At 31.8% G+C, this 51,024-nt stretch overlaps 5 protein-coding genes, 2 long non-coding RNA genes and 1 pseudogene across 7 annotated transcripts; 6 read left to right on the top strand and 2 right to left on the bottom strand.

The window, feature by feature from the left end:
* Window positions 1–459: 459 nt before the first annotated feature.
* Window positions 460–5,636, bottom strand: LOC114417969 (LRR receptor-like serine/threonine-protein kinase IOS1). The gene is made up of 13 exons (XM_028383075.1): window positions 5,504–5,636; window positions 4,862–5,402; window positions 4,053–4,531; window positions 3,813–3,945; window positions 3,656–3,727; window positions 3,472–3,543; window positions 3,307–3,387; window positions 2,526–2,725; window positions 2,202–2,431; window positions 1,986–2,112; window positions 1,841–1,909; window positions 1,560–1,749; window positions 460–1,232 (listed from the first exon to the last, which is right to left on the bottom strand). The coding sequence occupies exons 1-13, from the start codon at window positions 5,601–5,603 to the stop codon at window positions 821–823; spliced, it is 2,706 nt and encodes a 901-aa protein (XP_028238876.1). The 5' UTR covers window positions 5,604–5,636; the 3' UTR covers window positions 460–820.
* Window positions 5,637–10,276: 4,640 nt separating this feature from the next.
* Window positions 10,277–15,300, top strand: LOC114417970 (glucose-6-phosphate 1-dehydrogenase, chloroplastic-like). The gene is made up of 10 exons (XM_028383076.1): window positions 10,277–10,594; window positions 11,621–11,811; window positions 12,167–12,261; window positions 12,417–12,531; window positions 13,022–13,227; window positions 13,297–13,446; window positions 13,548–13,668; window positions 13,823–14,052; window positions 14,155–14,355; window positions 14,796–15,300. The coding sequence occupies exons 1-10, from the start codon at window positions 10,384–10,386 to the stop codon at window positions 15,040–15,042; spliced, it is 1,767 nt and encodes a 588-aa protein (XP_028238877.1). The 5' UTR covers window positions 10,277–10,383; the 3' UTR covers window positions 15,043–15,300.
* Window positions 15,274–17,129, bottom strand: LOC114419212 (annotated as a pseudogene).
* Window positions 17,130–17,282: 153 nt separating this feature from the next.
* Window positions 17,283–19,568, top strand: LOC114419213 (mediator of RNA polymerase II transcription subunit 6-like). Its single transcript, XM_028384859.1, has 3 exons — window positions 17,283–17,349; window positions 18,385–18,503; window positions 19,356–19,568. The coding sequence occupies exons 1-3, from the start codon at window positions 17,283–17,285 to the stop codon at window positions 19,566–19,568; spliced, it is 399 nt and encodes a 132-aa protein (XP_028240660.1).
* A 6,476-nt stretch (window positions 19,569–26,044) lies between these two features.
* On the top strand, window positions 26,045–30,140 carry LOC114417971 (inositol oxygenase 1-like). The gene is made up of 11 exons (XM_028383077.1): window positions 26,045–26,464; window positions 26,908–27,010; window positions 28,171–28,255; window positions 28,409–28,613; window positions 28,820–28,879; window positions 29,000–29,052; window positions 29,162–29,284; window positions 29,397–29,466; window positions 29,558–29,636; window positions 29,754–29,835; window positions 29,933–30,140. Exons 1-11 carry the CDS (start codon window positions 26,431–26,433, stop codon window positions 29,957–29,959), a joined length of 921 nt encoding a protein of 306 aa, XP_028238878.1. The 5' UTR covers window positions 26,045–26,430; the 3' UTR covers window positions 29,960–30,140.
* Window positions 30,141–35,109: 4,969 nt separating this feature from the next.
* On the top strand, window positions 35,110–36,219 carry LOC114418883. Its single transcript, XR_003668127.1, has 4 exons — window positions 35,110–35,181; window positions 35,275–35,346; window positions 35,880–35,959; window positions 36,099–36,219. It is a non-coding gene; the product is annotated as an uncharacterized LOC114418883 (long non-coding RNA).
* A 272-nt stretch (window positions 36,220–36,491) lies between these two features.
* Window positions 36,492–37,240, top strand: LOC114417807. The gene is made up of 3 exons (XR_003667930.1): window positions 36,492–36,562; window positions 36,659–36,846; window positions 37,050–37,240. It is a non-coding gene; the product is annotated as an uncharacterized LOC114417807 (long non-coding RNA).
* Window positions 37,241–43,509: 6,269 nt separating this feature from the next.
* On the top strand, window positions 43,510–45,779 carry LOC114417972 (GDSL esterase/lipase APG-like). The gene is made up of 5 exons (XM_028383078.1): window positions 43,510–43,832; window positions 44,087–44,217; window positions 44,300–44,533; window positions 44,793–45,048; window positions 45,386–45,779. Exons 1-5 carry the CDS (start codon window positions 43,589–43,591, stop codon window positions 45,580–45,582), a joined length of 1,062 nt encoding a protein of 353 aa, XP_028238879.1. The 5' UTR covers window positions 43,510–43,588; the 3' UTR covers window positions 45,583–45,779.
* The last annotated feature ends 5,245 nt before the right edge of the window (window positions 45,780–51,024 follow it).

A 51,024-nucleotide genomic window follows, 5' to 3' on the forward strand; every position in this document is an offset into this window, starting at 1 on the left:
CAGATATTGACAATTTTTCATTTTGCTACCTGTTACCCCATTTTGGTTGAGGTTATAAGTTGAAGTAGTACCTCAACATACTAAAACATTTTTTTTATATTATTTAATGAAATGTTCGCTTATGCCTTATGTTTATACGGTTTTCCTTTTGCACAGTTTCATTTTTTGATGTTATCTACAACATTATAGAACGATCATTCATTGGACATTTAAATGAGTAATTAGAATGCTATTATGCTTTGGGGCTTTGGGCCTTTGAGATAACATCGGATGCTAGTAGATTTTACTGGTGTAGTTGTACTGTGTTCAAATTGACTGCATAAAGAGTCTGTCTCATTTATTCATTATGGTCGAGGGTAAGAAATTAACAAATAAAGGTTAATATTTTCTTTCATTCCCTATTAACAAATTAATAAATAAAGGTTAATATTTTATTTTCATTGTTGCAACCATAATCTATTAGCGAAAATTGGATATATTACATATATGTCCTTTTGCATTCGCATGGATATTCTTAATATATGCGAAAATGGATGAACACTGTATACAAAATTTCCAAGTTCCCCAAACAGATATCCTCTTGAACAGGTTCACTTCTAAACTCAAAGCAGCAAAGCATATGGACTTACATATAGCATAATCATGGTATAGTTACTTGGTTACAGAACATCAGAATAAAACAGAAGAAACATTAGTCCATTGAGAAAAAAAAATTACAAGAATGAATATGCAAAACTGCAATTCAGCATTCAGGTACACCAAACTGAAATTGAAACACACCACAGCTTTAAGGAATATTTTTTTTGGTATCAGGAAGGTGCTACCTAGCTGGGGGACCAAGTTCAGTTGTGAAATTCAGAGTGACCAACTCAATGGAGTCATTGTTTTCAGTGTCACGACCACTATATTTTCGAGCTAATTCTGTAGTCAGACACTCCTTTAGTTCGTTCACTATATTGCTCATACTTGGTCTTTTGACAGGACTAATGGACACAGAAGCCATTCCTATTTCAACAACTCTCCAGACTGAGCTTGTGTCAAAATCTTCTTGTAACCTTGAGTCAGCAATATTCTTTATATCCCCATTAGGAAGCATGAATTTAACCCACTGACTTATGTGAGTCTTCTCAGGTGTTTTTGCAATAGCTGGTTTACCTGTGACCATCTCCAAAAGAACAACTCCGAAGCTGTAAACATCACTTTTCTCTGTCAACCTGCTTGATATGCTGTACCTGTGAGGCAGATCATATATTTTAGTCCATTTGTCTCATTCATAATTTTTCGTTTGAAAATTAACGATAGAACAAAACTTAGATAGAGTTCCTTAGTAAGTCTATTTGGAATTGAAGTTTTACCTCAGTAATCACATAATAAAGGTCTGCATTGAAGGATTACGCAGATTACCAAGGTAAAATTTCAATTCTGATTGAAGAGCAGTACCAACAACAGCTAAGAAAGCATATCTAAATTTTTTCTTGAGTGATATGTTTCTTAGTAAGTCTATAATACGTTTCCAACAAAAATGATACATATCCATATATTATAATTGAAGCACTTACTCAGGATCCAAATAACCGGGAGTTCCAGCAACAACAGTGGACATATAAGAGCCCCCATCTGTGGGAAAGCTTTTGGATAGCCCAAAATCAGCCAATTTTGCTTGGAAGTTTTCATTTAATAAAATATTTGCACATTTCACATCTCTGTGGATTATTGGTGGCTTACAACCGTTATGCAGATATTCCAGTCCTAATGCCATCAAATCAAATTCTTAACATAAATAGATGGGAAGAATCAAAGGATTGAAGAAGAAATTTACATATTTAGTTTCCTTTCTAACCTTGGGCTGCATCCAGTGCTATTTGGAGTCTGTCTTCCCATGTCAAGAACTTTGCCCTGCTACTTTTTCCTGCAAAATCGAATCAAATCAATGTTTAGTACTTTTTAAAGCTTTTTGAGAAAGTTGATTGAGTGAACTTGCATACCTGAAAGAATTTCATCCAAGTTTCCATTTGCCATATATTCATAGATGAGCCCCATATTGTTTTCTTCATTGCAATACCCAACAAGAGAAGTCAGATTTCTGTGATGAACTCTCATCAGAAGTTTAACCTGCAATTCAATGGCCACTTTTATGTCGTGACAACCGCAGATTGGGTTGAGTTCACAAAGAAACTTTGGTGCAAGTAATGACCACTTGCCTCTGCTAGAAATTGTTCATATCCTCGTACTGCTGATGGAGAAAGCATCTTTACAGCTACTTGAGTGTCGTCAATAATTCCGTGATAAACTTTTCCAAATGCACCTCTACCAAGAATTCTGGTAAAGTCATCGGTGATCTTAACAAGCTCATTGAATGAATATTGCCGTTGCTTCGATGCAAATTGTGATCCACTTGGAGTATTGGTCTGAACATCAATGTTCACAGATGCTAATTACATGGATATAGATTTTAGTTGTTTACAAAGTATAATGAAATCAGATCATGGGAAAGAAACCAAAAAGGTAGTTAGCAACAGCTTTACCTTGTGGTTTTCTCCTTTTAAGGCCGCAGATTATAGCTGTTACTACAATTATTACGAGCACCAAAATTCCAGCAACGGATGTTGCTGCCGGAATAACTATATTATTTTTGTTCTTATTCTGATTAGCAGCATCTGGCTGCTTGTTATTTGACTGCTGGATGCATGGATCAGATTCACATAGATTTGGATTTTGCCCCAGGCTAGCATCATACAAACAAGAATGAAGTCAGAGAAATAGTTGCATTTACTATCACATATTTCTTTCAGCTATCAACAACTTTTGCTGATACTTCTTATTTCAAGTTTCTTAGAAAACAATTTTGCAAAGATAAGAGTGAAGAAATCGCAATGTTAATAATCTGAATTCAAGTTCATGCTGCATTCATATAAGATCAGGGGAAGAAAAAAACTCAATGATTAACAGTCTTCACTATATATATGATAAGACAGCTAAGTGATGTGTTATGTAGCAGTGATGTGTGTTTCCTGTTTGGTAATCCACTGACGTATGACAGTTATGTGTACATTTCTTAAATAGGATACGTGACAAATTTCTGATTCATTATGTGTAAAATTGCTGGAGTTTGTCCAAAGGAGGAGACTCCTTGTTGCGGCTAAGGCCTGTGTTAGTGTTTTGTACTACAAATTCTATATTAATTCCAGAATTGTTTCAATTAAACCTTCCAGTTTCTGATTTCAAATTCTTGAGTCTAACAATATAATGCTATGATAGAGAAATTAATTTACAATATTCAATTTCAAATATATTTTGGGTGCTTACCTCAATGATAGTGAACCTTCCTTTGATCTTTCAACAAGTCCTCCAGGAACTGGACCAGTAAGGTTGTTATTTACCAAGTTTCTGCGCAAAGAGGACGAATATGACACCCCTTTCTCTTCACAAGGAAAGAAAATGAACTGATTCAGGATATGGGATTAAACTTACAAGACTTTAAGTGATTGCAGTTGTGTCAGAAAATCAGGTAATGACCCGCTTAAACTATTGTTGGATAAATCCCTGAAAGGAGCAAATGCGACATTACAATTCTAAAACTCCAAGAGGAGAAAAAGGTACAAATTGAATGGATTTGGTTCCATCATTTGTTAACCAAATGAGATGAGGTACTCACAAGTACTGTAACATAGTGAGCTCGGAGATGAAAGATGATATCTGCCCGGTCAGTCCACTTGAAGATAAATTCCTGATTGCATTTCCAAATATATTATCATTTGATGGTTGGAGTTTATGGATTTATACATGATTTATTTTATGAATCATTAACTTACAAGGATGTGATTCTTGGGGTGTTATCATAACTACAATTTAGACCTTCCCAAATGTATGCTACTGGGCCACATGGATCTCCTTGCCAATTTCTATTCACCCCATAAGCGTTTTTAATGTTTGTGATAGCATCAACTTGTATTTGATATTAAAAAAGAATTCAAAACAATTTCAAGCCAATTTATGCATGTAATTGAAATTCAAGTGACAATAAAAAACATAAGTCCAGATTTAGAGCATACCATCATCTTGTTCAGTTTCTGATTGTGGAAAATCTATCACTTTATAAATCTCCATGGCATTAATGATGGGTGGAAGAGTAGAAGTCCCTGTCTTAGCAAGAGAAAATAGGTACCTTGTAGCTCCAGTCAAAGCTGATTTTGCATATATGGTATTTGTCGTCAGATATCCAGGAGTTAGAGGTCCATAGAATAACTTTCCATTCATGAAGATATTGAATGTTCTAGTTTCATTTTCTGCCAGAATTTCAACCTCACTAAAGTGCATGTAGATGTAGAATTTATCATCCACATTATCTGGACCCCAATAGAACTGAAAAGGAGCACTAGCATTTATTGGTGTAGCAGCAGTGCTCATGACAACTTCTGGTAGTTTATAATCATTCTGGAATATATCAAGAAGATGGAGTGTGCTGCTTAATTGTGTCCACTGGTTCAATCCGTGAGGCACCCAGATGCGGTCATAAACATCATAGTTGTACCTATATACCGCAAAATGTTTTAATCAGTGTTTGATATATTCTTAATTAATGAACAACAACAAAAGCCTTATGTCACTAGGTGAGATCAGCTACATGAATCATATGATACCACTAGGTTGGTTAAAGACCAAATCCTCAGATATATTATTTACCATAACATCCCTCTTAACAACTTCCTCTAGTGTCCTTTTTGATCTTCCTTTCTTCCTATTTACACTACTAAAAACCATGTAATATACTATTTTTAGTGGTGCATTCATTGGCTTTCTTTCTGAATTTATAATGAATGAAATCGTCACATAATAATATAATCGAGCTAATCTGACTCACCTGTATCCTAAGTTGGTGATGGAACCTAAATCATATCGCTGATAGTATGCCAATGATTCAGCTGAGGCAGTGACATAGAAAGCATTGTTCAAAGTCCTCAATTCTATAGCTGAAATGAATGGAGTCCCTTTGCCTGTGTTAACCAGACATGGTTGTATGTAATCTAGTGATGGAGTGTGAATGATCTCACTGATTTCACTGAGTGAAGCATTGGGGAAGTTCACTGTGTCCCATATATTAGCTCCAAGATGAAGATCAAATTGTGGGGGCTGATTGAGACCATCATAGTTTCCATAAAAGAAAGTAGCTCTGATCAAATACTTAGTACCACTTGTTACATTTATTCTGTAACAGTTTCTCTCCCCACTAGGAAAACTCCTCACATATGCTAGCTGTTGTAGATGAGTACTCTTCTGTGCAGGTGAAATACTCTTGCTTACACCAGCATCTATAAATTTGGCATCTGAAATGTAAAATATGCCTGTGGTCTTCTCATTATAGCTTGAAGCTTCAGGTAGACCACAATCAATGCTAGTGAATCCTGAGAAACAGAAACAAAGAAAAGGTTTAAGTTGTATTACTTTTTGAACACATGACAATGTTACTTTAGTTAAGCTAGTCTTCAAATTTGGATAACCAAACCTGATTGATCCTGTGCTTGAACAAGAACAACAGCAGTAAGTACCCCAAACAATGCATAAAGAAACTGCAATAACATTCCCATCATTGTTTGATGTATCATGTTTTGCTGAGGAAGAGAAAGATGAGTGCCATAAAATCATTTATACTGATAAAGTCGTATGCCGCAGTAGTTTAGCCGCAATGTTGTCAGTTTGTGCGAGTAATTGTTGGTTAAGAAATTCTTTGGAAGATACTGTCTTACTTTGGTTAATATGAACTTTATTTAAAAAATGTATTGTTAGTATGAGACCCACAACTTACACTATCTTTATTTAAAAAATGTATTGTTAGTAGACGAGTCATATTTTTTCACAGTGCATTTTAATACTTACTCAGTATTTATTTTTCAGTTTATTACGCATGTACTGTATAATGCTCTTACTAATTAAATAAAAGTTAATAAAATTAGGATACATCACAGTTTTTTTTTAACTGAGGATACATAGTTTGTAATCGGATAAAAGACTTTTATACTGTGTGTTTCAATACGTGTTTTTTTAATAAGTCTCTAATACAAATTGTAAATTTGGGTGCAATGTAAAAAGAGTATATTAAGTTGAAGTGTTTGTAATAAAGATATTAGTACTTAAATGATTTTTTTCTGTGTTAAAATAATTCACATTTGAGAGTTTTTACTTTATTTTAAATTATATATTGTTCTAAATAGTTAAAAATACAAAAAGGTTCATTTTTATTTTTTGATAATATTAATAAACTAAAAATATAATATAGTTAATAATAACTTTTTAAATATTTAATACTTTTAATTTCTATAAAAAAAATTAAATGACAAGTTGACAACTGTTTTAAAATATAGATGCATGTGATACTTTTATAAATGTCAATTAATTAAAGAAATGCCAAAAAATTAAAAGGACACGTCAGCAAGAATTTCTATATAGTAGACCAGCATAGCGTAAGCCTTTTTATATAAAGAAAAAAAGAGTTATGTATTTAGAGGAATATATATATATATATATATATATATATATATATATATATATATATATATATATATATATATACTCAATCACAATTCATTATATATTATAAATTTATTTGTTTTAAAATAATTTAAAAATATAAAACTGTTTGATATATATATCAATATATGCTACGCGCTAGCTGTACAACTATGTGCTCCAGTTGAGTCAAAGTAAACGGGATTAAAAAAGATTATAGAAGACTTGGATACTACTATATTTACATGTTATTGGGATTATTTTAACTTTAATTCCTAAAATCATAAATATTTATTATTTTAGTCTCTAATTCTACAAAAAAATATTTTAGAATAAAACATAGTTATAATTAATCCATTTTCTGTTAAAACATTCCCTTTAGCACTTAATATTAGTAGAAAAATATAATGAGAAAGAATTAAACTATTAAATTGAAAGATAATTTACAAACTCAATAACTATAATTAAGGGGAGAAATGTGTAAAATTAATCACGATTAGCAGTGATCACATACACATGTTTACGTAAAAGATATTATAATTGCTTAGAAAGCTATCAAGAGATCGATGTTTCTATCTCATGCATGCCAACTCTATACATGGGGAAAGCTTTATACTTTAAAAGTCGTTTACTTCGATTTTCTAGGAGCAAATAGACAAGGAACAAATGGTAAGCAAAGTTGTAGATTGAACTTTATCAATGATTAGAATTAAAGATTCCATCTCTTTCGAAACAAACTAAAAAAAAAGTCATAGATGCTTACTAATAATACACCTTAGTGTTTGCTTGTGCCATTATTCCAACAAAACTATAGAATGTGAGCAAAACAATATGCATGCTAGCTACTCCTCCAGTCAAATTTGTCATTGAGTCCACACGGATATGATATATTGATATTCTACCATAATGATTCACCCAAGGCCATAAAATAAATTGTTGGAAACTTTAACGATTAATATCGTTTGTGATATGGGGAGCTTCTGTTTTCGCATTTTTATTTACTCAAATTAAAATCATTTGTAATCACTTAGCACTAGCAGTGAGCATATAATTATACACAGAAGAAAGGTACTATATAATTGCTTAGAAAGCTATCTTCAAAATTTTTGAACCATTAAACATATAAGCATGCTAATTTAATTCTACGTAGAAGTTTTGCCTTGGAATCTTATTGAGATGTTGGAAATTTTGGAATCAATACTAGAGAAATATCATTTTCTAAGAGGAAATATACTAGGAAAAAAGGAAAAGCAAGTTGTACATTGAATTTTATGTGAGATTGAAATTACATTCCAGCTCCTAATCTACAAAGACCGAAATAAAGTCATAGCTGCTTATAATAATAATTAACAAAAAAAAAAAACTATTCGAGATATATAAGCTTTTCCAAGTCAACTTCTACAGTATGAATTAACATGAGAGCACTCGTCCCAAAGACCAATTCAAAGAACTTGTACTATAAGTTAACATTACAATAAGCAATTTCTTTAGATGGATGCAAGCCACTGAACCGAAAGAAAGTAGTGCACAAATTGAACCACGTACAACTGACGCCTACTTGGTCTTTCACCTTCAAACAAGATCCCTAGCTATGTTTGCGTCTTTTTGTTGCTTAAAAAATGAAAGAAAAAGTCAAGAGTTTGCGACTTCAATGTTCTTCTTTTACACAAGTCATTTGGCTTTGCATGCATGTGCCATTTTTTCAACAAAACTACATAAATTGAAGAAAATATGTTTATAGGAAAAAGAACTTTTGAGATGCATTCATCAAACTATCTAGATGTCCCTTTGAAGGGAATAAATTTGTCCCGACGGAAGCGTTAAGTATAAGCTTCAATCACTACAAAATCATGAATTAACTAGAGAAATTAGTTCCCTTGTTAATTAGCTAGAGATTTGCGATTAAAAAAATTTGTTGCAAAGTCATCGTTACTTGACGAGGGATTAGAGAAAGAATTATTGTTAATAGTTTCACTGTGTTTAATTTAAATTAAAGACGTGTTTGTAATTATTTTTCAGGTAAATTTTAAAGACTCATTTTTATTTAATGTATTTGTGTGTCATTTTTCTTTTGTGCGACTTACATATTTTGTGTGTATATATGTTGCTTCCCAATGTTTCTTCATATTTATCTATACAAAACTATAAATCAAGACCACAATACTATTAAAACTGACAAAAACTTTAAGTTGTTTTGTAACTTTCCAATCGGTTGAATTGAAGCTGACAAACCATCGAAGAAAATTCTGTTTAACCATTTTTTAATATTGTTGTGATGAACAATTAAATCACAAATCTATAATACAGTATTGTTTAATTTTGTTTAACCGTTTTTAATACAAATTGTGTCGTTGATTTGCATTGATTGAAAACTTAAGAAGTAAATGCAAAATAAAGATGAATACAGTATTATTTTATTTTCCTTGTTTTTCTATTGTAATAGGAAATAAGAAAGGCAGTGGAAATGATTATTTTTATATTTATAAATAATTCAATGTTTGAAGTTGAATGTTTGTTTTTGTATTTATAAAGATTTGTTCTATGTTTTCTGAGAGAAAATTCCTTTCATAAAATTTGGACAAGTATAATTACACTCTTAATTTTAGTTGTATAAATCGTCAGATATTTATTAATAAACGTATTATATTAACTTATGTACTATATGTTATCTATAAGATTTCCGATGAATCATATACATAATTTTTCTTCCTAACACCTTGTATAAAGACTTAGAAGAATAAAGAATCCAATTATTTATTCTTTATATTTACATTTATGATACAAGTATATTATCTCCGCCCTAGTCTTACTGTTATGCTCTTGATAATTTCAATTTGACATATATATATATATATATATATATAATAGTTGTTTGTTTGAGATCATTATCATTTTTAACTATTTCCCATATTTTATATCATAAATCTGTCAAAATTAGTGTCACATGTCAAACCCTTCATATTTATTACCCGTCAAGCTACTCTATATAAAAATGAATTACATTTTCTATTGCCCGGTTCAAATTCTTACATTTTATATATAACTCAATAATTTATAATTATGACGAAGAGATTATTTTTTAAAATTGAAGATGGGCTAAATACCCAATAGAATGATTGATCAAAGAGTGTTACTAAGTACACCTAGCATTTTTTGAAAGTAGTAAAATTGTCTCTGCTAATTTCTCTCCTTACGGATCAAGTTGATCCGTAAGTCTTAAAAATCAACTTACGGATCAATTTGATCCATAAAAGATTTACGGATCAAGTTAATCCGTAAATCTTAAAAATTAAAATTAACTTACGAATCAACTTGATCCGTAAGGGGTATTTCTATCTTTTCGTGGTTAGTACTGGATGCACCAACAATAATACTTGGTGCACCTAGCAGCACTCTTATCAAAAAGAAATACTAGCCCATTCTTCTAAGACATTTGTTTTTTGTCCACATCACCGAATGATTACTATACTATACATAGCATTCATGCCTCCTTTCATTTAATTTTATGGGCCCTCTCGTTCTTTTATTGCCGATAATTGAAAATTTTTACATTATTGTTTTAGATATTTGAAAAAATAAAAATAAAAAGTTGTAAGAAAAACTTGGGCCTCTCGTTCAGGATATTTTGTCTCGCATTTACAGAGCAACCCCTCACCCGCTCTCATTTGATGAAGTGGTCGTTTCACGAACCCAAAGGGCAATTTTGGAATGATGTAACATTCATAAATCATAACACTTAGAAGATATTTATCCTTCTTCTACTTTACTTCAACGATTAACTATATAAACTGAACTCAACTTACCTGTTTCTGAACTAGGATTTTCACTTTGTTGTTCAGTTCTTATGGTTTTCTTGTGAATTGTTAAAGACCAATTAGCATGGCCAGTATTCTGTGTCCTTCTTTAACCATAGTCACGTCCTATGCATTCAGCAATGAACCAAAACTTGTCTCTAAATTCACTGCAGTAACAGGAAACTCTTACTCACCACTATGGCTTTCTTGTACACGCCCTGGAAATCCAGCTAGAAACCATTTTCAGCTCAAATCCTCAAATGGGCTTCCGCAAAATGCTGTTTCTTCTAATGACGGTTTGTTCTTCAACCTCATTTCTATATTATCTGTTATTATTATTATTATTATTATTATTATTATTATTATAATGTCTTGGATATATTATGAAGTTGAATTTTTAACTGGATTGAAATGGTTCCTCATACCTTGTTGCTTGATCTAGCAATTGTTCTTCCATGTGGCCCTTGATTACTCTTTTTAATTAAATTTGTGGTAAATTGGTCAGTGTCCTTGTTATCCGTAGTGAAATAAGGAGGGATATTGTGTATAATTTGAATTAATCTTAGGGATGTTAATGTAATTTGCCCGATTTAATTTTATCTAGAGAACATCTATTCTTCCATTGTATACCATGTTCTGTATGTAAGCCAGCTGATATCACATTGACAAACAATAAGTTTTATTGTTGAATTGCCCGTATTCGGTAATCAAATTGTTATTCAGAAAAAGACTTCAGACTTTCAGACTATAGTCTTTATGTAGAAGCTTCTTCCTTTGCTCTCCGGACAACATTTTGGCCCTCTTATCATTTTCGATCCTCATACTTAAACTAGGAATATTATTTGCTTCTACCAGTGCAAAAATCAAATCATACTGAAAATTTCGGCTAGAGTTGGGCATGATGACTTCAGGTTGAGAGAAAATGTGTTGTTATTTTCATCAATTTTTATTATTTTGATATTTCTCTAGTTAGGAAAATCCACATTCCTTATTGCCAAGGGATCACAACATGTTGTGCTCTTCTCCCTCCCTTAGCTTCATGGCATCTTGCTGCCCCTATGTAATTAAGTGTCATTGTGATTAAAGCTTCAGTTCAAGATTGGATCCACGAATTATAATAATTCCAATAATCATACTCTACTTTTTTGAAAAGTATACTTTTTATTTCATCCTATTGCTCTGAACTCATCTTATGTTGCAGGCCCATTTACTTGTTTGCTTCAAGTGTTTGTATGACTGTTGACAACTTCTGCATTTGTATTTAATTAAAGTTGTTTAGCTTAGCCAAAGTCATATATATCATATATTCACATATTATGTAGGTTTAGCTGGAAGTTCATTGGCCAAAGAAGATGGCAAGCCCCAACCACTTGAAGGACCATTTCCCTTTCCAGATTCAGAATATACCGGATCCAACCTTAGTATAACTGTTGTTGGAGCTTCTGGAGACCTTGCTAAAAAGAAGATTTTTCCAGCACTCTTTGCTCTTTTTTATGAAGATTGGCTACCTGAGGTCCAACTTGTCATAGTATTTAGTTTCATTTGGCAATGACACTTAAAACATTGGGGAATTGAGATTTTGAGAAATGCTAGCAACACACTCTCTAAGACACTATTTTAGACACACTTTTTATTATTGGTCTATTAGTATAAATTTATTAGAAATTATAAATTTATGTGAGTCTCACTTCTTATTTAATGAGTCTCCCTTCTTATTTTCTAGTTTTCAATAAATTTTAACCAATAGTGGAGAGTGTTAGAAGTGTATTAGAGAGTGTGCCAATAGCACTCCTCTTGAGATGTTTTAGATGATTTAAATGTTTTTGGAGCATTAAGTTTGAGTCTGCATGGTTGTAATCTTTATGCAGAATTTTCTTGTGTTCGGATTTGCTCGGACTAAAATGACCGATGAAGAATTAAGGAACATGATTAGCAAGACACTAACATGCAGAATTGATAAGAGGTAAATGTCATTGCAGCGATACTATTTGGTACAATCTTGTAACCAATCATGTTTGAAGAGAAAGAAGATTAACATGCTTCCTTTGCAGCGATCACCTTATACTTTTCCCATGCTTCCTTTCATTTTATGCATATTGATGCAAGTTTAACATGCAGGGAAAATTGCGAAGATAAAATGGATCAGTTCTTAAAAAGATGCTTTTACCATTCTGGTCAATACAATTCTGAGGACCACTTTTCAGAATTGGATAGCAAGCTGAGAGAGAAAGAGGTAATATATTTACCATCTTCTTCTCCATAGATCAGAAAATGAAAAAAAAAACAAAAAAAAAACTGGAAGACATTTTCCACCAGAAGCAAACACACTAACAAAAATGCAAGATAATTAGATAAATCATGTTATCTGATCTTATATGCTATTTTTTTTTCAAATTTAACATAAATGTTTAAAAAACTGAAATACCCCTAATCTAAACATGAATCTCTTCTACTAGGGTGTGTCACTACTACTTTCTGAAAGTAGTACCTGGAAGTTGAACTGGCTTCAGAAAAAAAATCATTATTGCTTCAAAGCCTGAGTGCTGAGTTTCAGAGATCTTTCTTCTCTGTAGAATAGGGTGCAAAAACCTTTAGAGCAGATGGTGATTTGAAAATTAAAATTGTAATGCTACAAAAGAGATTTTATATTCCCATAATTAAATTTATACTAATAATTGATCTTGAAACTATGCTTAGATATATTTGACAATGGTCTTTTCTAGGGTGGAAAACTGTCAAACAGATTGTTTTATTTGTCAATACCTCCAAACATATTTGTGGATGTGGTGAGATGTGCTAGTCTTAAAGCTTCTTCAAAAGATGGATGGACAAGGGTTATTGTTGAAAAGCCATTTGGTCGTGACTCAGAATCATCTAGTGAGCTAACAAAGAGTTTGAAGCAGTACCTCACTGAAGATCAAATATTCAGGTGCATTTGATTCTTTTCTTACTTTAACAAGCTAAAGTAAAAAGCTTGGACTCATTGGAATTTCTTTAGGATTGACCATTACTTGGGTAAGGAGCTTGTGGAGAATCTATCAGTGCTTCGCTTTTCAAATCTTGTTTTTGAGCCTCTGTGGTCCCGAAATTACATTCGCAATGTGCAGATAATATTTTCTGAAGATTTTGGAACTGAAGGAAGAGGGGGGTGAGTACTGAGTAATTTTATGTCTTGTATGTTTCTTGATGGTATTCCAGAGAAATGATAATTCACACAATTAATTGAACTGTCTTTGTGTTTTTCTTTAGTTATTTTGATCACTATGGAATCATTCGTGATATAATGCAAAATCATCTTCTGCAAATACTAGCATTGTTTGCAATGGAAACACCTGTAAGCTTGGCTGCTGAGGACATCAGAAATGAAAAGGTACATCTCTTCTGTCTGTCTATCCATAGTAAACCTATTTAATAATATTTTATTACTGCTTCAATTCTATCCTCCTAAATATCCTATAATGTTATGGAAAGATTCCAGCCAATATAATGATGTTCAGTGATTACTGAGAATGGTCTCAACTCAGGTGAAGGTTCTGAGATCAATGAGACCACTGGAGCTTGAAAATGTTGTTGTTGGTCAATATAAGGGCCACAGCAAGGGTGGTAAATCACATCCTGCTTATACAGATGATCCAACTGTTCCAAAGGGTAGTCTTACTCCAACATTTGCAGCAGCAGCTCTTTTTATTGACAATGCCAGATGGGATGGGGTTCCTTTTCTCATGAAAGCTGGCAAGGCTCTCCATACTAAACGGTATGCAATATTTCTTCTTTATTTAGGTAAATTATGTCTTTGAATTTGCTGTGCATTCTCTGGAATTATTACAAAAGAAAACTCCAAAAAAAATGTATCCAGTGCAGAAATCAGAGTACAATTCAGACACGTCCCAGGTAACTTATACAAGAGGAATTTTGGAACTGATCTGGACAAAGCCACAAATGAGCTTGTGCTTCGTGTACAACCTGATGAAGCTATATATTTGAAGATCAACAATAAAGTTCCTGGTCTTGGAATGAGATTAGACAGAAGTGACCTGAATTTGCTTTTCCGAGCAAGGTATAAGATCTATTAGACATGTTCTGCATAGAGTTGGCTGAATTAAATTCAATTGTAAAAGTTGTTGATTAAACATTACTGATAATTCAATTTAAATTGAAAATTTGAAGTCAAAATGTTAATATAGTTAGCTCAGTGGACACAGAAGATTGTTTTTCTCAATGAAGGTATCTTATAAAATACTAGATGCATATTAAGTTACACTTCCCTGCAATATTGGAGTTAGGTTTTCCCATGGAATTTACTGTTTTGACCCTTGTAAATAATTTGTTCCTATTGTGACATTTCCTTCTTCATAATTATCCTTGGAGATAACTCTTGCTTGTGAAATATAGCTTAACAATCTTATAAGATTCCATCAGCTAAGAATGGTCATGATATTGGACGAAATACATTTTATTGATAAGGGCATTAATATACAACTTTCAATTTCTATGAAGGTATCCAAGAGAAATACCAGATGCATATGAGAGGTTACTCTTAGATGCCATTGAAGGTGAGCGAAGGCTGTTCATTAGAAGCGATGAGCTTGATGCAGCTTGGGCACTATTCACTCCTTTGCTAAAGGAAATTGAAAACAAGAAGATTGCTCCAGAGCTCTACCCCTATGGTAGCAGAGGACCGGTTGGAGCACATTACCTTTCTGCAAAGCACAATGTAAGATGGGGAGATCTTGGTGAAGACTAATAAATGGCAGAGCTCTCTTGTGATCAAGCACACTCATTATCAGTTTCTTTTCCATCACATTATAGGACAGCTCCGTGCTTGCCTTGCCATCTGTTGGAAGGAGGAAATTTCGTATAGAATGATAGCATACTTTTTAATGCACTATAGCCTGTGCTTTCCACACTGATGGCAAGTTGATTTAAAATAATGACTATTGCATAGTATGATAGAAACTGGACCAGAATTCAGAAATGGAAGAAAGGCAAAATTTCTTATTGATTGAATGTATCTCTACAAAAAAATTCCCTGGATATTCAAGAGATCCAGGCCTCTAGCCCTTAACTAACTGACCGACCTATCATAAAATTAGTAATGAATAACAACTGAAGCATCAATTGGAGCAAATACAGCTCAACCTCAAAATATGTATCTATCGAGGTTGATTTAATGGAACATTCTTTACAGTGAAACTTCTAGAGTTTAGTGTATGAAAGGTAGTACAACCAACAAGTTAAGAAAGTACTAAGTAATGTACAGATTCAAACTAGAAGGAACTTGCCCCACACAGCGTAGCGAACTAAAGTTCAAATCTCTGTTGAGAGAGGTGTCCATTGTCCACATCGACTATCTGAAGTGCCTCAAACAGAATTACCTCTGAAAGAGTTCAGTTACTTGTCTCATTTTCTGGATGGGTGACGGCTATTTTTTCTTTGTCAAACCCCTCAGGCAATAGACGCCTCTTCCACCATACTACACAGCGCCAATGCCAACTGATTTTTCCCACACCTGCAAAGTCCATCACAGAGCTCGGACAATGTACTCAAATCTGGACTAATCAATCTGCCCAACATGTCCCTCAAAACCTGCACATCCCCATCAAAGTCCTCATTCTTGTAAAAAGCAGATATCAACATCTGGAAAATGTGTTCATTTGGACTATAACCACTCCTCACCATGCTCCTATAAATAAGAAAGGGATGCTCACCGGGTTGTTCCTCACACACAGCCCAGTAATAAGTGCAGAAAAGGTACTCCATTGGGGACCAAGTTCTCCTTGTCAAGCTCCCTAACAAACCCTGCAGCCTTCTTTGTCTTCCCATCCTTACACAGCCTCAAAATCAAAGCATTAATAGTCAATATATCAGCCTTAACCCCATTCCTCACCATCTCACGGTCCCCAACCTGACCATACCCATTCAACAAAGTATTATAAGTCACAACATTGGGAGCTACATGGCAACCTTCATCTCATTGAAAACCCTATTTGCCTCATGCCGCTTCCTCTCCTTACAAAACCCATTAATAAGAGTGATAAAAGTAACCACATTAGGCTGCACTCCGTTCTCGCCCATCAAAGACTTAACCTTTAACGCCAATCCAAACAGCCCCTTGTTACAATACCCAGAAATTAAAGTATTGAATGACACAACATTAGGACTCAAACCCATGTCCATCATTTTCTGTGACATTTCAAAGCCCTTCTGAACTTCCCCCAACATGCAATAAGCACGAATCGCCATGTTGAGGGTGTAGACATTAGGCGAAACACAAGAACGACGATGCATTTCGCGGTAGAATGCTAAAGCTATGTCGGCTCTGCGAAGGTGAAGGAGAGAACTCATAAACGCGTTGCAGGATTCGACGGTGGGGGAAAAGCCGTGTTCTTTCATGAGGGTATAAACGAGGGTGGCGTGGCGGAACTTGTTGGTGTGGGCGAGGGTGTTGAAGAGGGCGTCAAAGACGAGAGGGGAGGAAGAGCTGCAGAGACGGTAGGAGAACAACGACGATTCGAAGAGGGTGTGAAGAGAGGGTTTGCGTGAGGAATTTTTCGGTGGTTTTGAATAGGCGGTGTTTGGCGAGGGTGTGGAATTTAGGGTTGTGTGTGAGTACCCAATTGGACAGTTTTAGCGACGAAACGAGGTCGTTTCGGAGGGCGAGGAGGAGGTGTTTGAGACGGAAGGTTGTGAGGGAGGTGGATAAAGTGTGGAGCTTTTCCCAGTGGGATTCATGACATGGCGGTGTGCCACGGTGATCAAGTCCAGATCCTGACCTCGAGGTTCGGTGACGGATGGGAAGAACGAATTGGATCGTGGTTCGATCAGAGTTGAAAATCAATGAGGCTCAATCTTTCGCATTGTTGCTGAAATGAAATTATTTGCCACTGAAACTCTGTTTGAAACCGATTCAAGGGATCGTGTTTGTATTTGTTCCCAACCGAGTGAAAGAAAAGGCTGTGTTCGTTAGTTACTTGGGAGTGGAAGATGGCAACGGTGCCGGGAAATCAAATGGTAAGTGGAGATCATAGAAAAGCTGCAAAAACTGGATACAGTTTGAAGAATGTTGTTATTAAAGTTTAACATCTGCAGTATTTTGTTCTTAATTTCTGATTAAGGCAAGCTGCTATACAGTCTTTGTAGCCTCCTTCCCTTTGTGCTTTTAAAGAGAATAACCTTTCAAAGTGGATAGTGAGATGGGCTAAATTTTTGTTTTTTAATTGCTAGAAATCCTAGTGTCAGGTTTATGATATATCATTTAGGGGTGGACATGATTTGGTTCGGGCTGGAAAACCAAACCAAACCTCAAATGTGGTTTGGTTTTTAGAATTGAACTGATTTTAAAGGTTCATAAACTGGTTCATTTTCCATTGAGCTAGCTCAGTTTAGAAAGCAGTTTTAAAACTGGTTTGAAACAGTTCAGAATTGGTTTTGAACCCCCAAACTAATTCATGGTTAGTTCAAATCCATGCACATTGCATTGTTCTTAATGGCCGCTTTATACACTCCCCTTTAAAAATCAACTTAATGAGTCAATAGATTTTAATTATCAAATAGAGATTATCATATACTAAACATCTACACTTAAAGCATGTTACACTCATTTCCTCCCAGAATTGTCTTTCACTTTTGTAGTCTTTATCAATAGTCAAGGACTTCATAAACATCTACACTTAAATGATAATCTCTATACAACTTATGGAGGTGACCAACCCTGTAGTCTTGCCAGAACTTTTGGCATTCATTGTCTCCTTTGTCTATATTTGATCACTTTTATAATAGGTTCAGTTATTTCTGGTTTAATTCAGTTTGGTTTGCAGTGCGGTTCGATTATTCAGTTTTTTTTTTTTTTTACCATCGCTGGTATCATTTAAGCCATTTGTAATGTCAGTAAGTCACTGTTGCAACTTGAAAACATGCATAAGGGAATTCTGCTACTGTTATTTTACCGTCTATTTTTTCATACCCATTTTATTCCCCTTACATCTAGATTCTGCCTGCTTGTAAGCCATGTTTTTGGAGGTTTTTAACCACAGAACTGTTACATTTCATACTTATGTGCTCTTTAACTGAATTGTGATTCTTTTAGCTGGGTCAGTTGATTCTGAAAACGAGACTGCTTTGCTGGAGTCAAAGACTGCTAAGGAGACAATCGACATAAAGGAAGCTAAGCGAGTGGATCATATTCTTGCATCCTTGCAACGCAAGGTAAGTTGAAAAAATATATTTTTTTCCATTTTTCCATATCGAACAATTAGTGTGCACACTATTAAAAATTACTAATATTTTTTTTTTTTGTATAAAAAAAGGGGTACAAGGGTTGAACTAAAACCTGTGTCGTGAATATCCACGCAATCAATTGTGAATACTGGGCCTCTTTACTATCTAAAAAATATTCTTTCATCTTTTGAACAATTCTTTATTGTCCTATCAAATTCTCCTAATTATTTGGAACAGACTGTGTTACATGAAAAGCTGAAGCATTTTAATATATTGAGAAGCCAAAATGCATTTAATTATTTGAATAATTAGGAGTAGTATTAACTCTGCAAATGAAAGAACTAAGGGGATCATCCCTTTCATTCATGGGTAACAACCGGATCATAAAATTAGAGTCTTTTTTTCTTGCTTTTCATGGGGGCTGGAGAAAGGTTTTCCTAAAAGGAAGAACATGAAATTCTTTTTTCCTTTCCATAGGGATGAGATCGGATCCAGCCATAAGAAAAATAGAAATGCTTGATTAATAAATAACTTGGATAATTTACTAGGAGGAGCTAAAACAATTTTTTTCTCTTGGCTGTTTTGTCATAATTTTATTTCACTGGTATGAGCATGCTTATGAGATGCTCTTTTTGCTCTTTATTCTTTTTTGGCGATGCATAAGAGGTTTTGCCTGAAAGGTTCAAGAGTTCCAGTTGAACAAATATAAACAAATAGTTATGAATTGACTGATAAACGTGAACTGGCAACTTTATTGGAATTTTATCACATTCTTCTCTCAACTTTTAAGCTCTCGTCCTTTACTATTGGTGAGAAATGAGTATTAACTTGCTGCTGCAGTTACCACCGGCTCCTCCTCCACCACCATTTCCAGAAGGGTATGTTTCACCTCTAACAGCAGAAACTGAGAAAGGCACTGAAACTCAGGAAGCAGCAGAAACGCAAGCTCCTACTGCTGATCCCATAATTGATCAAGGACCAGCAAAAAGAATGAAATTTGGATATAAAAGACATACTGCAATGGCTATTAATACTTATACAGGTGGAGGATAATTATATTATTCCTTACAGGCGACCCTTGCTGAAACATGATTTACTTGATTATATTCTCTTTTCTAAACGTGTGGCTCTTTTCCCGTGTAACCATAAATGTAGATATTATTATCACTGAGATAGGATCACATTCTCTTGATTTTTCATTCTAGACAATGTATTGAGCAATTGTAACTTGTAACTGTAAACGAAACTAAATAACGTCCTTTGCGCATTGGTCATTTTCTCTTTTATTTTACGTTGATGCGGGGACTTGCTTTCATCCTAGTTTTCCCTTGGGAAATTAAATCATGTCCTAGCCTGTTTGAATTGCATAACCATGCTAAGCTTGTTTTGACTCCAAAAGTCCAAGTATTAAAGACGGAACGTAATAAGCAATAGGGTAGTAGTGATCGGGTAATCGTTTATTTTATCTGGAGCAAGGTGTTGAATATGGAGCATTTTGAGAGTGTATTGTTGAACGAGTAATCGATTATTTTATTTAGAGGAACAGTTTTCAGTGTTTTATTTTTATTGTTATTTACTTCAAATTAATCTAAATATGCATATAATCACAAAATATGTTGCCTAGAATTTTCAATTAAAGTCATAAATTTTTCATTAAGATCAATAAAAATATTTTAAATTAATTATGTTTAATTAATGATGTCATAAATTTAATTTTCATTCTATAAATCATGGAATTATGTGGTGTAAGTGATTATTATATCTAATAATACTATTTGTAATTCAAGACATGATTTTTTTAATCAATAGGTATTATGAATCATATTATATCTAAAAATTAAAATTTACAAGTTAACTTCAACTTATAAGTTTAACTTATTTTAGCTTCCTATTTTCTTCTCATGGAAGTATTTAGCAACAAATTTATCTATACCTAATTTATAAATTAGATGTTCCAAACTTGCCCATATTCTAATATGAGAAAAAGGGTTGTAGAGGAGTCTTACTAAATAACAGCAGTTGTTCTTTTTGTTGTCTAACTAACGATGTTTTCCACTACATGTAAATGTAGTGTTGGGTCATGGGTGCATGCGGTGATGTAACCGATAGTTTTCTCCAGGTGACTACACAAAACACCATAAAATGAAAGATATATATATATATATATAACACAAACATGCAATATATTAATTTTTGTGGTGTATATATCTTAACTTTGATGGCTGCAGGAACTATGATCGACCTCTCCTCTTGCATTGTGAAATGTACAAGCTAGCTAGCTTCACTTGTTTTATTAGGAGCTAGCTGGAGTGCCGGACAGACATATATGCATGATATCTATTCACATGCAGTAACATCTTCACTCTTCAGCACCTCATCACAGCTTGCTGAAAGTGACACAATTGATAATATTTGTTGCAACTTAATTACTTGTCCTTACGTACCCTCTCTCTCTTTCTATGGAGTACTTCCCTAGTAATTTGCTACTTTATCCACCCCTCGTTTAGTTGTCAACATGCATGGTGGAATCCAACACATGTCTGCGATTTTATGGTACACCACCAATAATTTACGTACCTTATTTATCGTGATAACGATGTGGTCTGTGGATAATTATATAGCATGCAACTTGATCATATATTAATTTTACGTTGCCGTGTAAATAGTGAACATTTGATAAGAAACCCACGATAGTTTTCTTTAATATTATTCTCTCACCTCGGTAGTTTTAAAGTCACGAAATTATACGAGTAATTTCTCAAATATTAAAAATTATGTTATTGGAATATAAATATGAGATGAAATTTCAACACATGTTAAATATTTTAAAAAGTATTTCAAATTAGTATCTATATATTAGTATAAAATATATCAATTTAGGGACTATTTATGACACGAGATCGATGAAATTCTTTGCTTATTCTTTCTTTTTACTTTTATTTTTTTTATTGTGTTAGTTTTGAAATATCATTCTTGAAAGCAAAGTAATTGGAGGCCTTAAATCTTTTTTTGTGGGTAGGTAATATGTTTGAGATCATATGTTTTATTATCGGTACAATCATATTGTATACTAAAATATCTTCAATGGGAAGGAGAAAGAAAAAAAAAAGATTAGTACGTTGCTAAAGATTATCTTAGTTGAGATGCCTTAGTCAGTTACTTAAGAAATTCGTTGGTGACAAATGATCATCCAATAGATACTTATCTTGATTGATCAGTCCATTATTATAAGCAGACATATGATAAGTACCGGCGGGAAGGAATTCACACGTTACTTCCTTCTCATATCTACTTAAGAAATATTTAGTGAAATTAAAAATTATTATATTAAAATTAAAATATCCTTATTTAATATCTTCATATTTATATCACTAGTAGTGAATATTAAATAAGAATATATTTGAGAAAAATACATTAATTAGACTTTAAAATTTTAAAACATTAATAGCTTTTAAAAAAATTAAAAATTAAAAAATATGGAAAGGAGGTACCATGTGCTAGGCTGCACAGAGAGGATATGCACTCTTGTATATATAAATATTGAATTATAACCCAACGGATTAAAATTCACTTGGTCAATTTTTGTTTGCGATAATTGCATAGTTTATATTTAAATTTAAATAGTATTTTAACTTGTGCTTAATGTTAGATAAATGCTTACTTTTATATATAATTAAAATTCATAATAACTAAATATCTTTCAATATATTAATTATATTTTTATTTATAATAAACAACTTAAATTATAATATAATTTTATTTTTATCTATCAACAACTTATTTAAAAAATATAAAATTTAATTTAATTAATGATAAAGATAAAGGATGACAGATTAAAAAATGATAAACAGTAAATATATTTAAATATAAAGATAAAAATATAAATGTAGTTTGAGATATATAGTTGAGAAAAATTTTGTGGATGTACAATGCGTGAAATATACATCTAAAAAGAAAAATGATATTAAAAAATCTAATTGAAAGAGAAAAAAGAATGAGAGCTTCACTGGTTAAATTATATATTCTAATCTATAATATGATACAATATTCTCTACAATGTGAAATTTGTCAAAAGCTTAACAGGTGTGTTAGTTTGTATATAACACACTTTTCACGTCTTTTTTTTATTACAAGTTGAAATTCATATAATTCTACTACATACCTAGGAAACAGGCCATTGTATAAAAAATGTAACTTATATATTTAGTGATCGAGATTTATAGAAATTTCATTTATAAAAAAAAAATATATGTCAGAAAGAATGTGTGATGCGTTGTTATCATTTGAAAATTCAAAATATTATGTAGTAGAGTCTGCCCGTCTCTCTGTGAAGCTGTGGGTAATATTATGTTTACAGTGTTTCAGTGACATGCTTGGTTGGATGAAAAGAAGAGTCTGGACAGAGATATTTTTATAAAATAAAAATTTCACTTCTAAAATTAGAGAAATTTGAAATCACTCTATTAAAATCCCTATGAACTTCTTTTCTCTTCTTTTAATTTGTTATGTATCCTATGTTTTTGGCAAAGGGGGGAAAATGAGTGAGGAAAGAAAACTTTAAAATTTAAATCGGAGGAAAAATGAAAGAAAAAAAATTATTTCTAAAAAACAATTATTCTTTTAATTTTTTTATTTTCTCTCTAATCAAATAATGAAAAAAATACTAATAAAGTATCCTTTTTCAATCACTAATAAAATAAAGTATCCCTTTTCAATCACTAATTAATATATATATATATATATATATATATATATATATATATATATATATATATATATATATATATATATATATATATATATATATTCCCGCTCTTTAACTACATTTTCTTTATTCTATTGAAATCACTCTCTCTTCTTCCCTAACATGCTTATCACAGACCAAGACGTTGAAATCAGCAGAAAAATCGTTGAAATCACGTGTCAATGAAAGCATTGGTCCATATCAACAAAACTGTCGGTAACAAAATCCTATAAAAAGAAGAAATGGAGGTAAATAGCTCACATTTCATTCCTTTTAACAATAGTAGGATTTAACAATAAAAAGTAGTATAGTATTTAAATTTAAACAGTACAGTAAAGCTATTAATTTTGGATAAGAATAATTTTAAATTCTCCATTAATATCATCATTACTAATTTTCTTATTTCTCTTGTAAGGTAACTACTACAATTATGCTTTATATCTTTGGCATCAAATACATTTATTTTTTATTTAATATTTTTTATAGAATAAGAAAAATTCATAGAAGAATTGAAAAGAAGATATATTACTTATTAATAATTTGGATGCCATGATTTTTTTTTTAAAAAAAAAAAACATCCGTCCTTGCTCCCCATTCTTCTTATTTCACTTGTACAGTTAATAAGTCCACAAGTTGAAAAAGGATTGGATGAAGGCTTCTAACAAACTTCTGTTATTTTGTTGTAATTTTGTTATTTTGTTTTTCTTCTATTTTTTTTATTGTTTTCTGTTTCTCCTTTTATATATATATATATATGTAGCTCGTAATTACATGTTATATCATTGTTGTAAACTGAGATTTCTTTTTTAATATCTTTTTTTTTTTCTTTCTTCATGTAATTTCTTTTCAAGTTATTACTAGATTAATAACTTCAGTATCAGATGAAAGCAACTTGTTGGGTCATCCAAAAGACAAGTGTTACAAACTTGTTGGCTATCCTCTAAATTATTTCAAGAATAAGCCTCAACATACTCTAAATCAGGTAACTGATTATGATGAGTCCTTAAGTCAAGGTGCCACAAATAATCTAACCACTGTTCAATGTCAACAGTTGATTAGCTTCTTGACAAATCAATTAAAAGCTGAGAACAATATTGATACTCTTGCCACAAATGTTTCAGGTATATGCAAGAATAGTAATTTTGATTTCAATGAATCTTATCATTATTGGATTATCGATTCAGGAACAATCTCGCATATATGTTGTTCGAAAGAACAATTTAATTCTTTTAAATATTTACATGATTCTTATATTATATTACTTAATTCCATCAAGGTAAAGGTTGAAAGGATAGGAAGTATAAAACTAAATAATGACATCTTCCTGCACAATGTATGGTTTATTCCAACATTTAATAACTTCGATAAAAAAGCCAGAAAGAACCCTATTCATTTTGTCATTGGCTCATTGCGTTGAGATTGTCTGATCGATCACATGACAGTAACATTAATATATTCAACTATTTTGTGCCTTATCAAATCAAATCAAATTGCAAACAAAGTAACTTTGATATATTCCATTTCTTCCTCCAAACTTATGCAGCATATGTATTATGTATATACGTTCTAATGTTACTTCTGTACAATATTTTTTTTATAAATATTAACCGTTAATATTATTAGTTTTTTAACGGAAAAGATGACTCGTAAATTTTTTTCTCTTAATCATCCCATCCATTTTATATTTACACTTCTTTTGTACATTCCTGCAAGCTAGCATTCATCTTTATTATTGTTTATCCTATCTTATTGAATTAATATTATTATCACTATGAAATAGAAACATTCCGTGTCTTTCTAGATTTTAAATAATGAATATAAAAAAATTAAAAAATAAAAGTTAAATATATTTGATAAAGAGTGATAGAATAAAAAAATTAACAATTTAAAAGTAATAAAAAGTTACGATAGATAGAAAAAAAACTTAAAAATAAAATTATCCAATAAAATACCAACATCAAATAGAATATTTCTTTTATTATCCGTATAGATTATATATTTATATTTAATTTGTATATATCAATGTACAAAACACGCACGTAAAACTATCCTTGGACGTGTAAGGCTTCAATGCATTGTAATCAACGTGTTAGATTGGAAGAAGGACACGTGTCCAATTAGTGAGGACTGACAAAAACGAACGGTGGTGAAAAAATGGCAACGATGTATCAACTTGTGATTTATGAAGCACCTTAAAAAAATAACACGTGTAGTACAAATTTGACTGGATGCCACGTCACTGGGCCCCACTTACCGGGAGATATTATGTGATCCAACTCAAGCTGACTCAGTTATGACAAAAAATCAGCCAAAGTGGACCCCACACACATATATGAAATCCTCTCTTTTTTGTTTTCATAAACAAACTGGATTAATTTTATCATCAAAACGTGTTTTTGGTGTTAACTGTAGTATTAATCTAGATTAGGTCAGAGAGTTTTACATCTTATAATTTTTTAAATTTTATCAAATTTCTATTTAACCTTGTACGGCTAATTTTTTAAATTATTTCATGCTTGAAAAATAATAATATGAAATTTTCAAGTGAACAAGTTAATAAAGAAAACCAAATTTACTAAATTTTTAAAATAAAAAATTGTTTAATTTAAAAAATTTAAAATTACACAAACCCAATTAGAAAGACAAAAATGTTAAAATAAACCTATTTATAATTTTGAAATAATTAATATTATATCATTGGTAAGATTCAATTTGAATCTATACTGATGTAGACCTACTATACTCATAAGAAATCAAAAGTCAGCAACCAATTAATTAATCACGCTCTTTCCAAGGGATGATGAGAGTGTGTTGTCCTCTTTTAGATTGCCAGCTTGGGTGCAACTTTCTCTCTCTTTATCCAATGTTTTAAAACGGAGGGTTGCTTTTAACTTAGTGGATAATAGTAGTTATTTAGGTTAAAGGTGGATAAATTAACATGTTTGTACTAAAGATGGAAAACTAGAAAATGAAATGGAAAAGCAAGATTTTCAGGGAAGGACTTAGTATCTCCCAATTCTCAGGCAAGGACACTCCGGCCACTTATAAATAGCAAAGCAACCTTTCCACAACCATGCCACCCCCACCTCAATTTTCTCCTCCTTTTGTGCTTCCAACTCTTTTCTTTGTTATATTATTCTCTTTCACTTTCTCCCAACCCTTGGAATCGACATGACTATCCTCATTGAGCAATCTGATCACTTTGGTAATATTTTGTGTTTTTGTTTGTAATCTTTAACTTTTTTTAGCAAAATATATAATTAATATTATTATTATTATTATTATTCTTTGAGAATTATAGAGAAGATTCTAATATTGGCAATAGAGGTTGGCGGGTTTTCCTGAATTTACAAGGGACATGTCTTTCTTTAATCTAAACTTTTTTTCAAAAAAAGAAAAGTGCAATATTTGTAATTATCCGTCTAATGACCGGAAGAAAATAAGAGATTTCATTCCTATAACTTATAGTTTAAGATAAAATGGCTTTATCTGTTTATTTTTCCATGAATTTTGTACCATTGTGTTGTGATAGTAATTGGTGCAAAATCTGTCTTTTTTCGGCCTGAAGCACACTTTTTTTGATTTGGAAGTGCAAAAAGGTTCTCCCAATTGTGTGGCTTTTCAGTTACTAGGTTTTTAAAATTGCAGGGGCTGAAGTAGAGGCAAAGACTGAACCAATAAATGAGAGGGAACTGGTGTTGGATGGTGGATTTCTGATACCACAGACCAACTCATTTGGGCACATGTTTAGGTTTCAATCTCCATAACCTATTCACACCCATTAATATTCTCGTTCAATTTTTCTTATCCAAATCCAAATATATATAGAACAAAGCGACTCGCCAATTTTAACTTTTTCAATAATTTTGTCAACGTTAATTTGGGTGTTACTGACTTATTATCATGATAAATGATGACGAATGGAGTATCTTCTCTTGGTATAATGCGCGATGTGTTTTACGCTTTTAGCTAAACCGAAGAAAAATATTTCGTATTAAAGTAGAAAAACAAAATATAAATATTAAGTACTCCTTCAAACCGTCCAAAAAAAAAAAAAGTACTCCTTCAAATCCTTGACTTGAATTTCTTGCACTTGCTTTCCCTTTCATTTTCTTTAAGCTTTTTTGTGTTATTTTTTACTTTTGGGATGGAAAAAGCTTTTCATCTCACAATTGGTAATAGGAATTCATCCTATCTGTTTTACTTTTGGTCAACGGAATTCATGCTTATAAGTTTATCACCGACAAAATGAGTTTTTATTATTTATGTTTTTGGTCGAATAAAAGGATTGCTGCCCATTTTTCTTATGGGGTTGAGTTATCGTTAAACTTTGGGCCAGGCCCATCAAATCCTAGCCCTTCAACAATCCTACTTCCTTTTGAAAAAAAAAAATTATAGTATTTATGCCACCCCAAAACTAATAGCAACATACCCTGACTCGTTTTATGATCATTTTCAGATACCTTACATCATTTTTTGAAAATTTCCAATTTTAGAACATTTACATTTTTTTAAATGTAATTTTCTTCAAAATTGAGGTAAAATAAACCACAGAATAATACTTTTAAGAAGACATGTTAGGGAAAATCTCAAATTCATACTGGTAAAATCAGTTTTAAGCTCATTTTCTATATATTGGTGTGATACTCGTAAACTATTTGTACGGATGAAATAATCACATTTATGTTGTTAACAACCTTTTCCTATTATTATTAATGCAAGTAAACTAAACGATTAGAGCTATTAAGAATTTTTGGTAAAAAAAACATGAACAAGATACTACTAGTCATTTCACTTGCCTATTTTAACTCGGGATTACTAAAAATTCTGAAAATGAAAACTGGTTAGATATGTTCATACGTTAAAATGCTGCAAGAATTATCTTATGGGTGAAAATCTATCGTAAAACAGGGCTTATAATGATGCTGGAAGTGAGAGGCGTGAAGGAGTGGAGAACTTCTACAGAAAAAATCACACTTACCAATCAGTTGATTTCGTAAGCATCAACCACAAAAATTGCGTTTACTATGCCCTCCCCTCAAATCTCAAATCTTAACTCATGTTTGCCACAATTTTGGCTAGTATATTTTTAAAATTGTAAAGGGGTGAAACATTGTATTAATTAATTTGAGCATACATATCTATACAGGTGAAGAAAATGAGAGAGGAGTATGCAAAATTGAACAGGGTAGAGATGAGCATATGGGAATGTTGTGAACTCCTTAATGAAGTGGTGGATGAGAGTGACCCTGACTTGGATGAACCTCAAATTGAGCACTTGCTCCAGACAGCTGAAGCTATAAGGAGGGACTACCCAGATGAAGATTGGTTGCACTTAACTGGCCTTATCCATGGTACTTTCTACATTCTAAATCTCTAATTATCCCCTTACATGCATTGCTACTTTATACTTAAAGATATCTACTTAAAAGATCCTTTGGCTATGATATAGTTTTTTTATTTTTGGTTTCATATGGACTATTGGAAATGAAAGATAGGAAATTACTAGAAAAACTCCACTTCTTATACCACAAGCATTTACCAGTTTGGTTGAATGCAGATCTCGGCAAGGTGCTGAATTTGCCTAGTTTTGGAGGACTTCCTCAATGGGCTGTAGTAGGTATGTGAGATATTTATATAGGATTGACACCTATGGTTAAAAGGTCATATCTTGCATGCCTTCTTTGCAATTTCTAGTTAAATCATCAACTAATATTTGATATTTACTATGCTCATACAGGGGACACATTCCCAGTTGGTTGCAGATTTGATGAATCCATTGTTCACCATAAGGTAAATCTATCAATTCATTTTCTTTTTGGATGGAAAACAATATATATATATATATATATATATATATATTAAAATTAAACACCTGACATGTGTTGCATTCCCACTACAGTATTTTAAGGAAAATCCAGACTACAACAATCCAGCATACAACACTAAATATGGGATTTACTCAGAGAGATGTGGACTTAACAATGTGATGATGTCATGGGGACACGATGACTACATGTATCTAGTAAGCCCTTGGAAAATCCTAGTAATATATGTATTATTTATTATTTAGAATATTTAAGGGTATTATTTCATAAATTCTGAAAGAAATGTCTAAAGTTTGGGTGCTGTCTTAGGTGGCAAAGGAGAATAGTACTACACTGCCCTCTGCGGCTTTGTTCATTATAAGATACCATTCATTCTATGGTAAATCAAACTTAGAAGCAAAAGCTTAGTTCATAACGTATCAAATTGGACCATTTGCAATCTTAGTTGATCCACTCATTTTGTTTTGCAGCATTACATAGGGAAGGAGCCTATAAGCACCTGCTGAACGATGAGGATGTTGAGAATCTGAAATGGCTCCACATTTTCAAGTAACACTACATCTTATTAATTAAATATATTGGTGAATGGTGACTGGCTACTAAGTGTGTATTGTGCAAAGATATATCAATTTTTTCTCTAACTTTCTTCGGCATATATACCTGCAGCAAATATGACCTTTACAGCAAGAGCAAAGTTCGAATTGACGTTGAAAGGGTCAAACCATACTATCTCTCCCTCATTGAAAAGGTTAGTACCGTTTGGAAACTTAGTCTCCTTTTCTTTCAATTTAAATTTTTTTTCTTCTAGTTTGTAGTTTGTACTAAAGTGTCTTTCTTTGCTGCAGTACTTCCCTGCAAAGCTGAAGTGGTGAAGAGTTAATTGGAGCCATGAAGTGCCAATAATTTACCATGATAGCCAACTAGTTTTGTATGGAGTAGAGAGAATTAATAAGCTATAAAGCTGTTGTTGCATTGTGGTATAAGATATTCTTGTAAGTTGTATGAAATAATATATGCAGCTATAAAGTCCTATCAGAAATATTTTTCCTTTTTTTTGTTTTTTCTTTCCCTTAATTAAGGACTTCTCACATAATGTGAAACTATTTAGCCTCTTAATTAATTCTTTAACTGAGGGTTTGTTAAAGTGACAAATTCAAAATTTCAATGACGGATCTAGGATCCGGGACCAATGAGGCAATTTGTTTAAAAAATAAATCTAATAATATAAACAAATGAGAAAAAGATTTAAACTCATAAAGTTATAGATGATATTTTTTCTAAAGAATTTTCCCCCTCTAGATGACAAGGGCATTGTCCCTAATAATATTACAATTACAATTTAAATTGAATAATGCAAATAAGTAAAAAAAAAAAAAAAACTTAATGGATATTGTATGAATATATAATTTCTATTTTTGAAACACTTAGAAAAAAAACTACCAAAGTTCTAAAAAGTTAAAATTTAAAAGGTTAAAAATTTAAAAATTCTAGAAGATATACATAAAGTAACTAAAAATAGAATAGAAGAAATGAATTGAAATAATTTTAAAAAATAGAAGTTGCATCATATACATACGTGACTTTAATGAAAGAACCATCATATGCATACTTGACTTTAAATTATTTTACAACAACGAAAATTTATGAAAATAACATAAGAAGTGATATTTTAACATTAGCTATTAGAGGATATTATATTGTTGCTAAATAATCTGATATGGGCAAGAGGTAACAAATGTTAAAATGCTTCTTAACCATGAAATCAACATTAGACTGCTAAATAACTTAGATGTTGACTCTTTTGGTTCATTTGTTGGTTACAACTAATGAAATAAAACTTGTCTATCTCTTTTGGGAATAAATAATTTTCAGGATTTTTTAGTTTCTTAACTATAAATAATTTTCAGGATTTTTTAGTTTTTTTAAGTATATTTTTTGGGTAATTATGTTATCAGTAAGAAGTATCGTCTATCTTTTTTAGAAAATTTCATTAATTATTTAGTGGGATTCTCCTCTCAATCTTAATTATATATTTTTTTTCATTCATAAGACTCAAATCTAAAAAATTATTTAAGGAAATCAAATTCAGTATCACTCAATTGTTGATTTATATATATATATATATATATATATATATATATATATATATAACACGAAATGTCCCTATATTATATATAGTGTAAATTAAATACTTTGGCACGGTGATAATTGATAAAGCATTTGCAGAAGTAACTCATATATACTAGCTTTATTTTATTTTTTATAGCAACTCATACTAGCTTTATAAAACAAAAGGAATTTAATTATCATACCAATAACTAACTAATTGATGCAAGCTTACAAGTGCACCAAATTATGAAACTAATATACATTAAAAAAATATGAAATATCGTTTAAGAGATTTATGAATGAATTACTAATTATTATATAAATTTATTACAATTTGATGACAATTATTAGAAATAAACTAAGCTAAATCTTTATTTTATAAATTAAAATTTTATTAAACAGGAGCTTGCATTGAGCATAAGAAGTGCTCAACCTATTATCAGAAAGAACAGAGATAGAAGATATATCAGAATTACTTCATGTATTGATTATTCCTCTCAAAAGATATAATATATTGAGATGTGTCCTGGTGCTTAGTTTGCTTAAGTGTTGGATGTTTGGTTTTGGTCTGGTGCTTAGTTTGGTTAGGTGAGTAGTGTTTGGTTTTGTCCATGCTTAATTTGGCTGGGTGTTGGATGCTTGATTATGCCCGGTGCTTAGTTTGACTAGGTTTCCAGATGACATTAATCAAATTATTTTCATTTCTTCTTTAAAATGTCATGTGTAATTATTTTTATTTAAATTTTATTGTTTAGAACTCTTGAGATTTGAGAATGTCACGTGTAAGCATTATTTTTTAAGATTTGAGTTTTTTCAATTGATATCAAGTTTGTATGAAAGTTAGTATATAATAACCTAAAAAACATTGGATCAAAGTTAATTAATATATAACTTAAATAATATATATATATATATATATATATATATATATATATAGAGAGAGAGAGAGAGAGAGAGAGAGAGAGAGAGAGAGAGAGAGAGAGAGATTTGTAAAATTACAACCTCAGTGCCCATCAACATTATTTCAAGGGAAAGTGATATTTTATTTGTATCAAGATCAGACACTCATCGCATCCTTAAAATTCTCAAAACTATAATAGAGTTCTAGTATTTTGCAGTGATAGCAAAAATCAAGCCGCAGTTCGAAGCAATTTGAGTGAAATCAAAAAAGAAAAAAAGTATGAATTGAGAAGTGAGAAAACACAATAATTTGCTATAACGTATGGGATATTTAAATATTGGATTCTAGTAATTATACTAATTGAGAATTTCAATTATTAAAAATCTGATTGTTAGCAATCAATCCTAACAATTATTTTAAATTAAAAACAAATTATAATATTTTTTTGGTGAATCAAGGGTATTACTTGTCCGAGACTGAAGGACTAATTCCTTCAAGTATGGGAGATCCATTTAAATAAATGATATCTTCAAACAAATATTTTTTTCAATTATTTTTATTATTATGGTAATTGTTTTTTTTTTCTAAACACAATAATCACATGACTCTCCATACTCCTTTTTTTACGTTTATCTGAAAGCTAATAATTAGTTATATTTCAAATTATATTATAATGTCTAGAGTTATATTGGATCCTTTAAATGAATATGGCAATCAAATTATTTTCATTTTCTCTTAAAAATGCCATGTGTAATTTTTCCTTTTTCTTTTAAATCAATTTATTGCTTAGAATTCTGTCATATATTGTATAGATAGATATCTCTACACAAATTTATATATAATTTACTCATAGTCAAGCTAGACTAAATTAATTTGAAAATATCTGATTTTCTATGAATAATTTTTGTAGTTTTATTTTCAAAGGTAATAATTTCTGTATAGTTAGTGTTTGCATAAGACTCTAAGCTATATTATCGTCGTCCCACAATCACACACCTTACAATCGACACGTCTAAATCAACAAATAATTGATATGTAGCTTTGATTAGTCCATCTAGCTCACTCAGAAAACTACAAAATAACGTACAACATATTGACCACAAATAACGTACAACCCGGATTTGAGAGCTCTAATTTATAAGGAAATTTGTTTTAAAACCAGATAAAAATAATTTTGATATATAAATTTATAATAAAATAGTATACTTTTCTATAAAAATAAAAATTAATTTTTTAAAGCTAAACAAGGCATGAAGGCACCAATAGATGTGCAGTCTCGTAAAGTAGTTGTGTCATAATTTCTTTCCCGACTGGCTCTTGCTGATTAACTTGATTAAGTGAGGTTAGCCATTCTACCAACAAACAAACCAACAATCATACATAAATATTCTTTTATTTTAAATATTTTATTAATTTTTTTCTATCACATGATAAATTTTATAATATATATATATATATATTATGATAACCAACTTACGATAACCAGTATGTAATGATCACCGCTGCTTAAAATTTCGTTAATTACTTGTTTGTGCATGCCGATGCAGTACGTCAATTGAGTCCTGAACTTCAATCAAACTAAAAACAAATGATTATGGTACGTTCGTACACCCCGAAATCATTTTTAAATATGACTAATTTTGTTTTAAGATAGATGGTAATGACATTTGAATCTTTCTTCGTGTCACACACTATAGATTCATTTTCGGTATATCAAAAAGAAAATAAATTAAGATGAACATTTTTAAATTAAAGAAGAATTTAAAAGTATGAGTCTCATATCATTTTGTTATTCATTTCTAAAATTTATTTCTGTCGCTAGGTGTTTAATAATCTTTCAACTGTACATTAAGATTTATGTACGGCTATAAATAACTATTCTATGTCGATAATAATTACTAAAGCGAGAAAATATATGGTTTCCATTTTAAAAGATTGTTTAGGTACAAAGAAGACGTGTATGATCGGATATGGAATCTCTTAATTTTGAGGATGGAAGCAGCAGTGATTATAAGTTGGCGTGACAAGTACTGAGGATCGCGGAATGTCTGGCAGCCATTACAAATTGACTTTGATAATGTGTTTAGTGAGTACTAGGTTTACTTTCACTTTGCTGAAATTGAGCAACTTCCCAATGGACAAAAAAGAGTCATTAATATCACCCTTAACTATGAAACCCTTTGGTTCTTCAATACCTCAAACCAGTCACCATTACTCCTCAGCAAACAAGTCCAGGCTCTGTTAAGTTTGACATCATCAGTGCCACACGCCTTTGAGATTTATAAATTGATAACGCAGCTTGATTCACCAACACACACTGCAGATGGTATGTTATATAGCTTTAATTTCTTTGTCTAGCTAGCCATTATATATCTTTCTCTATTGCTTACATATAATAATTAGAACAAAGCATGTGTTAATTAATTTACATATATACTTGCAACATGTTTAATTACTTTATGCTATTCGGGACATCAAAAGCGCTTACCAGATCTCTAGATTGAATTGGCAAGGAGACCCATGTGTTCCAAAGCAATATGCATGGGATGGTCAAATTTGCAGCTCCTACCACACCATTCCAAGGATCACATCCTTGCGAGTACAAATTGATTATTAACCTTCTTCTAAACTTTTAATTTTAATTTCTACACCATCTACGGTGCATGCGACACACACATTCATGCCACCAGACAGAGGAAAAACAATAAAATCCTTCTTAAGTATTTGATGATGAATTGCCATGGCAAATAAATATTATGTTAATCCTAAATGACGAGCAGGAACCTGAGCTCAAGCAAACTGAGAGGGGAGATAAATATGTCATTCTCACACCTTACAGAACTAGTATTCCTGTAAGCACTTATTAATATTCTTGTTCATTCATTCTGTTTTCAAATATTAGCATTGAGTATACTATTGACTAATTAGGTTTACACGCCAACTCCTAATATAATTTCTGTAATCTTTAACACCAGTGACTACTTTTATCAATAAAATGTTACTCTGTTCCAGGGATTTGTCACACAATGAATTGGAAGGACCTTTGCTGGAATTTCTAGTAGAATTGCCAAAGTTGAAAATTCTGTAAGTTTGGAATCTTTCTAATGACTTTCAACTTTATAATTTTGCTTGCTACACTTAATCACTCAGGCAACATATAATTCACTATCTTTGCAGTAATGTAACAGGGAACAGGCTTTTGGGTCCAATTCCTAAGGCTCTCAAGGAAAAGGCAGATTGGCAATTAAGGTTTTTAATATAGTATTATGTATTTTATGGTTTGTTTGTTTCCCATCTTTTGCTTCATTTGATGTTCCCATCTTTATAATGAATTCTGACCAACAACCAATGTTAAACAGCGAGAGAAATTAAAACATGAATAAAGAAGAAAATGTGAAATTTATATTTGAGCAGCATCATCAATAAACTAGCTAATCCAATTCCAAAACCTTACCCTGTTAGAACTTAGGTGGAGGTGTTACCCCTCACTCCAACCAATTACATGGAATGATGAAACCAGTTGTTTACATGTTTGTAACAGAGTCATGTAAATTTCCAATCCATGATTGTGGCAATACAGAGAATGAGGAAATTAAACAACAACATACACAATACATATAACGTCTAATTTTTTGTCTTTCTCTCTGAGCTTTAAGTAAACTACATGTCTTTCTTAGTAATGTAATTTGGTTGTTGTACTATACTATGCAATGATAATCTATCCTATATATGATAATTGATAACTAATACCATGGCTGATAATCCTGATCTTTGCGTGTCAGACTCATGCAAAAAGAACTTTGTTACACCACTGGTTGCATCACTTTCATCAGCACAAGGTTATAAGGAATTCCGATCAGAGGTTAGATACTGCAATTATGTTAAACTTTGAAGCTTGAACGCATAAATTTAATTTTGATTTTAATAAAGTAATATTTACACGGAGAATCCTGCAAGATGTTATCCAGTTAACTTTGATAGAGCTTAAATTTGAAATGCAGGCACAACTTCTAGTGATTGTTCATCATAGAAATTTAGTATCTCTCATTGGATACTGTGGTGAAGGTGAAAGTAAAGCATTGATTTATGAATACATGGCCAATGGAAATCTCCACCAGCACTTATCAGGTAATTAGATTTTGTACTTAAGTTATTTGTTAACTTGCATAATACATTTAATATGTCCAACTGGTCTTGTCCATGCTTTAAGCTTTAGCCTTGGTGGAAAATAAAACCTAGTCTATGATATCTTTACGATATCATAATAATGAGGATTAGCAGTAAGGTAGGAAGGCCAAGCGGAAGAAATTTTTCCTATTCAAAATGTTTCTATGCCTGTTTCTTTTTTCCGTATGAACCAAAATTAAGTGTGCGCGTTAATCTTTTTTTGTGTGCAGTGAACAATCCAAATGTCTTGAAGTGGAACCAAAATTAAGACTTATTATAGCCGTTGATGCAGCCCAAGGTATACAATCCACTTTTATTTTGAACTATGGCAGTTTATGTTTCTTGTTCCATTTTACTCTTATTTTATTCTCTATGGTTTCTTATGGATTTTCAGGACTGGATTATCTTCATAATGGCTATAAACCTCCTTTGATACACAGATTTGAAGCCTTCCAACATATTACTAGATCAAAGCATGCATGCCAAGATTGCTGATTTTGGTCTATATAGAGCTTTTGGCAGCCATATTGATTCTCATATATCTACACTAACAGCTGGTCCACTAGGTTATGTTGATCCAGAGTAAGTAACAGTATACAATAAATAAGATTGGCTAGAATTCAATCTTTTTGTAGCATTTACACTAAATTTTTTTGGTTGAAGTACTGGATTTATGGATTTTAAACCAATCCACTGAATAAATTATAATGCATCTCATTGGCCAAATTACATCATAGATAGTGTTCTCTACAATTTCATTGTTATATTTGTTTCTTTTACTGTAGATTTGGATACTCCATGCTTTTATTCTTACCAATTTGACAATTATCGATCGGACGTGTGGATGTAATAATGTTGTTAAACAATTGAGGTAAATTTACAAATGCACTTATTCTTGATAATTACTCATTTAGTTTGAAAGATACGAAGCGTCATCTATTTAGAGCAAAAAGACTTCTTTATTTTGGTTGATAATTCATATAATCTAAGAATGTAGCAAAAACATGCAATAAACAAGCTTCAAGTCACTTATGCAGTTTAAATGCATGTTTGTTTTCTTAATAGATTTCAGAGAACTGGAAACTCAAATAAGAAGATCTAGAGTGATATCTACAGCTTTGGGATAATTCTGTTCGAGTTAATCACTGGCCAACATGCAATATCAAGGACGCCTGAAAAAAATATTCACATCCTTGAATGGGTTATTCCCATAGTTGAAAGAGGAGATATTCATAACATTGTTGATCCGAAGTTAAAGGAAGCATTCAATGTCAATTCTGCATGGAAAGCTGTAGAGATTGCCTTGTCTTGCATTTTACCAACTGCAGCTGAAAAGACCAGACATAAGCCAAATATTGCCAGAGCTAAAGGAATGCCTATCTTCATAAATGGATCAGACACATGACAAAAGAACAAGAACTACAATTGAATTGACTTCATTACAGATTGACTCAGAAATTTCTCCCTTAGCTAGGTAGCCACCATACGATAATCTCATATTAGTGCTATTCCATGTCACACATAATGTCAAGGTACAAATAATTTGTAGTTTCAAAGCTTTCTAGGACTAAAGAGTCATGTCCAACTACTACATATACAGGGAAAGTGATGTTTATCGCAAAGGATTTCTGAATTTGCTTCCTAAATAAAATATCTATGGAGTAATGTGCATGGAAATGTCACAAGGTGCTTTACTCTAGGTGCTGGATGGATATGTATAATATATATACTTGAAATAGTATGTGTGAAACTGTCTATTGCTCTCAGTATGTTGCATCATTAAGAAGAATACTCATCAAGTCTGCGTGTTTGAGATTGTGTGATTTTGTGTCCAATGGAGAAGCTCAATGTGGAACAGCTCATCAAATTTCTCAACTATATTTAAAATAATTTTAAAAATTATTATGTATTTCTAATTAATATATATATATATATATATATATATATATATATATATATAAATTCTCTTATCTAACTTTTATATTCCAGTTTATTTTATCTTATCATAATTACCTAAGAGCCTTTAATAAGTATTGTATAGATAAACTATAGTAATAGCGAAACAAAACTGTCCTGACTGGCAACAACTACACCATACTCTTGGTTCCCCACCACGTCCCCTTTTTCTTGCATCCGTTGAAGAATGGCACACACCAGTACACAGTGTTTACTTTTTAAGCATGGAAACCTTGTCTATGAACTTTTTTTTTTTGTTTAAAATAATATTCTGATGGAAGCCTATTGAAAACTTTTTCAAGATGGAATCTTAAGAAGTTTGTTTTCGGAGGAGAGGGGGTTGGGATCGATTAAAATAATTTCAATATGCACAAACTTTCTAAACTTATATTTTAATTTTTATTAATATAATTGTATAGTTAATCGCCTAGCTAAATATTACTCAGATAATTAATGGGCTTGCAAAATCATGCCATTCTTGTTGGAGTACTCAATGCCCGACATTCTCAAGTGTTTGGTTCTCTCAAATAAGTGTGGTAACTAGCTTATTGTTCCATTATGTATATTGATTTTTTGTTTTGATTTTATTTTACCACTCTAAACATAACAACACGTTAGTTAAATCTGATATGGTAAAATGTATATACATTTATTTGTATGAATTAATAGTGATTTTCCTAAGCTCAACTACTAGTATTGCTTTACTTGAAAGATACACGCAGTTGGTAAAAAAAAAACTTTATCCCATTAAATACTACACAATTTTACTCCAGAAAAGCTGAACTCAATTCCCAAAGGGAATTATGTAATTAAAACAATAGATTTTGAAAATTGAAATGCTTAAAGATAAAATGAGAAATCAGTGTTCAATTCCCTCCATATATAAAATTCTCTTAAAATCAGCAACAATGCACTGTTAATGAGATTATTAGTCTATAACAAAATGGGTATCAGGATAAAAAAAATGGAAAAGTTTCTTGAATTTCTTCGATGAAAACCAGGAACATGCAGCTACAGAGAGACTAAAATTCTGATCGTGTGAATCTGCCTGTCGTGTCGCAATAGTAATTATTTATACAGCAGCACCCATGCAGCTTTAGGTAAACATCTTAATGAAAGAGTCCTTTCCCATCCATGTCTCGTGCCTGAAGACTAGGGCAACCAGCATATATTTAATTTACTGTACTTATTGCTGAACGTGTATTGCCTGGACGTAAGACGTTGACCAAACTTATAACTTACATTATCTTGTAAAACTTCAAAAAAAAGAATAAATATATTGTAAAACTTCAAAACAATAAATATTTTCAGGAGATAAATTACTCATATCATAAAATTAAATTTAAATTATGACATTCACATGCGTATAACATATAAAATGCTCTACAATTTATATTTAATAATCTTTTTTACACTCTTTGATTTTTACCTTAATGTTAGATCTATTATCATAATCATAACTATATATTATGGTCTGTTTGGCACAAATATCTTATAAGACATTAGTTAAAATTAATTTTTAATACAAAGTTTAAAGTTACTTAATAAATCAATTTATTTAATAAAAATTATTTTATAAAAATTGTTAAGATGAATGGTAAATATAAAGTTATATCAAAATATGTATCTGTATGATTTTATTTTGTATAAAATATATTTCATTTTGCAGACAAAAATATATTTTAAAGTATTTTTTTTTGTTTTTAGTTAATTTTAAACTCTTATAACTTGCTATTCAAATTTATAATAATTTAGTGTAATAATTATAATATTGAAGGTTCAAATGAACACAAAAATATAACCGCATCTAAAAAAATATAAGTTAATGAGATAACTTTGTTTACTAAACATCGCTATTTTAATTAAATAAACTTATAAATTAGTTAGTTATAAGTTAACTAAAGGGACTTATCGAATACTTTCATAAAGTTGGTTGATTAGAATAATGATACATAAATCACTTCTTTCTTTTTTGCAGCAAAAAGGATAAAATTATATATCTTGTATGTAAGTTCTTTACATTTTTATTATTTTGTTCTCAAACCAAGTTAACGATGAAATGCATATATATATATATATATATATATATATATATATATATATATATATATATATATATATATATATATATATATATATATTTTGATATTAAATAGCTTTTATTAGGATTTAGCAATACATTACTAAATTAGAAAATATATTTAAGTGATGGTAAAAACGTGAGAAATTTATCAAAATTACGTCTTTTTTTCTAGTCTGTATAATTACTGTTACTATAGTTCTGTTTTTAAAAGACATTACTGTTATATAGTCGCTAGTGCCTAGTTGTTTATGATTTGATTTATATAGAGCCTCTCTTTTTTTCGAGTAAATGTAATTTTGAATGTGTGTGTACAGGATAGAAGAAATAAAGAAAAACCTAAGATGCGCAGGGACTTGATTGAGCTGAAAAATATGAAGAATTAAAGGTAAAAGAACTCATTTTCACTCAGCGTGCAATTTTTACCCCTCCTCCCATCAAATTTTGTTTCCCCATTTTTCATATCCTTTACATCCATAGATGTTGAATGATTAAGAGGAATAACCAATTATATATTTTGTAAAATAATCTATTTAATTTCAATTAAATGAAAAATGTAATAATGGACCAAACTTCATTTATTTTCATGTGTCCCACCTAACTAGAATTATCCTTTAGATAGAAACCACCAATTTTAGATCAAATACATTTAATTTGGACACGCACATTGGTTCCTAACAAGGGTGTAATTGAATTATACTTATGTTAAACTATAGCAATGATATTTAAATGAATTAAGTTGAAGTTTTATAAGGTTGGAATTAAAATCTCGTGAATAATTTATTTATTTAAATCGATAATAAGAATTTTATTATCCTTTGTTATTTATATATTGATTATGAAAATATATAGAATTTTTTCATGAGAGTCTTAAAATTAATTTTAAGGTTTATTTTTAGTAGTAATCAAGAAAATATTAGTTTTTTTATTTACTAGCTAGATTATGAAAATGTAATAGTCTAAATTTTTTTTATCAATTTCATATACCACACATTGAGTACATATTTCTATTTGTATAGATTATCATAGTATAAAACTGATAATTAAATATTAGATTAATAAAATTAAAAATAAATTAATAAAATTTTATAAAAGTAAAAATATTAAGTTATAAATTAGTTAAACAAGTCAAGATCGCTCAAGCTTTTTTTTACCAAGCCAAACTCAATTTTTTAAAAAATTTAAATAAATGAGTCAACTTGAACAACTCATTTTTTTCATAAGCCAAACTTAAGTTTCAAAAGTAGCTGATTCGACTGAACATTACGCTCCTATTTATAAGATATAAAGCCATTGGCATGTGAAAATTTAAAAGTGCATTTAAACCTGTTCAGTTTAATTGGATTGATAAAAATATAGTTGTTCTTAATTTAAGTAGTTGAGAGAGTTTTAACAATTGAAAAATGCAAAGAGTGAAACCACTCACACATAAAATAGAAAAAAAGAAGATGAAATGACTCACATGAAGTGCAAAGAGCAAAGAGGGAGGGAGAAGCGTGAAGAACAAAAGAGTTTTAGTGAAGGTTTCAAATGGATCGAGAAGAAAAATGTTTGGACTTTTTGGTTGCCTCAGATGCAGAAGGAAATGACGCCTTTATTATTTTCCATAGGAAAAATCTCACTAAAGTGGAGATTTAGATTTAGCTAATTTAATTTTATGCATAGGGGTGGTAAAGTATAATGGTCTATATTTTAAGTGACATATGACCAATAATTTATTATTTTATCAAATAATGCACCGTTATATTTTAAAGGATCTAAAATCCACGTGATTGTTTTGTAACATCCACATTTTTGTCATAATTAGATTCCAGAATTTTCAAAATTTTAGGGAAAATAACCCATGCATAGCATATGAGTAGCATAAATATTGTCATTCTCATTGTCATTAGCCCCGAAAAATCGAGTAATGTTTCTTTTCATATCTGATATTTGAGAGTATTCTTTTTATTCTAGATCAATAAATGAGTATAACTTGCTTATTTATTCATTATAAATTTTTTATTATTATCTCTTGGATTATACGTACGTGACTCGCGAGGTATTCCGACGAGAGCATATATGTTGATGACCAATTATTATCAAGTACTACTTCCGATATTTTTCTTTTATCAGAATCAAATAATTAATTTATTAATATAAAAAACAGTTTAATTAATTTTAATGGATAATATTATTTAAAATTTATTTCAGAAGTATTGTTAGAAATAATAAATTTATAGTTTAAGTGATAATTATATTTAATGTTATTACGTAATTTAAAAGAATTTTTTCAGGAGAACGTGAATTTTATTGAAAATTATAAAATTGTGTGGGTTAAAAAAATGTGTTTAAAAGTGTGTTATCTAACACATTTTCTTAAACATGCTCTCGAATATTAATTAAAATTTATGAAAAGTTACATATTTTGGCAGTAATAAAATTGTATTGCAGCCAAAAAAGCATTCCTTGTATTATTAATAAGTTTATGAATGCATTCATTAATTTGCATGAAGATAAGTATGAGTGTCTAATACATATGAATGAATGTATATTTTTATAATTCGGGACCCAGATAGTATTGTAACAGTATTAAAAAAATATTATTTATACATTTTTTTTTCTATCCTATTTTCATCTTATTTTTCTCTCTACTCGCCCTTTCTATCACTTATTTTCTCTATATACCTTTTTCATTTCTTATCATCTCTCTTATTTTCACCACAATACACCCCAAAATGGATGTACAATATCATGACTCTTACTATTAACATCTTCTCGCCGATTTTATCCCAAGAAAAAGAAAAGAGAAAAAACAGGTATACTATACATGGCATGTTGACGCGAGTACGTACTCAACCTTTTTTGTGTACAACAACTGAAATAACTCTCATGCACATGTAATCAACCCTCATTATTGATCACCACAACTCCCTCGCACAAAATCTCAACTACTTAGCTCTACCATAGTAAATGAAAGAAACCAAAAGTCATAATATTATACGGACTTGAGAGTTAAGAGTAATTGATTAGTTAAAGAGAAAAATCACGTACACACAAACCAAGTGAAGTAAAGTAGCTTCAGCAAAGTAAAGGATATGCATTGAGTTAAGTCAGTTAGTTAACCAGAAGAGACAAGTAACGAGATTAGTATCAATGGAGAAGGTATGCATAACTACTTTACGCGTTCACATTTAATGGCCGTGCCTAACTCCCATCCTCCTCCTTCAATAGGAGTCATTTTCGGTTGCCATATAAGTTCTCACTTTCTGCTACACTCAATGCACCCAAAGGTGCAAAAATATTAAGATGATAAACATTGGAGCACTTGTTGTACTCTTTGCATTTCTCTTCCTCAGTTGTGCCTATGCACAAGACACAACAACCCTTGTGCCTGCAATCATAACTTTTGGTGACTCAGCCGTGGATGTAGGGAATAATGACTATCTTCCCACCCTTTTCAAGGCTGATTACCCTCCTTATGGGAGGGACTTTGCTAACCACCAACCTACTGGGAGGTTTTGCAATGGCAAATTAGCTACTGATTTTACTGGTAAGATAAAGTTAATTAAACCATCAAATTATATAGAACTTGTACCTACTTAGATTAGATATGAATATATATGTATTTTTTGTTGTATAACGGTAGTAAGGAGATTTTAACCTAAGACCTTAGAATAATTACTCAAACTCCCCCCACTAGACCGACCCTGGTGGATTTATAGAGTAGTAGTATATGTTGCACTGCTCACATATATATTCTTATGCTTTTAAGTTTCATTTTTGTTGGAATGTTTCCTTTTGCAGCTGACACTTTGGGTTTTAAGACCTATGCTCCAGCATATCTTAGCCCACAGGCATCAGGGAAAAACCTCCTTATTGGAGCAAACTTTGCTTCTGCTGCATCTGGTTATGATGAAAATGCTGCTACTTTGAATGTAAGTTTGGAATGAATAACCTCACGTATGGTTTTACAAGAGTTCTGATTTTAACAATTTCTTTTATTCCTTTTGTTGGCAGCATGCGATTCCGTTGTCCCAACAGTTAAGTTATTTCAAGGAATACCAAGGCAAGCTGGCCAAGGTAGCTGGCAGCAAAAAAGCAGCCTCAATTATCAAGGATGCACTGTATGTGCTCAGTGCTGGAAGCAGTGACTTTGTGCAAAATTATTATGTCAATCCTTGGATCAACAAAGTATACTCTCCTGATCAGTATTCATCCTACTTAGTTGGTGAATTCTCAAGTTTTGTTAAGGTATTTTGTTAAACTATTGTGGTTATTTTTGCTACTATATCTTAGAACATATATATATATATATATTGTTGGAGAACTATAAAGCAAAATAAAGACAAGTTAAAAGTCTATATAAGCATGGAGGAGTTGATCGAGTCCAATTGATTTGAATCTTTGGAACGATATACCTCCTATGTTTGATATAGATCCAGCCCAATCCACATTTAAATTAGTCCAAATGTTGAAAAATTAATGGTTCCACTGCTTTGTTTGAACACAGGACTTGTATGGATTGGGAGCCAGGAGACTTGGAGTGACTTCACTCCCACCATTGGGTTGCCTACCTGCTGCAAGGACTATATTTGGTTTCCATGAGAATGGTTGTGTCTCAAGAATCAACACTGATGCTCAAGGATTTAACAAGAAGCTCAACTCAGCTGCAGCAAGTCTTCAAAAGCAACTTCCTGGTCTTAAGATTGCAATTTTCGACATTTACAAGCCTCTCTATGACCTTGTTCAATCCCCTTCAAAATCTGGTAGACAATACTTTGACTTAAATTAATTAATTATTCAACATAGGTCCTGTTTGGATAAGTTTCTTCATGAGTACTTATAAGAGAAGAAAATAAGAACAAAAAAAATAAATAAGCTATGCTTAAGTTAAAATTAATTTTTTTATAGAAGATAAAATCATTTAGCTTCTCCAAATAATTGATTCTAACCTGTCCATAAGTTAATTTTAGTTTATGGAAGAAGTTTCTTTTTTTTGTAAGTGCTTATAGAGAAGTTCATCCAAATAAGGCCATATATAGTAACATTCATATCTTGCAGTAAAATGATGTTCTTTCTAACCAATCTTATGATGCTTTATAGGTTTTGTGGAGGCAAACAGAGGTTGCTGTGGTACCGGGACTGTAGAGACAACATCCTTGTTGTGTAATTCAAAATCTCCAGGAACTTGTTCTAATGCCACACAGTATGTGTTTTGGGACAGTGTCCATCCTTCACAGGCTGCTAACCAAGTTCTAGCTGATGCATTAATTCTACAAGGCATATCTCTTGTCACATAAAGACTCGTGATTATTTATGTGTTAGAATTTATTTTGTACAACTACACATCGTGAAAGTGATTCAAAAGTTTGCTGTTTTTCTTTAGTTTGAAAAAAAAAACTGTACTCTATTTATTTTAGATCTTGAGAAATTTCAGATAAACTCATTTGTAAACCATTTTATAATAATAGAGAAATGTTTGCTTATTATCTGTAAATGCATTGTTCCATTTTTGGTAGCTAGACTTGGACTAACATAAATGAAAATCCAATCATGGAGAATTTTAAGCAAGATATATAACGATCAGAGAATTGTCATAATATAAGGAAACATATAATAGAGGCTGTCAAATAAATTATCCTGAGGGGGGGGGGGGATTAGAAGTTTATCTAACTCATCCGAATATATACAAAACAAAAAACAGCAGATTGAATAGACAACAGAGACAACTTTGTTAAGAGGGTAAAGAACTAACACTTTGTTTCCACCTCACAATCTGCCTCAGCAGATTTAATAGTCAACAGAGACAACTTTTGATCAAGTCCATGTAGCACTGTGATGAAAATGCAGCATATGCCTAATTCCTGATTTACCCTTTCTCTTGCAAAGAATCATAATGATGGCGCTTAAGTAATTAATGATACTTGGACACCCCATGATTTTAAACACCCCATCAACACTTTCATTTCTCTCTATCTCTTCATATCATGCCTGTATTTTTCTCTCTTTTTTTTCTCCCTCACTAGGTGTTGAAAGTTGAATAGCATTGTGGGTGTCCATGTATTTTTTTCCATGATATTAATTCTGACATCTCAATAGTTTTCAACAGTATTTTGCAATATAATTAATATGAAGAGATTACCGATTTCAAAGAAGCAACTAACAGCAAGAGGAATGAATCGCTAGAAGTTTAAAATTTTGTCATACTCTGAAGTGAACTGCTGTTCGTGAATGCTTGCCTATGATTATAAATGCATCCTTATTTAATACATGGTTATTTGAACAGCCCCTAACGGCTATTGTTGAATATACATCAGGATTGATTAATAAATCACCTGCTAATCTGTGATATTCACTGCTGGAATGAGGTAAAATCCTTGCATATAGCTAATAAGTTAAAATGAACTATATGATGCTGATCTTCTATGTGTTCTATGTTTGAGGGTTCCACTGGAATCTTTTATAGCTTCAGCATATTTCACCAAATTAGATTTCTCCGTGCCAGAAGATTCTGAGAAAGAATCAAGGCAGTTTTTGAAATCTACTGATCTTCTTCTCCTTGCACTGAAATTCTTGGAGCTTCCTGGGGTATGGCTATCTGAATTTCTCCCACTTTCTTCCTTCAAACTCATTGTCCGGTTAAAATCAAAAGAAGTTCTAGATGTGGCAGAGGGAGTTGCATACTCACTCCTAGGACCCTCAGTTCCAGCATCATTTCCAGTTGATATACTCAAGCTGAAATGTGAAGAGTTGCTATTGCTGTCTTCTCGAGACATTTATTTTTCTTTGAATGTAGCTCGATCACATTGATTCTGGCTACCTTTGCCTCGTATCAACCTCATAAGCTTGCTAAAAATCCTTGACTTTCTTGTGTTGTTAGCTTTGACCTCAGATGCATTATCAAGAGGAGAATAGTCTTCACGCTCTCCGGGGTCTGTGAGAAAAGAAGCCTGGGAAGAGGACCATTGGTCAGAGTCCATATCAGAAACGCTCCCTTGCCCTTCATTGCTAGCATATTCAGGTATAAGTTGCTTGGCTTTCTTCTCAGATGTAGGACTTAAGCTTTTACTCAAGTCCCTTGCAACTGTTTTACCAGGTGGAGGTTGATAACTTCGTGTTGGACATTTTAGTGTAATTGATCTCTTTATTATGTTAAAATAAGAGTGCACGCTTGTTTTAATGTAACAACGAGATGTTCGGTTTAGGCAAAGGTTGGAAGTTACATGGAAGTTACTAACTTCCATCAACGGTTGGAAGTTACATGGAAGTTATTAAAACTTCCATTAACGGCAATTTTTTAAAAATAAATAACTTCCATCAACCGCCAAAAACCACCTGTTCTTTGATTATAAATAATCATCCTGGTTCAGAAAGCATAACATGTGAAAAACTCACAAGACCAAAACAAAACTCTTGAATTATAATCTTCTGATTTTATCCGATTGAACAATTTTGGTTGAACCCCGAAATTTGATTCAATCTGAAAGTGTTTATACACGACTTCAGATTTATCCAGGATTATCTCGATTTTCAAAATTAACCAACAAAAGATTGAATCAAATCTTTCGAGATGACGAACGATAGTTCGAAGATGACAAGCAAGTTTGCGAAGTTGGACAAGTTTGAAGGGCAGGATTTCAGAAGATGGCAGAAAAAGATGCACTTTCTCTTGACAACATTGAATGTGGTGTATGTGCTGAGTACACCGATGCCGGTGTATATGGAAGACGAAACTCTGGATCAAACAAGGAAGCGTTCGAAATGGGAGAACGACGATTACATTTGTCGTGGACACATTCTGAACGGTATGTCTGACTCTCTCTTTGATATTTATCAAAATGTTGAGTCTGCTAAGGAATTATGGGACTCTCTTGAATCCAAGTATATGGCAGAAGATGCCTCAAGTAACAAATTCTTAGTTAGTAATTTCTTTAATTACAAAATGATTGATTCGAGGCCTGTTATGGAGCAATATAATGAACTGCTGCGGATTTTGGGTCAGTTTACTCAACATGATTTGAAAATGGATGAATCCATTGCAGTTTCATCTATAATTGATAAACTGCCTTCTTCTTGGAAAGACTTCAAGCATACCTTGAAACATATGAAGGAAGAGTTGACTCTGGTTCAACTCGGCAGTCATTTCATGATTGAGGAGTCGCTGAGGGCTCAGGAAATTGACAAAGTCAATAATAAAACCGTAGCAGGTTCCTCTTCCGTTAATATGGTAGAGGAAAGTGGAACAGTTAAGCAAAATTACAATGCTAAAGGTAACAAACGAAAATTTCAAGGAAATAAGAACAAAGGTCCAAACAAACAGACAAAATTGTCATGTTGGAAGTGTGGGAAACCTGGTCATTTAAAGAGGGATTGCCGGGTGTTCAAAGGAAAGAACAAGGCTGGTCCAAGTGGGTCTAATGATCCTGAAAAGCAACAAGGTCAGATTGTAGTGAATAATTTTAATTCGAATACGAATTCAAATTATGTATCACTAATATCTGATGCATTCTATGTGCAGGATGATGACGTTGCTTGGTGGTTTGATTCGGGAGCAACAAGCCATGTGTGCAAAGATCGTCGTTGGTTCAAGGAATTTAGACCAATCGATGATGGCTCTATTGTGAAGATGGGCAATGTTGCAACTGAACCAATCCTAGGATTAGGTTGTGTGAATTTAGTTTTTACTTCCGGAAAAAGTTTGTATTTGGATAATGTCTTATTTGTACCTGGTATTCGTAAGAACTTATTGTCTGGTATGGTTTTAAATAATTGTGGTTTCAAGCAAGTACTTGAAAGTGACAAGTACATCTTGTCAAGACATGGTTCGTTTGTTGGATTTGGTTATCGTTGTAATGGAATGTTTAAATTAAACATTGATGTTCCTTTTGTTCATGAATCTGTTTGTATGGCCTCGTGTAGTTCTATAACTAATATGACAAAATCAGAAATTTGGCATGCTAGATTAGGACATGTTCATTACAAAAGATTAAAAGATATGTCAAAAACAAGTATGATTCCTCCTTTTGATATGAACATTGAAAAATGCAAAACTTGCATGTTGACCAAGATCACTAGGAAACCTTTTAAGGATGTTAAAAGTGAGACTAAAGTCTTAGACCTTATTCATAGTGATTTGTGTGATTTGCATGCTACTCCATCATTAGGTCATAAAAAATATCTTGTTACTTTTATTGATGATGCATCAAGGTATTGTTATGTATATTTATTAAATACAAAAGATGAAGCTCTTGATAAATTTAAAATTTATAAGAAAGAGGTAGAACTTCATCAAAATGGGCTAATCAAAACTCTTCGTACGCATAGGGGAGGTGAGTATTATGATCCGGTTTATTTTCAATCTACTGGAATAATACATCAAACTACAGCTCCCTATACACCACAACAAAATGGTGTAGCCGAAAGGAAGAATAGAACCTTGAAAGAAATGGTGAATTCCATGTTATCCTATTCGGGTTTAAGTGAAGGATTTTGGGGTGAGGCTATGTTGACAGCCTGTTACTTGTTGAACCGAATTCCTAACAAAAGGAATAAGGTTACCCCATATGAACTTTGGCACAAAAAGACACCAAATTTGAGTTATCTCAAAATTTGGGGATGTAGGGCTGTAGTCAGGCTTACAGAACCTAAAAGGAAAACCATAGGTGAAAGAGGTATAGATTGCATATTTATTGGATATGCTGAACATTCTAAAGCATATAGATTCTATGTGCTAGAATCTAATGATTCTGTTGCTGTGAACTCGGTTATAGAGTCACGAGATGCTATCTTTGATGAACAAAGGTTTACATCTATACCTAGGCCAAAGGACATGAATTCCATGTCGAAAGTCTCAGTTAATATTGAGGATATACCTTCAACTAGTACTGAAACTAGAAAGAGTACGAGAGTAAGAAAGGCTAAGTCATTTGGTGATGACTTTCAACTCTATTTGGTTGAAGGGTCAAGGAATGATATTCAATTTCAATATCAATATTGCCTTAATGTTGAGGAAGACCCAAAGACTTTTAGTGAAGCAATGGCTTCAAGGGATGCTGTATTTTGGAAAGAAGCAATCCAAAGTGAGATGGATTCCATCATGCAAAATAATACCTGGAAATTGGTTGACTTACCTCCTGGATGTAAGCCATTAGGATGTAAGATGATCTTTAGGAGAAAGATGAAAGTGGATGGTACTGTTGACAAGTACAAAGCCAGATTGGTTATCCAAGGCTTTAGGCAAAAGGAGGGTATTGATTTTTTCGATACATATGCTCCTGTTGCTAGGATATCCACTATTAGACTGTTGTTAGCACTTGCTGCTATCCACAATCTGATGATTCACCAAATGGATGTGAAAACTGCATTCTTAAATGGTGAATTGGGTGAAGAGATATACATGAAACAACCTGAAGGGTTTGTTATGCCAGGAAATGAAAATAAGGTGTGTAAACTGATGAAATCTCTTTATGGCTTGAAACAAGCGCCTAAGCAATGGCATCAAAATTTTGATGAGGTTGTGTTGTCTAGTGGTTTTGTTATAAACCAAGCAGATAAATGTCTATACAGCAAGTTTGATACTCATGGCAAAGGAGTTATCATTTGTCTGTATGTAGACGACATGTTGATCTTTGGTACCGACCAAGATCAAGTTGATGAAACTAAGGCATTTTTGTCTTCTAAGTTTGATATGAAAGATATGGGGGAGGCGGATGTGATCTTAGGAATAAAGATCAAACGTGGAA

This window comes from Glycine soja, chromosome 7 (assembly GCF_004193775.1).
Source record: "Glycine soja cultivar W05 chromosome 7, ASM419377v2, whole genome shotgun sequence".
Taxonomy (NCBI): Eukaryota; Viridiplantae; Streptophyta; class Magnoliopsida; order Fabales; family Fabaceae; genus Glycine; species Glycine soja.

Bases quoted from the DNA above. Each gene is read 5' to 3' on its own strand.
- LOC114417971 (XM_028383077.1), top strand. From the start codon at position 26,431: ATGACTATCCTCATTGAGCAATCTGATCACTTTG. The intron at 27,011-28,170 runs GTTTCAATCTCC...ATCGTAAAACAG, and splicing joins TCATTTGGGCACATGTTTAG to GGCTTATAATGATGCTGGAA. The intron at 28,614-28,819 runs GTACTTTCTACA...GGTTGAATGCAG, and splicing joins CTTAACTGGCCTTATCCATG to ATCTCGGCAAGGTGCTGAAT.
- LOC114419213 (XM_028384859.1), top strand. From the start codon at position 17,283: ATGGCAACGGTGCCGGGAAATCAAATGGTAAGTGGAGATCATAGAAAA. The intron at 17,350-18,384 runs GTTTGAAGAATG...TGATTCTTTTAG, and splicing joins AGCTGCAAAAACTGGATACA to CTGGGTCAGTTGATTCTGAA. The intron at 18,504-19,355 runs GTAAGTTGAAAA...TTGCTGCTGCAG, and splicing joins TTGCATCCTTGCAACGCAAG to TTACCACCGGCTCCTCCTCC.
- LOC114417970 (XM_028383076.1), top strand. From the start codon at position 10,384: ATGGCCAGTATTCTGTGTCCTTCTTTAACCATAGTCACGTCCTATGCA. The intron at 12,532-13,021 runs GTAATATATTTA...GGTCTTTTCTAG, and splicing joins GCAAGCTGAGAGAGAAAGAG to GGTGGAAAACTGTCAAACAG. The intron at 13,228-13,296 runs GTGCATTTGATT...GAATTTCTTTAG, and splicing joins ACTGAAGATCAAATATTCAG to GATTGACCATTACTTGGGTA.
- LOC114417969 (XM_028383075.1), bottom strand. From the start codon at position 5,603: ATGATACATCAAACAATGATGGGAATGTTATTGCAGTTTCTTTATGCA. The intron at 2,726-3,306 runs GTAAGCACCCAA...GTATGATGCTAG, and splicing joins GAAGGTTCACTATCATTGAG to CCTGGGGCAAAATCCAAATC. The intron at 2,432-2,525 runs GTAAAGCTGTTG...CCATGTAATTAG, and splicing joins TAAAAGGAGAAAACCACAAG to CATCTGTGAACATTGATGTT.
- LOC114417972 (XM_028383078.1), top strand. From the start codon at position 43,589: ATGATAAACATTGGAGCACTTGTTGTACTCTTTGCATTTCTCTTCCTC. The intron at 44,218-44,299 runs GTAAGTTTGGAA...TTTTGTTGGCAG, and splicing joins AAAATGCTGCTACTTTGAAT to CATGCGATTCCGTTGTCCCA. The intron at 44,534-44,792 runs GTATTTTGTTAA...GTTTGAACACAG, and splicing joins AATTCTCAAGTTTTGTTAAG to GACTTGTATGGATTGGGAGC.